At 30.0% G+C, this 72,089-nt stretch overlaps 6 protein-coding genes and 1 non-coding gene across 8 annotated transcripts in view; 5 read left to right on the forward strand and 2 right to left on the reverse strand.

Moving 5' to 3' along the window:
- The first annotated feature begins 10,425 nt into the window (after positions 1-10,425).
- On the forward strand, positions 10,426-13,843 carry LOC7473146 (uncharacterized). The gene is made up of 4 exons (XM_024604985.2): positions 10,426-10,659; positions 11,870-12,493; positions 12,702-12,877; positions 13,179-13,843. Exons 1-4 carry the CDS (start codon positions 10,568-10,570, stop codon positions 13,775-13,777), a joined length of 1,491 nt encoding a protein of 496 aa, XP_024460753.1. The 5' UTR covers positions 10,426-10,567; the 3' UTR covers positions 13,778-13,843.
- A 2,873-nt stretch (positions 13,844-16,716) lies between these two features.
- LOC7478009 (NEDD8-conjugating enzyme Ubc12) lies at positions 16,717-19,222 on the reverse strand. 2 transcript variants are annotated; one of them, XM_002310164.4, is made up of 6 exons: positions 19,054-19,222; positions 18,387-18,500; positions 17,632-17,740; positions 17,426-17,504; positions 17,222-17,338; positions 16,717-17,108 (listed from the first exon to the last, which is right to left on the reverse strand). In XM_002310164.4, the coding sequence occupies exons 2-6, from the start codon at positions 18,493-18,495 to the stop codon at positions 16,971-16,973; spliced, it is 552 nt and encodes a 183-aa protein (XP_002310200.1). In that variant the 5' UTR covers positions 18,496-18,500; positions 19,054-19,222; the 3' UTR covers positions 16,717-16,970. The 2 variants fall into 2 exon arrangements, with proteins under 2 accessions (XP_002310200.1, XP_052310633.1); XM_052454673.1 differs by having other exon boundaries at positions 18,588-19,214.
- Positions 19,223-26,648: 7,426 nt separating this feature from the next.
- On the forward strand, positions 26,649-31,099 carry LOC7478008 (dolichyl-diphosphooligosaccharide--protein glycosyltransferase 48 kDa subunit). The gene is made up of 13 exons (XM_002310750.4): positions 26,649-27,044; positions 27,214-27,350; positions 27,439-27,564; positions 27,687-27,740; positions 27,855-27,968; positions 28,275-28,330; positions 28,426-28,467; positions 29,205-29,280; positions 29,487-29,558; positions 29,666-29,791; positions 29,885-29,989; positions 30,573-30,656; positions 30,759-31,099. The coding sequence occupies exons 1-13, from the start codon at positions 26,765-26,767 to the stop codon at positions 30,804-30,806; spliced, it is 1,320 nt and encodes a 439-aa protein (XP_002310786.2). The 5' UTR covers positions 26,649-26,764; the 3' UTR covers positions 30,807-31,099.
- A 6,435-nt stretch (positions 31,100-37,534) lies between these two features.
- On the forward strand, positions 37,535-39,117 carry LOC7478007 (geranylgeranyl pyrophosphate synthase, chloroplastic). The gene has a single exon (XM_002310749.4). The coding sequence runs from the start codon at positions 37,856-37,858 to the stop codon at positions 38,951-38,953; it is 1,098 nt and encodes a 365-aa protein (XP_002310785.1). The 5' UTR covers positions 37,535-37,855; the 3' UTR covers positions 38,954-39,117.
- Positions 39,118-41,129: 2,012 nt separating this feature from the next.
- Positions 41,130-41,201, reverse strand: TRNAD-GUC (transfer RNA aspartic acid (anticodon GUC)). The gene has a single exon. It is a non-coding gene; the product is annotated as a tRNA-Asp (tRNA).
- A 10,576-nt stretch (positions 41,202-51,777) lies between these two features.
- LOC7478006 (UPF0496 protein At2g18630) lies at positions 51,778-53,878 on the forward strand. The gene is made up of 2 exons (XM_002310748.4): positions 51,778-52,147; positions 52,551-53,878. The coding sequence occupies exon 2, from the start codon at positions 52,564-52,566 to the stop codon at positions 53,701-53,703; it is 1,140 nt and encodes a 379-aa protein (XP_002310784.2). The 5' UTR covers positions 51,778-52,147; positions 52,551-52,563; the 3' UTR covers positions 53,704-53,878.
- Positions 53,879-71,060: 17,182 nt separating this feature from the next.
- LOC7473145 (calcium uniporter protein 2, mitochondrial) overlaps positions 71,061-72,089 on the forward strand; it is a 2,422-nt gene continuing 1,393 nt past the window's right edge. Inside the window, exon 1 of the mRNA XM_002310746.4 lies at positions 71,061-71,745. Coding sequence (XP_002310782.1) covers positions 71,185-71,745 — 561 coding nt within the window. The 5' untranslated portion in view covers positions 71,061-71,184. The remainder of the gene's footprint in view (positions 71,746-72,089) is intronic.

Genomic DNA, 72,089 nt, shown 5'->3' on the forward strand with positions numbered 1-72,089 from the left:
TAAAAAAACACCATTTTTTTTTAATCATGAAGAGAGACATAGGCTAATTAAAAAACTGGACCAAGGCCTGTTTATTTCATGAAAAGTAGTTTTTAGAAAACTACTTTCCAAACTTTTCTGTATTTGTTTGCTTTTAAAAAAGTTGGTTAACAGAAAACACTTTTTAGTACAAAAACAATTTAGCTTGGTTTCTAGGAAAGCATTTTCTTTTTATTTTCGGTGAAAAACAATTTTCAGAAGTTGTGAAAAAATTAAAAATGTCATGTTATTTGCTAATTATATCAAATTTGGTCCTCAAACTTTTGATTGTTATATATTTTGATTTAAATCTTTTTTTTTAATTTCACCCCTTAAAATTTGATTTGATTTGATTTTTTATATCAACTTTGGTTTTTTTATAATTGTTATTTGTTTTTCTCTTATCATTTTTTTAATTGAAATTTTTTATTTATCAAATTTGATTCTTATTCTTTTGATTCTTATTTATTTTATTTAAAATAATTTATTATATTGTAATTATTTTTTTTATTTCATCATCTTTTAACTTTTTTATCTCTTAGTTTTGATCTCAATTATTTTAATTGTTATTTATTTTATTTAAGATAATTTATAAAATTATTTTTTTTTCAATTTCATTCTCATTCAATTTTTTAATTTATAAAATTTGTTTCTCATTATTTTAATAAACTTGAAAAAAACATTAATATATTATTTTTCAGTTCATTTTCCATGACAAAGTCAAACGCTAGAAATATTTTCTAATTATTTTCTATAATACTATTAAAAATAAAAAATAATTTATTTTTTTAAAAATATTTTTTTTAAAAAAATATTTTTTAATAAAAAAAAATCATACTCAAATCTAAAAAAGCCAATTAGGAGTGGATAGTAAATGCTGTTGTGACTTATGACAGCTAGCTAGCAAATCACAAAGGTAAAAATCAACATAATTGAGCATCTGATGAAGAAAAAGGTGACACGTGGAGAAGTGTACTATGCTCTGCCATGTTCTGCAATAGTACCGTAGATCTCTATGGCCTGCCTAATTTCTCATTTTCATTTTAAGTTTTTTTTTCTCAAGACTGAGTTGGTGAGTCACTGTGACCTCACCATCTTGCTGCTTCATCTGTGCAAATTTCAGTAGTGAAAGTGAAAAGTAATTCGTCACCGTATAGTACATGATTGACCTTTATTTTCTGCTACCAGCTACAACTAGTAGATAAATTGAAAAAAAATAAAAATAAATAAAAAAATAAAAAAATAAAAATAAAAATGGGATATATTTTGCGGATTTTTTTAAAAGAATAAGATAGTTTAGTAAAAATATTTGAAAAAATAATATAAATTAAAAAAATATTTGAAAAATAATATAATTTAATAATAACTGCATTTTTAAATATCAATTTTATACACAATTATTATTTTTAATATCGGTTTTCTATAATCAAAACTAAAAAATATTTCTCATGCAAAATAATTAATCTTAACAAAAATCAATCCAAAACTTTATAAAAATCTAATAGTCAAAATATAAGATTTAATATCTAATGATTAATAATAAAAAAAACAATGTAAATTAATGTGGCATATAAAAGAAAAAAAATTGGTTATCGGAAAATAACATAACTCTGTTTTAACGCATTAAATATTGTTAAAAGTATTTTGATTATAAATTTGTAATTAACTCTAAATCTACCTCAAATAAAACTCTTTATTAATTATGATCAATATTTTAAAAAAATGCTAATGACCGAAAGAAAATAATTTAAAAAAAAATGAAGCCATCAAGAAGAAGGGGCGCCTCCGTTGTTGAAAAAATGGGCATCAATTTTCACAAGGACTCAGAAGCCTAAATCTACAGGTAGATTAGGCATTAGGAGTCTAGCATGCATAGAATGGTCCCTGTAATAATATCCGTGGGTGTCCAGATCGGAAATCACTTTTTTAATCTTAATTAATTAAGCTTAATAACCCATCTAATTAATTACATGGATGCCACTCCAAGCTCTTTATATTTATATTTTGAATATTTTTTTGCCTAATCTATATTCTAGGTTGTCCCTACTAATCATAACATTAAGTGCACAAGTGGATCTCACACGGACACGCACAAACATGATAGAAATAGAGGATTAATGAATAATCCATAATAATAAAATGTGGATTTAGCTCTTGATTGGTATTGCATTTCAAATGAATTTTAAATGGGTTAGGTAAATTTTGAATTTTTTTTATTTAATATTAATTTTTTAAAAATTATATCAAAAAATGATTTTTTAAATAAAAAAACATTTTTAAAACCTCATTACTACACTTGATAAACCGCACAAAAGTATGGTATTTTTTCTTAATGATGATTAATTAAAAAGATGCTTTCAGTCTTTTTGAGGTGGGTCTGACGTGATGTTGGGTTTGAACGGCACATATACGGACAAGCACAAGCTCGGAAAAAGCACTTTCTATTAAACAACGAAAAGGATATTGATTTTTGTGTTTTAAAAATATTTTTTAAAAATTTAAATTTTTAATTGACTTTTTATATATATTTTTAGGTGTATTAATATAAAAATAAATTTTTTAAAAAAATAAAAAAATATTTAAATATAATTTCAAATAAAAGATATTTTAGAAAACAATCAATAACAAAATAAAAACGAACCCTTAGGCCCCAGGCTCTCACTTTCACATACAAATCATGCAAACAATTTTAGATACTTTTGCAGTGGAGGAGAGGGTGGGGGCTCAGACTGCTTCACACGTGTGACACAGAAACCCATAAGAAAAATTAAACCCCAACGCATCACACTGGCTGTGTGGGGACCGCGTCATCTCCTCGACGTGTCGACTTCACCACAGAACACGTGATTGTGGGCCATTAAGACTCTCTTTCCTTGTTTCTGAAAACGAAAATGAAGAAATCGGCTCGGCTCTTTGCGCTTTCTTTCATCTGGTTTCGCCTTCAATCACTATACATATTTGCTTTCGTATGTTTAAAAGTATAATTAGGATTAATTTTTAAAATATTTTTTGGTTAAAATTATATTAAAATAATTTATTTTTTATTTTTTAAAATTATTTTTACATTAGCATATCAAAACAATTTAAAAATAAACAAATAATTTAAAGTAAAATAAACAAATAATCCGTTTTTCCAAAAACATTTTAAAAAAATAAAAACAAATAGACTCTTTATCTAGCTGCCAGAAAATCAATTATGAAAAAAAACTGTAAAATTTATTTGTTGTGGTAAAATATTTATGATAATTATTGTTGTCCAAAAATCATATATAAATAGACAAGTGAGCATAAAAATTTATCTTATAATGAAGAAAAATTAATAAAACCACCGTAAACTTGCAATTATAATAAATAAAAACTAGTATATTTACTAAGAAAATATATAAACTTGTATAAAATATTGAAATATAATTATAACATGCATAGAAAAATGATATTAGCTCCTAGCATATGCTCTCAACATATATTGAAAATATATCTAAACAAAACATACTTATTGAAGTACATAGTATACAACCAATCTGAAAATTTGTTGTTATTATAAAAAATTAATTATTTATTCTTAAAACTTTATCATTTCTTATTTAATGCAAAATAACTAATTTTAATAAGTCTTTCAGAATTATAACAACACTTTCTTGTTTAAGTGTGTTCCAAAATAATATCCAATGAACCAAAAAAATGATATTCAATTATTTATCCGTTTTACATATGATTTTGGGAGCAAAACTGATATATAATTAATTCTAGTAATTTTTAGAATAAATTCTCTCTATTATTTTAATTACTTACTATAAAACAAAAATTAAACATGAATGATTTGACTTTAAATCATATTTTTTTTAGCTGAAAAACTATTTAGATTTTTAAAAAACTGACTAGATTTTTATATTTATTGGTTGGACAAACAATTAGGCTAGAAGAAATAATTATTCATGTACTAAACCTATTTTCAAATTTAAGTTGGCAAAAAAATATTTTTTTTTATTCCAAAAAATTATTTTACAATAAACTCACACTCAGGTTAAGCGCAAACATGTGAGTTTAAGCTCAAAGCTCACTTCGTGTTTCTATATGAAAAAAAAGTTTTCAAAGGGTTTTGAGTTTCTTTAAAATATATCAATCAATGGTTCTTTGAGATTAGTTTCTTATTCATCTATAATTTATTAAATCATTTTAATGTTTTATGTTAAAGAACTTATGTTAAAGATTAAATTTCAATAAAGTTTTAATTTCAAAATTGAGTGGACTTCACTCTTAATTCAATTTCAAATGCATCCATTAATCATGTTTTAAATAATTTTTTCAATAATTATCATACCTAGCTCAAGGCTTGTTTTGTAAGTTTGTTAAATTAATTTAAATATATTTCAAAAAAATATCCGTTTAGATTTTTTTAAAAAGGAATCAAACAACATTTTTCGGATAAAATCTTTTAAAACTAAAATGATGTCATTTTGAACAAAACAATTCTTGGAGTTGACCTGATTAGATGTTATCCAAGTTTGATCGAACCAACCAGATTGTGGATTGACCCGTCAGTCCATCCAAGTTTGAGCAGATCAACTTCCAAAATAATTTGAAAGAAAACTCTTCCTACTCGTCGAGCCAGGCTCTAGATCAATGAAATTAATAATATATATATATATATCAATTATTAATTTTAAAACTAATAATTAGTGTGATGATTAATAAGGTTTTTTTTTTAAAAAAAAAATTAGATTCATATCTTAGGATCAATACCCATAAAAATTATACATTCGAAGGATATATTTTTTAAAATTATCAAGAAAAAAAAACTAAACTAAACTTAAGCTGCAATTGATGTGCAAGCTAGCAAAGGATATCGTGGTGAGAGTATCCTTGATTTAATAGGTTTCGAGACTTGTAAAAATTCAATGCTATCATGTTATTAAAATATTTTTTAAAACCTGAAAAGAAAATACAAATTAATTTATAATAACATTTATATCATTATTATTAATTATTTTATTGAGATATGATAATTCATTTATAAATTTGCTTTTATTTATGAAATCAAATCTTTTTTTGAAAAAAAAAGAGAGCAAAAGATTAAGAAGTTTAAAGTGCTAATAATAAGTAGTGCTTCACCAATTAATTAATTGCAATAAAATGACCAAATAAAGAAGCATAAATAGTCTAAATTAATTAGTCGAGGTGTTGATTTGAACATCAATATTAATTAATAAAAAAAAAGTATATACAGTCTAAATCAAGAGACCCAATAGTCGGGCCATGGCCACGTGCGGCTCCAGCTAAGGTGAAGGAGACAGGACAGCTAGCTGGCTTGCGTGCCCATGCCCCAATCCATCCCTCGTCGAAGGCATTAAAAAAAAAAAAAAAACTCCTGCACGTGTGGTATTAAGAAGATCATGCCATGCGCGTGTTCCTTTCATACGGAAACCATGGACTGTGTCTTGTTTGTTTTTCTGGAAGTTGCTATTGGCACACCCTGTGTGTTTTGTTTATATGCTGCTGCGGTTGTGTTTTTTTTTTTTTAAATAAATTTTTAATTGTTTTAATATGTTTATATTAAAAATAAAATTTAAAAAATAATAAAATATTATTTTAATATATTTATAAACAAAAAATATTTTAAAAATCAATAACTACAATAAACAAGAAGATATATCCTATTCTTTGATTTGGTAAATAAACTCCTTTAAAAAAAATGTTAAATTTTATTTTATCATAAAAAAAACTCTTTTGAGATACTAATATAAGTTATTGTTAACTGATTTTAAGATGGGTTAAAAAGGTGATGATATTGTTGGTAAATATACTAATTTGTTTAGTGATTATAAAAGGGCGTGCCAAAATTCTTCATAGTTATAAGATCTGAAATATATTAAAAAAATTATGAAATAATATTATTTTAATATAAAATTAAAATATTTTATTAATCTGACTTCAGCCAGCCCTTGGTTCACAGGGGTGTGCCAAGAGCAACCCCTCATGGTCTTCCATCGGTAGCAGAGAATCACGGGGAGGCTCTATCCTTCCAATGCTTTTTTGGTTGTTTTGTTATGAGCAGGTGAACGATTCCCTAGTAAGATAAGGAGGATCAGTTTAATCAAAATGATCAATATTATATGTTGGATGCATCTTGCTTGGATCGAAGTATCATTAACAAAAACCCTAAACTAGCTCATTTAGACCAAGACGCGTATTATTATGGTTGGAATAGTAAAATAATTATTTTGTCATCGCCAAGTCAAAACCAATAAACTAGCTGTTGAGAATAATACTGTTGTTTTACATAAATTTATTAGTTATTAGATTGATTAAAAATAAATATATCATTTTATTTTTTAAATAATAAAATTACAAATTACCTGAAAAAGATATTTGTCAGGCACATGAGTGGTCATACAGTGGTTAAATGGTGGCTTTCAGTTGACATATGAATCGTCTTGATAACCCTTTCATTTCTAGGCAGCGTGCGTGAGATAATCACTTCTGGTTTAACATCGATGATCTTTTATTTTGTTTACCTTTCTTTTCTCCCCCCCCTCAATTTCTACGTTGACTCTCTAGATTTTCAAAGCAGCCCTTGAATTTGTTTTGCCTTCAGATTTGGTTTTTTTTATTATTACTATTTGTTTTATTTAAAATAATTTATAAAATAAGAATTTTTTTCAATTTCATTCTCCAATTTCTTCATATGTCATATTTTGTTATCATTATTTTAATTTTTATTTGTTTTATTTGAGACAATTTTTAAAATTGAATATATTTTTTTACGGAGCTTCTTGATTGGGTCTGGATCTCAAATTTCACGGGTTGCGAGTTTGAGAGATTAACTCAAGTTTAGGATATTCGTTCAGGTTTACTTGTTTTTTCTTTTTTTAAACTCATGTTTTTTTATTTTTATCTTTCAATATTTATTTAATTAGAGATTGAATTTTGTTATTTTTTTATTTGCTTTCTATAAGATTTTTCATTGATTTTGAAAATGATCCCAGCTATATCAAATTTTTTTATTTGCTGTTCTTTATTAAATTTAGCTTTTCAAAATAAATTTGTGAGAGTAATTATTCACGAATTTTAATCTAATTTTAATCTCAAGAGAAGCTGTAAGAAAAAAAAATCCTTATACATTGCCTATTCAAGAACAAATTATAATGAAAAGTAACTTACTTTTTATACACAGTTAAAACTGTATCAATTAAAATTTAATGGAATCAATCGTATGATATATCAAATTTAGCCGTTGTCAGTGCTTTATAAGAATAAGATGTCCGGCCCCACATTTGCTTATTTTTTCAACAACCCATGATGCAAGATTGCAGACTTATCATCGATCATGTGGTTTCCATGGCAGAGAGGTGGCCACACTCCCACGTTTTCACTTAGCAAACTGTGGATTGCTTTTATTTATGATTCTTGGTGAATCCGACAAAGATTGGGGTCCATACCCCACGTGGGCTTGAATGGACTTTAAAGCCCACGTGGGGGAGACGAGCTCTGTCCAATCCAGGTAATTTCCACTTTCTTGTGAAGTGACATGTGGTGGTGACTGTACTACAGCATTCATTTTTCCTTAATTCGATATCAAAGTCTAAACTTAGAATTTATTAACATTTTTTTGTCCATATTTTTATTTTTTCTTGTCTTAGAATTTTTGTGTATACATTCCATAGGTACCGGGTCTAAAATCACATGGATTATTTCAAGTTAATTCAGATTAATTTGATTTTTTTTTAATTTTAATATATATAATTAAAAAATTAAAAATTATTTTATATAAATATAAACTATATATAACTATCTCAGTTCTATGTGTATGTGTATATATATATCTCATAAAATATTAAGAAATAACCCATGTGAATATATAGTTATTCCATGTAGAAATATTTTATAAAGATATAAGCTATATAAAAAATATATGAGACCAATTATTGATAAATTAACTTCACAATTTTTGAATTTATTAAAAAATATAAAAAAAAATCAGGTCACTCGCATTTTACCGGGCTAATTGGAAGCCCGAGTTTAGACCATTTAAAACCTAGTCAAGATCCTGAATTATTAAAATTCAGAGTTAACCTATCATATCAGTCAAGTTTTATTTCAATGAGACATACTATGAAATATTTAATTTTCAATTATATCATTTATTAAAATTATGTTTATTAAACTTTGTAAAAAAAAGTTGAAAAGGACACAAGAAATTATTATGTTTTTGGATGGTTGACATTATGTTTATCATGTTTTTTAAATTTTTATAAAACAATCATAGAGGATAAACAAATTGGGAGGGGTGGAGTATTAATTTTGGGTTGCCATGTCAGATGATCAATTGGCTTGAATTCATTGAACCAGACCTTGATGTCCAATGACAGCTCTTTCCCTCTTGTAGAGGGATTCATGAACTTAAACGTGTCTCGGTAATTTGAGATAGACTCTAATCTATATTTTTAATTAAGGAATAAGAAAGATACTCTAGAAGTCTGCTTCCTTGTACTGCACGTGTAATTTCTTGACACGTGATAGAACAATCATGTCAACGAAGCTAAACAAAAATGGCTACCCACAACTGCCGTGGGCTCGTGATCTGGATTGGAATATTTTGACTTAAATTAATAGGAATGATATATATATATATATATATATATATATATATATATATATATATATATATATAATTAATTAATTAATTAAAAAAAAAGGGGGCTGTATATGATCCAGCTTCGGCAATCGGCATGAATAGTAAAGAGATTCCAGAAAGTAGGTCCGTGACTTCATCGGAGGCCTTGGGGGTTATTATTCTTTCAGCCCATGGCCTGTCACTGGCAGAAAATAATAGATGCCATTCTGGTCTATATTAGTTTAGTTACTAGTTTTATACTTTTATCTCCAATGCTATGTCACGGGTTGAATTCTAAATTGATTTCGAATATAATAAAATAATATATTAATATTATTTTTAAAGATAAATTCCAACAATCTCTTTGAAAGATTATAAATTAAAAAAATAACTACTATTTAAGGTGAACTAAAAATAATTTTTATAAAGAGAGGGGTATTAATTAAATATTAAATAAAATATAATGCAAAGGAAAAAGATAAATAAAAAGAGAATGTATTAATTCAAATAAAAAACACAAAGGAGGTCAGGCGGGTAGGCTAGGCCCGTGTACCTGGTCAGCGACCTAATAGCCTATACACGCTTAGATTGATTTTTTTTTATGGAGCATTGTTTCTTCTAGTTTGTTTTACACGGACGACGGGCCATCTCATTCTTTACAATATTTTTCGGTCACTTCTAGTGATTTGTAAATTGGGTTTCAAGTTTTGGAATTCCAAAACCCTATTTTTAGTTTTTTAACTTGAAATTATGAATACATTATGCAAATATAAATATAATTTCTTTAAAGCATTATAAAGTTAAAAAATTAAAAAGAAATAACTACTTGAAAAAAAAAAGCTAAACAATTTTAAAAATAAAGAAACAATAGTATGCAGTAAAATCTAAATAAAAAAAATCATGCAAAATAGAAAAAACACAAATAAAAACACAAAAAAAAAAGGACTAGCCTGGCCAACCCAAGAGTTTAGACACCTGTGTGCCTAGAAGCCTAGATTGACACGACAAGGCTTGTTTGAATTTTTTTTGGCTGGCCATTCATTATTTTTTTAAGAAAAATAAAAAACAAATGATACATCATTTACGATCCCAGTTTCCGATCATTAAAGAGAAGGTTGAAAAATCAGGTTACACTTTTTAGGACAATATGTTTTTAGTTTTCAACTTATTTTTCAACTATAAAAAAAAAGGTTTGAAATCATACAAGTAAGAAGTCATTTTACACTAGCAATGAAAGTAAATATACACATTTCTTGTTTCTTAGATTAAGATTTTGCATGCATGCATGCATGTGAATGAGCAATGGTCTATAAAAACCGCTAGGTTTAAATAGCTCTCCCATCAATGCATATATGTAGTAATAATATGACATCGTTACTACAAAGTATTCTTAACTAAATAAAAAAACATGTTACATGCATGGATAGAAACATTGTACCAATTAATTTGATTTTTCTCTTTTTTACAATTTCTCGAAAGCTAATTTTGCATAATATTGTCACCAATCAGTTATTGGATTATTAATTAGTGATATTCACTTGCTTAATATAAGAAATACCCATTCGATAATGCATGATTTGATTTTGTTTGAAAAATAAAAATTAACATTACTCTTTTCCAACACACAGAGAAAACCTCCAATATTTAAAACAAACAGTACGATAAAACGTTGGCAAGTCTGTGTCATCAGTTTTTATGTAATATTTTTATTTGGTGACATGTTTGAGTCATCTGTTCGAAGAAGATTTGAATATTCCATTTTTACCTTATTGATTTTTTTTCCCGAGTATAAATATTGGCTTTAGCTGGCTCTTATAGACTGTAAAGTAAAGGGAAGTTTGTTAACTGGGGTCCCAGATCCGCCATAGTTGCTAACGATTTATTACTATTCCTCTTTTATAGGAAGTCAACGGCTCTATCGAGGTTTCTTGATTGATGGGCCTTAAACGGACCCCTTACAGATTTGGTTCTTCTTCCCTTCGAGCGCCATTCAAGTCTTTGATTCCCAGAACTATTGATGCCATGAAGTAAGTTTTTTTTTATACTACTGCTGATTGGTTTTCATCAAGAAATCTAATCTTGCTTTTTTTGGTTTCGTTTTTTTAGTTTTCTGGTTCAGTGATTGTTTTGTTAATAGTCAATGTTGATTATATTTATTGCTTTTTTCTTGATATTTAGAAAGAATTTAATGGGGTTTTGTTAGGACTCTTTAGAGATCATAGAGCAGAGTAGCTCTGGTGATTGGTCAAACGATGCATGGTAGCAATTTTGTTTGTTAATTTCATCAAAGGCTTAGTTTTGTTATTCTTCTCTGATGAAATAGGTTTTGTTCATGGATAGTGTGATGTAGATTCAATATTGAGACATATGGTTGCCGTTTTGTGAATGGTCTTCGGAAAGTGTGGAAGTTCAACAGTCCTGTTCTTAGATAGTGGGGTGCCTATTTTGTATGTAAATTGTTGATATTGATCCCTTGTTTAATTTGTTACTAACCAGCAGTTAGTAACAAATTTCCCTAGTATTTTCCGACAGGTAGGTTTTGAATTGCTTATTTAAAGACGCTTGTCGTTGTTGGTGTACCTGCTTCTCAAACATTTGTGGTTGTAGAGAAATTGTTGTTCACTATGAATGCATCCTGCTTGTCTCTTTCTGATTTTGATTTAGGCGTTGAGGTTAATCACAACTCCTTCGCAAACTGGGATTCATTCCATGTTATTACTAGGTTGCTTGTCCTTGGTTGACCCTTAGCATCGTGCTGTGTATCATTTTTTGGGTGTACTTGCAGAAGGTAGAGATTGTAGGAAAATTTCAAATCTTCTGTTGATGCATTGAAGATGTGTTTCTATTTATAATTGTTGAGCCCATCATTTAGTAAACTCAGTCCTGTGGTTTACAAATTTCAAAACCATTTAGATTGTAGATTTTAAATGAATTCAATACCATTAGATGAGTACTCGTCAAAGAAGTTAGAATTATAGATTGTAAATGAGTTCATTGCCAGTCCCACATGTTACTCAACTTAGATTCAGTATGATCTCTGGGGTGACTATACATCATTTGATGGATTGTCGATTGTACATGTTCTCATAGATATTAATGCTAATATCTTCCTGTGCCTGAAGCATAACCCCTTAGAATGTCATTTTTTATAGTCAATCGAATGTCCTTTTGGAAAAGTTTTACTCAAGTGTATTGATTCTATCTTTTGTATTCTGGCAATATGTTTGCTTTTCACAGAGGAAGAAAGATTTTGGGGGTTTCTCTTTCTATCTTTCTTATAAACATGGCTGCTATAATGGAGCGCGCTGATGAAAATCTCCTTCCTGCTGTTTATAAAGAAGTTAGTGAAGCTTTTAATGCTGGACCATCTGATCTGGGGTATCTTACTTTCATAAGGAACTTTGTGCAGGGACTGTCATCACCATTGGCAGGTATTTTAGTTATAAACCATGCCCGTCCCACGGTTCTTGCAATGGGAACTTTGTGTTGGGCCTTATCAACTGCTGCGGTGGGTGCAAGCCAGCATTTCTCGCAAGCTGCATTCTGGAGAGCAGTAAATGGCTTTGGACTGGCAATTGTAATACCAGCATTGCAATCTTTCATTGCTGATAGCTATCAGGATGGTGTGAGGGGTACTGGATTTGGATTGCTAAGCTTTATTGGTAACTTGGGTGGTATAGGTGGTGGTGTTCTGGCAACAGTTATGGCTGGTCAGCAGTATTGGGGTGTACAAGGATGGCGTTTTGCCTTCATCATGATGGCATCATTGAGTTTACTAATAGGGTTACTTGTTTTCTTATTTGTGGTTGATCCAAGGAAAACAATTGGTGTCAACCGTGACACCAGTGAGAATTTTGAAAGGTGCCTATCACTTTCTTGAGACTATTTAGTTTCTTCACCTGCTTTGCTTATCGTAATTTACATTTAATCAAAATTTCATTTCAACTTAAAAATAAAAGTACAGCCTGTTGTAATTGAACCTTCTTTCAATTTTCTGTGTAAATAGGTGATGGGGAAGTCAATGTCTCTGATTCTTTTGGTTTGGTAATTCAGCTTCTTTTTGCTGCAGAGATGAACTGGTAGAAAAGGGAAATTCTTATGAATTATCAATTTGGACAGAGTCCTGGACAGCAACAAAAGCCGTTATGAAAGTGAAAACATTTCAGATAATTGTCCTGCAGGGCATTGTTGGTTCCCTGCCATGGACTGCAATGGTGTTTTTTACCATGTGGTTTGAACTGATTGGTAAGTACATTCCAATTTTATTTCACTCCAAACTGTATTTTCATCAGAAATACATTGAAATTGCTGATGATATGCTACCATTGCATCATTCATCAAAATTGAGTGCCATGATGAAATTCACCTGTTTCGTTATGCAATGAGGGAGCCAATTGCTATCACTATATTGTCGCCCCTCCTTTCATGTAGTTTTGAAATGGTGTAGGGAATCTATTGCAATAGGATAATTACTCCAGAACATTCAATAATAACAGATTGGCTGTTTCCCATTGTCTCATTATAATGCCATGGTCTCAACTTTCAGGTTTTAATCATAACAAAACAGCAGCTCTCCTAAGTTTCTTTGCTGTTGGGTGTTCATTGGGGTCCCTCCTTGGTGGCATAATAGCTGATCGAATGTCACATATTTACCCTCACTCTGGCCGTATCATGTGTGCCCAGTTCAGTGCCTTCATGGGCATCCCATTCTCTTGGTTTCTTCTCAAAGTGATTCCACAATCAGTAAGCAGCTATTCCACCTTTGCTGTTACCCTTTTCATGATGGGCCTAACAATCAGCTGGAATGGTACTGCTGTCAATGCCCCAATATTCGCTGAGGTGGTGCCTGTAAAACACCGGACTATGATTTATGCATATGATCGTGCTTTTGAAGGATCGTTCTCTTCTTTTGCGGCTCCATTGGTCGGAATCCTTTCAGAGCAGATGTTTGGTTATGATTCAAAGTCTGTTGATCCAATTAAAGGTTCTGTACGAGAAGCTTCTGCACTGTCTAAAGGGCTTCTTTCGATGATGGCAATTCCATTTGGTTTGTGTTGCTTGTTTTACACTCCATTGTATAGATATTTTAGGCAAGACCGTGAAAATGCAAGAATGGCGGGTTCAAAAGCATTAGAGATCATGTAAGAAGCCTTTTCAGAATTTCCACCATGCAACATTTTTTCATGAAGCGTTTTTTTCGAGGATTCATAATTCTGTGCACTTCACTTGAAGCGTATCGACATGGCTTTTGACTGCAGCACGTAGGTGGCTGGGTGCTGGTAGTTGTATGACCAATTTTCTTGATGATTGACCTTTTTTGAGCTCCAACTAGATGGGTGTCCCGTGGCGCCAATTGTTTTTTCCATTGTAAATAAGGAAAGCCAAGGCAACGCAAGCATTCTTAACGAAAAAAAAAAACCGAACTGGGTCATTGACTTTATTCGAGTCAATAAACTAGCATAGTTTTGATCTTGGAATTAAAAAATGAAAAAATTAGCAAGTTAAAAAAAGAAAAACCGATAACTGGGTCATTGATTTTATTCGAGTCAATAAACTAGCATAGTTTTGATATAGAAATTAAAAATTGAAAAAAAATATCGAGTAAAGAAAATCTTGAATCTATCTAAGTTAATACTTAAAATTCACGACTTAAAGTTATGTCAACCTATTAATCATATGACTATGAGCATATGATTAAGATAATCAAATATAAGGGAATCGAAAAAAAAACATGAAGATTAATTTTTAATAAATCAAATATTGAAAGATGAGATTTTTTTTTTCATAAAGAACCTAAAAAAAGATTGAAGTCAATCCTTGTTAATATTTAAACCCCATTGAAGGTAAATCCAAAAAAATAATGAAATAAAATTCTCAATCATAAAACATTAAGGGATGAAATTTGAAAGAAAAAAAAAAGCAATACAAAAAAGAACCAAAACAAAAGAAAGAGCAATAAAAAGAAAGCAGATAAAAGTTGACCAAAAATAAATCGAAATAAAATGTTGAGTATGGATGACAATGAGTATCTATGTGTCTGATTTTTTAATATTTATACCCTACCCGTTACCCACATGATAAAAAATATAAATATCCATAAATTAACTAATATTTAAATTTGAAGCATGTGCGTGTATGTTAAATTATTAAAATATAAAATAGTGTGTGTGTGTGTTTTATATCAATATCAAAATGTATATATATCACATTGTATTAAAAAAAATCAAGATGCTCTCCAATATATTTGTATAATATAAATATATATTTTTGGCTTAGGATCAAGTGGATTTTGAGTATGTTTTAATAATATTTATACCTTATTTATTACTCACCCATTGGGTAAGGTAATCATCTGAAAAACACCAACTCGTTCGGGGCGGGTCGAGGTGACATTTATTAGGTTCAGATTAAATTGTAATTTTTAATGTTGAGGGATGAAATTGAAAACAAAATAGAATTAGAAAAATACTAAAAATAAAATAAATAACAATTAAAAAAATAAAGACTAAATTTAAGATAAAAATAAATGAAATTAAATTATTATGGATGAAATTGGAAAAAAAACTAACCTACAAAAGATTTAAAAAAAATAGATAAAAAGCAAATGAATGAAGTCCAAATTTAAAATGAAAACTAAATGATTTGGAAAAAATTGGAAACGAAAATTAACCTACAAAAATTAAAAAAAAAACAAAATAGATGAAAGTTAAAAGAATAAGGACCACATTGTATTTACAAAACAAATGAAAGGAAGCTTGTGTACTTTGTCAAAGAGAGGAGAGAGAGAAGGGGGAGGAGGAGAAAAAAAGTCTATAGGGCTCCATTCGTTTGTCGTCGTCATGCATACCACTTCCTAAAAGATCTCGATGCACTGCTTCAAACGCTGCCACGAAAGATGGTATTTGACTGGGAAGGAGCCCGCACGCGCTGGCCAAAAGGGCACGAGTTCCTCCCACCGCACTCGCCAATAATTTTTTTTTAAAATATATTTTACATGTCAAAAGATCTAATTGCCTTAACTCGAATTGACAATTACAGAAAAGCTAGATGGAAATGACAAAAACACCCCTGGACCTAAGTAAAAGAAAAACAAAAATGCAAGGGTATTTAAGTAACTACAATGTTAATAAAATTAAAAAAAAAAACAAAATAACCCCTTGCCCCCAGGTTGTATTTTTTGTTTTTAAAAGGTAGATTAATAATTTAACTGTTCAATAAAAATATGAAGATATCAATTTATCCGTAAACAAACTAGTAATGCCAATTGAACCCATAAAAAGATTATTTTGGCTCCCAAGCCCAGCCCTTTCCTTACAAGTGTAGAGGGCAAAATCATCAGTAATAATCTTCTACAGTGCACTGAGCCTTGCTCCATAGTGAAAGATGGATGGGGTTTTTTATTATTATTATTATTATTATTAATGAGAACTGCTTTTCATAACTAAGCTTGTGTTCTCAATGGTTTGTGTGATTTGATGCTATCTATTTAGGTACAATATACACCATTCACCAAAGTATTACTCCTCTGTTAGGAAACGGAAGAAATGATACATTAGAATGAGTTTGGTGCACTCGCATGCACCACCCCAGATCATCAAGGCTGTTCTACGTTGCTGATGAACACTTGAACAACTTGATCATCCATCTGTGTTTTTTGAATTGCTAACGTCCAAATTGAGGCGTCAGATTGTTGATTAGCCACGACACATGGGAAAAGAGACAGGTAAAGCTATCTAATTAGGTGTGCAGGAACCCGAAGTTGATGGTTACATAATGATTCCAAAGGAGCCAATGAGATTGACCTGAGCTTCCAGCAAAGTGCAAATATGTGGTCCTCCAAACCCACGCAAGTGCATTTAAGACTGCATCAACGACAGGTAAAGCAAGTCCAAACATCTCCTTAAATAATCCAAGGAAGCCACCTTCGATTGGATTTTACAAAGATTACCAGATATGAACGGACGAGAAGTATTTCCATAACCAGATATGACAGTGAAATAATACAATGAGAGGTCCGATAATTCACGCTTGAGCGCGCGCATGGAGACCGAGACAGAACGTTAATTCCCTAAGCCATGCGCAAATTCTTGTCTAACCTCACTCCACATTGAAATAAATAATATAACAAGTCGACATACAAATTGCATCCAAGAGTTACAATAGCATACAGATTATGTTTGTGTTTTCAGTTGCATGGTAATCCTAGGAACTAAGGCCCCCAGCTCCACCCAGAGAATCAAAAAGGATGACAACGTAATTTGAAAATAAATTTTACAACCACGGGCATTCAAGCATTGATAACACATTTGAATTGGCACTATGTACCACCACATAGAACCTAAATACACCGTGGAAAGAAGGATTGCCCCACATACCCGCCAGTCATAGCCCTTCTCACATTAGATTCAAACATCTTTGGGTTGTCCCTCAACACTGCTGCAGCATCATGATTAAGGGGATCCTCGTAATTTGGTTCCTGAAAGCACAATATTAAATGAAGTAAACTGAATAGATGTAAAGAGGTCAGAGATACCGAATGCCAACAAAATCACAGGGATGAACTTGATAGTTGAACACACAAAATAATACCGTGAAGAGATGATATAATCCATAAATGATGGTGTTTATATTGAGGACAGGTTTCCAATCTTCTCGCAAGATATTGAGACAGACATTTCCTTCCAAGTCGATGTTTGGATGGTAGACCTGCAAGTTGAACAAACAATGTATAAAGACCATCTTAATCCATTAAAACATTACTTAATTTAGAAAAGCAATGTCTTAATAAAATACCTTGGTTTTGCATTTAACTTTTGGTGCTTCGTGTGGGTAGATTGGGGAAACTTGGAAAGAGAACAAAAACGTTCCACCTCTTCAAACACGAATGAGAGTATTAAGTAAAATAATCATTTCTAGAAAAGAAATGATACAGTTTTTCAGATCATATAACAAAGAAACTAATGAAATACAGAGACTAAACTTTAGAGAAAGTTCATTACAAATAATATCCTTCATCTGGCCGGATAGAAACCTCAAAGCTCATAAGGTCATCCTTGCCATTGGGGAACGTCATGGTGCATGATTTAGGTAAGTTCAGCTCAGAAATATCTGCAACATGCGATGTAATGTAGGAAATGAGTGAGAATGTCAATAAGATAACACCACATAAGAAATGATCTCAACTTCCAAGATTATCTATTTTATATAGTGTTCCTTGAAGCGGACAACTAGAACCAACTTAAATAAGAAAAGTTTGTTTTATAAACTGGTTCAGGATCAAGTTTGTTACTAAAACAAATTCATGTATAGTTTGATCTGCAGAAATCTGTTGTTGATCTATCCCAGTTACTTGATATCACATCAAGTAAAAGGGTCCAGTGGGAGGTGCAAGAAGATTGAACGCAAGATCAAATAATATGCTATGTGTGCGGGTTTCTTTGAGCCAATGAGTTGCTTGAAACATTACAACAGAACTTGCAACTTTCAACTCAACACACACCTCTTTCTTAGCCCAAGAAGAGAAACAAAAATCTTTTCATCCAAGAGAAATCATCCAACTAATTAATCTTCCTCTCCTTGTACATCAAAGTTACAAAAAAATATTATGAGATTGCTAACTTGGGTTGAGAAACATTTTTAAGAACTAACATGTAAACACTACAATAAGGCACGTATTCATCGTCAAAAACTTAAACGAGAGTAATTAAAACAGAACAAAATAAAACCGTGCAATTACTAACTACAAGGGGCAAACCTTTATGAAGACGCAATTCTCCAGCACTTTGCTTCTTGATCGGCACGCCACCATTAGCATTTTCAGCAAGTTCTCTCTGCTTTTCCTTCACTTTAAATAGCCGAATCATAGCTCCTGTCATAGAAAAAGAACAGCACTAATCAGCCATCAAATCCCTTTAGATTTTCACAAAGATCACGTGTATCAACATAATCTACTCACCGTAACAACAGAAATCAAAATCGCACACAAAACTACTAACCAATCAATCAGGAAAGAAGAAAGAAGACAAATACCCAGTTAAATACACTAAGGATTTGCTCTAACCACAAAAGGACCCTCCAAAAACATCAAGAAGACGTGATTCTCTAGAGTCATTCACTAATTGAAAAATTGGATATCCATTGCTTTCAAGTTAAAAGAACAAATTTTTTAAAACTAGATCGCAATCTTTTATATTCGAGTGAAAAATCATCCAGGAATGAAACGAAAATAAAGGGTTCCACCGCAATAACTAAAAGCCCAAAAAAGATCCAAACTTTAAAACGTGAAACCACACACAAAAAAATCTGAATGATAACAAGAACAAAATACCAGCTCAAAACCCAGAAATCAAAATGCCTAAATCGATGAAAGCGAGAAACCAAAATCTAAAATGAGAGAGAGAGACATGGATCTTAAAAGGCACCTTATCTGTTCGAGGAAAATCCACAGAGAGAAAAAGAGGAGTAAGTTTTTTTGATTGATTTACGAGCAAGCCTTTTTATAAAACGAGGGGAAAGGGGAATTTCTCTGTTGCACAGTGCACACAGATTTGGCTATGCAAATTATTTACGAGTAATGAAGGCGGGACCCACCCCCTCTGGCTGGCCCTTTGGTTCGTTCTCCTAATATTCTGTTGCAAACGCACGAAGAAAAGCACAAACTTGCCCAAAGTCCTCTAACTCTATAAAGTATTTCGACTAAGTTCTTTTTTCGAATTTATGCAATTCAACCCTCAATTTGCTTCACCCATCAAAATCATTAATAAAATTAGAGATTTGTATGCATTTTTTCACATGCAAATATTTATTTGGTTTTAAATATCACATTTCTCATGGTATTTTGTATATAAAAATTAAATTTTTAACCTAGTATCTTTTGTGAGTCATTCAAACCATATTGATATATTTAAGAAAATAATTGTCACCATCTCTCTTAAGTTGGAAGCCAAGATAGTATAATATAAAGAGATTAAAGCATTATTTTGTTCCCAAATCAAATGATGATGGTAAGTGTATTTTACAAAAATAATTTTGTAAGCATAAGCTTATTTGGGAGTGTGGTTGTGGTTGTTTTTCATGTTGAAATGCATTAAAATGATGTTTTTTCACCTTTTAAAAATTATTTTTGAAATCAGCGCAACAAAACGATTCAAAACATATAAAAAATTAATTTTTCACAAAAAAATAAATTTTGAATTTTTTAAAAACACAAATTGACCCGCGTTTCCAAACGCTCTCTAAAAAAATATGTACGTAATTTTATAAGTTTTGGAGGTGTCATTTGTAAGCACGAATGCATAACAACTTACATAAGAAAATAAATCTTGTTAATTTTTTTTTTGAAAAGGGGATAATGTGAATTAAAATATGATAGTATTAGAATAATATTGTTTAATATTGAAGTTGAAAGACTTAATTGAAAATTATATGCATAGTTGGGAGCTGGCTTGTAATTTTTCCAAAACCAGAGCCTGCGGCCCACTGTAGTGTAGACACAAGTCATATGTGGATAAGTGAAGGAGATATGGAGTCGATTGCTTATTTGCTACGCTGCCATGGAATATTTTTGTATTTATAATCTTTTTGACTATCTTTTGTTTTTGTACAGAAAAAAAAATGTTGGCTTTTTTTTATTTAATGATTGTACAAAATTGTTTATAATTGTGTTCAAAATCCCACAAATTCAAATTAGTTTTGTTGAAGTATTACATAATTTTTGCCTTCTAACCTTTTTTTTATTTTTCTAAGAATTTATTAACAGTAGATATATTAAAGATTCAATGCTCAAAACCTAGGAATTTGAAAGCTCAAGTGTAAATTCCTTCATCCTCATAAATCAAAAGTATTGGACCTTTCCTAAGCCTCAGTGCTCCTAATTTTTTGGATCATCCCTTATTTGGATGGAAATAGATGGATAAATATTGGTTTTAAAAATCTATATTTATATTCTGATTGATATTATGATAGCTTTTATATATGTAGTTTTAAAAAATAAATTTTAAAAAAATTATTTTTAATTATTACTAATTTGATTTTATAGTGTTTGGTTAGAACTATTTTTAAAATAGTTGTTAATTAAAAAAGTAAATTTGATTAAAATTATTGTTAAAAGTGTTTTGGGTAATAAAACAACTAACAAAAAAAAAACATAATAATTTTATAATTTCAAAATAGCTTATAGTGTATCCTATTATTAATACGTCATAAATACACCGATACAACATTAAGGTCAAATTCGGAGAGGAGCACGAAGCACGCTTGATGGAGACGACTAGCTTTAGCAAAAACATCTGATGAGAATTGTAGATGGTGAGGGTATTTTGGTCTGTGTATTTTCAAAGGTTAGTTAGAAGCCAACTCTCTCCCTCTCTGTCATTGAAACGTGGGTTCTTTATGGGAAAGCATGTTAAAAGCAAGCCAATAGGCAGAGCATGTTTGAGAACATTATTGAAATATTAAAATAATAATATTATTTTTTATTTTTTAAATTCTATTTTAATATTAATATATATTTAAAAATACTAAAAAAATTATTAAAAAAAAACTAGAATTTAAAGAAAAGTAGATTAAAACTCAGTTTCAAACACCCCTATCTATCTCATAGTAATAACTAAGGTCAGACCTTAATTATTGGTAGGGTCCACTACTTGAACAGTAAATTATACATTCCTACCAGACAATGTATTATGATATGTTTGTCTTAATCACTAGGTTAAACTAACCCTTAATTTATATATTTTACGTTTATAATCTAGTTATAAGCTATTCTTAACTAATTTATTTATTTATTATGAAAAATAGAAGAATGAAAAGAAAAACATGTGTAATGGAAATTTTAGCTAGGATAGAAGGTATTTTTTTCTAATAAAAAACCACTAAATTGTAAATGGTCAATATTAGTGGATAAAGTATTTAATTATTTTTAAAACTACAAATATTAATTAATTAATTTTGACAAATTATAGGGGCTGGGTTATAGCTCACTTAAATACATTGGAATTATTTTGAAACTAAAAAGAAAATTCATTTGTGGTTCAAAAAAAATTTTAGCAGGTTGGAAGAATTTCTCCAAATTTTATTTCATTTTCAGTGTCTGGAATATTAGGAAAAAAAACCCTCCAAGTTTATGTTTTTTTATGTCAAGTCGACAAATCAACCTCAGTGACACAATTTCATCAAATTTAAATCCAATTTGTCCTTGTTGTTAGAGACGTTTTCACCTCAATCACACTCATCAAAAGCACAATGTGGTGAAAGTGTTGTTAAACAAGAACAAAATGCTACCAAAATTACTTAAATATTTTCGATAATTTTAATCATTGATTTTCTTTATTTAGAGGTCAATTTGTTAGAGACGTTCATCAATTTGTTTTCTACTTAAAACTTTTAATTCTTAAAAAAACATCCATAAATTCGTAATGTTGCTATATTTGTTTTACGTCAATGAACAAAATGTCATCTTTTGTTTGAGATTCTACACATATTTTTCATGCCATTTTACTACAATGATATTTTTTGAATAAATTTTTATTTAATAGCTCATGTAATCAATCATTTTTTAATCCAATTTTTTTTAATAGCTCATCTATTAAACTATTTAATACTTCTTTTTTTTTTCTAAATCCAATTTTTTTTATAGTATAACCACACAAAAACCAATGTCAAACAAGTTCTTATCTACATCTATCGCGTTTCATTAAATCAACTCAAGCAGAATAAATCGCAAATGAATATATAGATAGAATATATTATTTATAAATGATAAAATTACTAAAAACATCATTTATTTCAACATATCATATTTTTATTTATTAAAATTGATATCCTATTATTTATATAATTAATTTCATATTACATACTAAATAATTAATCCGATTACTAGGTCAAATAAATGTGTGAAATATTGTAAATTTGCCATTATGATTTTATCATTGCCAAAATGCCTTTAAAAATAAAATATTTATCATCTTCTTCGCTCTCTTTTTCATCATCATCATCATCCAACTACTATTTTTGTATTTTTACGATTAATTACACTAAGCCTTCTATAGTTTTTTCTTTATTTGCCTTTGTTTTTTTTTTAAATTACATTTTACATCACTAGTTAACAAAATCTTTCAAATTAGACAAAATTTCTCAATCAATTTCATATATAATATATCAAAAGCTCGCACAAATAACATATCTCATATTCCCTCTCATCTAGAATTAGTTTTCTCTCTCTTTAAACAATATTCTATTTATAAACAACCCTAAATTGAAATCAAGATCTATGTTTTTAATCAATTTCTCCCTTATAGCTATGTTTGTTATTTATTCAGACACTATTTGTACCATGATCTATTAGAGTCTCACTCTTTTCTTATTTAGAACTCAACGTGTTTTGTTACATGCATGTTATTTTTTTGAATTGACATATTGAAATGTGCTGCTAATGCATTTTGTTTTTGTTAAATATTGTTAATTGATTACATTATAGGTTGTTTTGACTCAATTTAACCAAAAATTGAAATATTTATAATTGTTTAAAAGTTAATCTTAAAGCTTGAAAAAACCTAAAAAGTTATTTTTTGCTTGAACATCAATAATATTCAGAACCCCATATACGTTTTAGCCATTGTTTAACCTAATTAGTCATGTTTTATTAGAAACCATAAAAAAACCCATAATTAAAGCTCACGAGTTATTATTCACAAAATCCTAATTTCTTAATTTATGTTTAAAACATGGTTGATTTAAAGACAAGAATTCCATTATTTAACCTAATTAGTCATGGTTAATTTCTACCGAAATTTCAGTAATATATATATATATATATATATATATATATATATATATATATATATATATATATATATAAATTAGTAACTATGAATATATGTCATATAATTTGAGTTTATATAATTGAGGATGTTACATTTTCTCTCTCAAGATCTAAGCCCAAACTAGATGTATTGATTAAAGGATGTATAATAACTAATATATGAATTTTGTTTTAACTATTTGAACCTAATAAGAACTTAAATATTGTGGATCATTGTTGTGGTTATGACATGTTTAAATTATAAGTTTTACTTTATTTAATGTGTATGCTTTTGATATATGTGATATTGATGTTTCATGAATTTTATTTAATAGTTTATACATGTATTTCATTTTCATCTGTTCATGTTGAAGAATATCATAGTTAGAAACATTAACATTACACATTAAATTAGATTTTAGCAACAACTTTATACTTGCAAAGCTTGCCTCTATATTATGAATCTTGATCCAAACTCTACATGATTCATTTTTTATTTTCTTCATTTCATATAGTATTCAAGCAATATCATTAACATCTCCTCATTCTTTTATTGTTAATTCAATATTATTAATATGTTTGCACGAATCAATGAATGTATTGTCGCGTGACTTGTCATCACATCTAGAGAGTAGCTTATTTTCGATATCCTAATTGTTGTTTTTTCACATGTTTTATATACTTTTTATTCTTGAACTTTAGTCCATCTAAGTTGTTGCAAGTTTGTATGCTATTAGCATTTGATGAATATAATGACATGTTGATAATGTGTGTTCTTGTTGTTGGCAATAAATGTGCTGTAAAATTTGGGTTGTTGACAATGAGTTTCGGGTTGTTATTGGTTGCACATAAGATGGAAATTGGTATGTGTTTTTGCTGAAAATGTTAGTTATGTTTACTTAAGTTTTGAACAGTGTTTTTATTGAGAATATTGGCTATGTTTGCTAAATTTTTAGAGATTGATTTTACTGGAAATTAGAAGGTGCTTGCTGGAAATTAAGATGTGTTTTTGCTGAAAATGTTGTCAGCGTTTGCTTGAATTTTAGGCAGTGTTTTGCTGGATTTATGGTAGTGTGTTTATTGAAATTTTATGAGTTAGTTTGCTTGAAAAATACCATTATTTATAAGTTTGTGTTTGCTATATAAATGGTGAAGAATTGTTGAGAAAACCATGTAAACAAAATGAAAATTTTGATGTTTATATAAATTTGATATTTTGTTAAAAACATACAAATGATGATATTTATATTATGAGGGTATTGAAAAATGACTAATTTTTTTTTCAAAAAAATGACAATGGTATTTTTATTATTTTAACACAACATAGACTCTTTAGTCATTGAATTGAATATAAGAACAATCTTATAAATAATTCAACATTTTTTGGTGTACAAGCAAGAGGATGTGAAGTGTTATGAATATATAAACTTTAGTATGTAAAGTTTAATTTCTAAAAGAATGGTGTTAAAAAGAAAAAAAATAAGCATACTATTGGAGGCTTAATATGATTTAACTCTTTTTTTTTTTTTATCTCAACATCAACAAGCATTTACATATACACCTTTCTAGCCAAGACAAATTCAAATTCATAACAAAGTAGTGAAATCTATATGAAAAATATCAATATATCCCATACCATATTGCTCAAATCCTAACCCTTGACCATATTGAAAAACAACTCACAAAACAAAAGAAAGAGCTAAATCTTATTAGAAAATCATTCAAAAACCATAAAACAATAAAATTAGTATTTTTATCTAGAAATAACCAAAAAGACATAAAAAAATGATCTAAACAAACTCATTAGTCTTGTTTTTTTTTAAAAGCTTTTCAAATCAAAGATTGTTTTCTATCATTAATTTTGATAAAAAAAATCTTACATTTCTCTTGAAGCATTAAATCTAAAACCAAATACAGATACTTAAACCTTCTCTATCACACCAAAACAGAGGAACCAAAAGCCTTGAAACCCTTGAATGTTGAAATCCAAGCTCATTCCTTAACAAATGATAAAAATCCATCATAAAATCTATATTCTTAGCGCTTAAATTCTCAATCATAGCATCCATTTTCAACCTCATATAACATTAAAACCAAGTCTTTGAAGTGTCTAAACATTAAAGCCCTAAAGCTTGAGAGAATCGCATGAATTGGGCTTGTGAAGATTTGAAAAAAAAAAGTGGTTGTGGTGACGAGATTAGGATGGGGGAGATAAAGAGTTTAGAGAAGATGAGGGAGGAGAGAAAGGTAAGAATTGAGAAAATGATTGAAAATTTGAGTGTTTTGATATATTTGATGAGCATGAAAAAGAAAAGTTGTTTTAGGTTTTTGAGGAGATTTCCTTTTGTTTGGTTATTGGGAAATTTTAATAAAAAAATCGACTTTGCTTTCATTAGCTTCTGAAAAGAAAGGTTTTTGTCATTCATTTTGCCGAAAATAAAAAAAGATAGAATGGTGTTTTTACCTTAGATTTTTGGGACTTGGGTTATTAATAAATGTTGGCATTTTCATCATTGTTTTAAGATGATGTTTACCAAGAATGTAAATTAAATGAAACTATGGAATGTAAAGTGCTTATATGCTCAAACTATAAAATGTTTTAAATATGTTTTCTTTTACAATTTGTTCAATTAGATTGAATTGGCTAGATGCCATGAATAAAGGGGTAAAAAGTTAAAAAGATGGATAAAACTATCATACACTACCTTAATTTTATTTTTCATGCATTTTTTTTAATAATAAAAATATTATCGAAACTAATTTGTATGTAAACTAAGATTATATCCCTACCAAAATGATCTTATTTGTGCAACCATCATATCAACAATGAATTTAATAAATCTTCTTAGTGTTGTTTCAAAATTTAAATTTAAAAAATTTAAAAATCTCCTTTATCATAAAATTAATTTAAAAAATTTTTATGGTAAAAATAATAATTAATGACATCTTATTAATTATTTTATGAATAAAATTTTAATAAATAAATAAATATAAATATAAATATAAATAAAATAAAATAAAATTCATGATACATAAAAAATTATAAAAATATATTCTCATTTTTTTAAAAAGTAAACCACATAGAATAATTAATAGGCTCTCGGGTTAAAAAAAAAAGAATAAAAATGGTTAAAAAGTTTGTTTAAAAAACAAGAAGAAATTTAATTTCCATTCGAAACGTTTCAGAAAAAAACCAAGTGGACTCTCCCATTGCAAACTCTCAAAATCCATTTATCAGTCCTTTTAGCGTCTCCTCCTCACCGGGTAAACCCTCAGCCACTCTCTCTCTCTCTCACCGAGACAGCCAAAAGACCCCATCCACAACCACAAAAATGGCGAGAAGCAATTTCTCGGTATTAACAATTCTATCAGTCACACTCCTCCTTCCCGTTCTCTCCCTCTCTTTCTCCCCTGACTCGCCCTCAGATCGTCGCCTCTTAGTCCTCCTCGACGACTTGTCACTCAAATCTTCCCTCTCAATCTTCTTCAATTCTCTCAAATCTCGCGGTTTTGATCTCGATTTCAAGCTTGCTGATGACCCAAAACTCGCCCTTCAACGTTATGGCCAGTACTTGTATGATGGCTTGATTCTCTTCTCTCCTTCAATCGAAAGTAAGTTATTAAATTGAAAGAAATTGTTGTTTATCTTTGTCAAGTTTTGGTTTTTATGGTCCTGTTTCTGATTTGAGAAAATGGGTTTTGTTCTTTTTACTTTTTTTTCTTTTTTGGGAATGATTTGTGATTTGGGCAATTGGGTTTTGTTTGTTCTTGTTATCGTTAGGATTTGGTGGTGCATTGGATTTAGCTGCTGTGCTTGACTTTGTTGACTCGGGTCATGATCTGCTTATTGCGGCCGATAGTTCTGCTTCTGATTTGATTAAGAGTGTAGCTACTGAATGCGGGGTTGATTTTGATGAGGTTAGTGTTGAATTTGTGATTCATTGGTTGTTTTTGTCACTTTATTTATTTAGTTTAATTTGTTTATTGAGTTTATGTAATGTTGTAGGATCCATCGGCTCTGGTTATTGATCATAAAAGTTATGCAGTCGCTGGGACTGAGGGTGATCATACATTGATTGCTGCAGATGATTTTATTGAATCTGATGTGCTGCTTGGAAAAAATAAGATTGAGGTTGGTTTGTCTGATTGTTTCGTTCCTTATATTAAGTTTTTTTACTACTATTATGGATCAGTTAATTCCTTGTGAAGTTTAAGGTTCGAGTTTTGAATGTTTATGGGTTTTGGATTAAACAGGCTCCTGTGCTCTTTAAAGGGATTGCACATTCTTTAAATGCAGCAAATACCCTGGTGAGGTCAAATGTGTTTTCTTTATTTCTTTGTTAATGTAGCTAGATGAAAAAGTTTTTTAAGGGTTTATGCTAATGGTTTCTGTGTTTCTGGGGCATGTGGCATGATGTATAGGTATTGAAGGTCCTTTCTGCATCTCCTTCTGCTTATTCAGCTAATCCAAGTTCCAAATTGTCAAGTCCTCCATCATTAACCGGATCTTCCATCTCATTAGTTTCAGTAATTCAGGTAACTTGGCTCCCTCCATCAAATTGTCGCTCGTTTTCTCTTACCACACACGCAACAGCTGAATAACAATTGTTTGTTGTGTTGTACTTTATGGTTTATTGTTTTTTTGTTTGCTGACCATTCTGTTGGTCTCTAATTATACTTCCTTATGTTGGTTCTGAATGCATACAATCGCACGTGTACATATGACTATTGCATGTCATAGTGGATGTCTGTGTTTTGAACACTGCTCTTAGCTGGGTTTTGAGAAAAATAAAAAAAATTGAGGTGAAATTTCTACTCACCAATTTTTTTTACATAATGCAGGCTAGAAACAATGCTCGGATTATGATTACAGGCTCATTAGATATGTTTAGTAACCGGTATGCAATCATGTGATGGTTTTTCAACTTTAGTGTTTCTCTAGCAATTATTTGGTTTATATCTGTTGACAAAATCTCTTCATTTCATGATTCAGATTTTTCAGATCAAGCGTACAGAAAGCTGGGAGCCCAAAAAAGTAAGTGAAGTTCTTATTGAACTCCTTTTCATTTTACATCTACTTTGGGCACCTGAGGTTTTCTAAACCTGCTGTTTCACGAATTGCAATATAGAATGGTCTCATCCATCATTTTAACTGTTTGCTGTGCAAATGCATATTTTTTCTGTGTACCTGGATAGAGTACAGTGGACTGAGAATGGGAAAACTAATGGTTAATGGCCGAGTTCATTTCGAAGAGTACAAGGAAATCACCTTCCTTTACATCATTAAGGCTTTACATAGGCTGAGATTGTGTTGAATTGTTGATAGCATTATATTCATACATGTCTCAAACTTTATTTGCAAGTTTCAATTTTTATTTCACACAAACACACAGTGCGTGTGTACTTCTATATATGTCAAGGCCTCAATTGATTGATGTTAGAGCTCCAGGCCCACATAGCTTCTATTTTCCTCGGTTGATTCCCATTCACAATATGCTTATGGATACAATAAGAAGAGGAATAACTTTCTTGGAGGACCCACAAAGCCATGATGTTTGTGTTTGTTTGCTCATCAAAGAGTACCTGGCTGATTTTGTGCTCACAGTGGGAGAAGGGGGATGTCATTGCTCCTGATTTTGGTGGTTGAAATTTTTAGTTGGATACTTTTGTTAATTTTCATCCATATGCTAGGCAATATGTTTTGCTTGTGAACAGAAATTCATATATTTTTAGAGGAGGAAAGTCACGTTATCTGTGACCTTGTGTTGGCAGATATGATAAATCTGGTAATGAGCAATTTGTGACTGAACTTAGCAAATGGGTCTTCCATGAAAGAGGTCATCTGAAGGTTAGGCTTTTATTTCAGCTGTCTTGAGTTATTTTATACATCTTGCTAATGTGTAATCAAATTGCAACATTTTGAGACATACTAAAGAATAGTCTTTAGATTGTTGATAAAATGGCAACTTTTAGGATCTTTCTTTCTTTCACTTGATTGTGTTTCGTTGCGTTTTCATCTATTGTGTAATATCAAGTCTCGTTCTTGACCACCAGGCTGTGAATCTTAGACACAATAAAGCTGGGGAAACAGACGAGCCTGCAATGTACAGGATCAAGGATGATCTGGTAACTTGTCAAGCTGTGTGCTCGTTTAGTTCTTTGAAATTCTTTTCTGAGAAGCTACATACGAGAGAGAGTATCGACAATCACCGTGAACTTCTATATGAGTGCAGGATTTTTCTGTTGAGATATATGAATGGTCTGGAAAGAGCTGGGAGCCATATGTGGCCGATGATGTTCAGGTCCAGTTCTATATGATGAGCCCCTATGTGTTGAAAACCCTATCAAATGACAAGAAGGTACATCGTTTCTATCATCCAATATTCATTTCCTTGCTAGTTACATCCCTGCTCGTGCTAATGTCTCTGATCATTTGTGCACCTGGTTTTCAGGGCTTGTATCATACATCATTCAAGGTGCCTGATGTTTATGGGGTTTTCCAGTTTAAGGTTGAGTATAACAGGCTTGGATATACTAGCCTGTTGCTCTCCAAACAGGTAAGCTTCTTGGACTTGTATGGTCTCTCCTCTACCTAATCAAATTAGCAACTTCCTGGTTTACTTTATTTTTGTAGTGGATTGATTGTTTTGGTTATGATTGATGTTGAGAATGTTGGTTGCAATTTGGTGATGGTAATATAACCAAAGATAAACATATTTGGGACTTCTTATGAAAAGGAATTTGGATAGCTAGGTCAGGTGGCAACAGTATTCTGGCATATCAGATAGGAGAAGTGGTGCAACTGTATCAATTCAGTGGCTTTATTTTTGGCTGGAGGGACATATTTATGTTCATCTGGGGAAAAGCACTTTGAGAAATATTATTATATGCTGACCTGTCCAAAGATCCATTCATGGGGCAACAATAATGAATCCCAAAGAAATTGATTGCAAATTGTATTGCTTCTAGTTACAAAATGCATGAATTTATGCATGCTGCCTTTATTTTTTATGAAGATTCCTGCATCTATTATTGTATGTTGTCATTATACCCTCAGTGCATAATTCGTCGTCTTAATGTTGAATGTCCTGTAATGTTGAAAGGCACCGAGTAAAAAGCCAATTTATACTGTGATTGCAGATTCCAGTTCGGCCCTTCAGACACAATGAATATGAGAGATTTATAACAGCTGCTTTTCCCTACTATGGAGCTTCTTTTACAATGGTATTCTCTATAAAAAAAAAACTGGAATTTTATTATTTTGTGAATCTCTATCATTTGTGTATGTGCAAGCGCGTGCTAAGCATATGGTCCTGTTGATTGCAGATGGCTGGCTTCTTTATCTTCAGCTTTGTTTACCTGTACCACAAGTGAAAGCCCTGTTATAATAGAGATGATTGCGTTGCTATTAAGATGCTCTTTTTAACACATGGAGAATATTTCGAGGGCCTTGTAGCAGCTTCCCTCGCAATTTTCATTATTTAGGAGGAATTATGGTGAAATGACATTGTACTAAAATTATCTACCATTAGCATTGCACCTGTAGAAAACTTTTGATGAGTATTAGAACCATAACATTATAAGTTTAATGCAGTTTTACTGTATGGTAAATCAATTGCTAGATTTTGGTCTAATAAATTTGCAAGCGAGAGTAAATCTTTTGAGAATTTCTCCTACAGTCTCCCACAAATTCACTATTTGGAAAATATGCTTTTTAGGTTTTTTTCTTCCCTTCCGTTTGGCACTTTCGCCTTTTAGCTATTACTAGATATTTGATTTTTGTTTAACCATGGGTTAGATATTTTTTTTCTCAGCAAAAAGTTTTTATATAGATTTTTTCAATAAATTTTTGTATTTAAAAAAAATTATAAGTGAAAATTAAAAAATTTATACATATATTTAATTAAATAAATCAAGAATTATATATATTAATAAATAAATAAAAAACTTATAAATGATCACTAAAAATAAAAACTATAAAAATTAAAAAATAAGTATAAATCAAGATGTAACATGATGTTTATGCTTATGCGGTTGTGTTTGTTTAATTTGTTAATTAAAATAATTTTTTTATTTAATTAAATGATAATAAAAATAGATATATTAAATTAATTAAATAATAATAATAATAATAATATGCAGTGCTATATATATTAGAAATATTATTTAATTTTTTTTTTATTTTTAAAAATAAAATTTATCTATATAAAAGATTATGTATTAATTAGAAAAACCTCCTAAAACATTAAATGTATAATTAAAAAATAATTGTTATTTTAAATAGATTTTCTAAATAACATAAAAGAAAAAAAAAGATATTAATATAAATAAAAATAAAAATACTGTTAAGATTAAGATTAATTTAAACACACTTTCATTGACTTTTTGTTAGCATTGGTTAATTGAGGAATAATAATAAAAAAAAAAAAAACTAAAAGGCAAGATGGTGGAAAGATTTTATTTACTGTAGCACCTAACTCATTTTATTATGGATTTCAATAATAAAATTATGATTTTATCCCTCAATCAAATAACATTTGGCCTGACTTATGAACATTTGGCCTGACTTATGAAGGTGATAGAGTCTTTTTCTTTTTTTATGAATAATAAAAAAATATTAAAATGTCATTAGAGATAGATAATGTAAGTTTGATATTTAGGGGAATTTTTGGTTTTTAACTTTTGAATGTATAATAAAATTACTTAAATGCCCTTGAAGAAGCCTTCTGTCAAGGGTTTTTTCTTTTCTTTTCATGTTATTTTTTTGTTAATTATTATTTTAATGAGGGCATTGTGGTCTTTTGTTAGAAATTAAATAACATTAAAATTTAAAAAGTTATTGGTGCGTGGGAGGCATCTACACATTTTGGGGTGTGCGTGTGGTGCCTCATAGTGGTCAAAACTACATTTTTATCGTGTTTTTGAAAGAGCGGTCGCGACATGTCAGCAGAGGTTGGACGGTTTGTTGCTGGTGGATCTTTTCCCCCTTTATTTTCTTCAACTCCCCCTTAAATTGTAGGTTGGTCCTCTTTGTTTTTTATTTTTCTTCTTTAGTCTTTTCTCATTTGATTTCCAATTTTTTTCATTGGTTTTTTTGTAAAAATATTATTTCTTTTCAATTTAGTCCTTCAATTTCATTTTGTTATATATTGATTTTTTTAATTTGGTCATTATTCTTCTGAACTTGATTTTCTCCTTGGCCTATTTATAAAAGTTTTATTGGTTTTTAATTTTACATTTCAATCCAAGTTTATGGTGTGTTATTTTTTTCGATTTAGTCCTATTTTTTTGATTTTTTTTCTTTTTGTTAGAGTTATTTTTCTTTTTAATTTAACTCTCCAATAAAAAAAATTAGTTGCCCTCTAATTTATTTTTTATTTTGATTTTCATCATCATTCTTTTAATTATCATCTTTTGTTTTAGATCCTTTCGTCAATTAATTGTTTTTTGGTTTTATTTTTCAATGTTTGATTTGCTGGAAATTGTGCTTTGTTGTTTTTCATATATGATGCTTCTAGTTTATTTTTTAAATTCATCGTTCGACATTAGTTTTTTTTTTAAAAAAAAATTGCCTTTGTGGTTTTCTTCAATTTGTTTTGTCTCAAGTTATCATAATCACATGACTTATTTTATGAGTTTTGCAGGTTTACTTAGGATTCGCTCACCTTTTATTACTCAGGTTATGTGTCTATTGCACTATCTCAAGTTGACTCATGCCGATTTTTTGTCAATTTTAATCCAAATTCATACTTCAAAAGACTTTTTTTTCTAAGGTATGGTGGTCTTTTTTTTAAAGAAAATTATTTGTTTGTTACCGTTATCTATTCTTTTATCGTTCAGTTAAAATAAAATTAATTTATTAAATTCAGTCAGTGTTATAACCCGAGTTATTAATTTCTCTTATTTATTTAAAACACGCTTATCACACCCATACATTATTTTTTATGAAAAAAATACAAACCCGTAGCATAGCGCGTGATATGTCTAATTGTTACTAAGAGTATAATAAGATGAAAGCGTGGTCAAGAGTCATGCAGCTAATTCGTTGAAAAGAAAGAAAGATTGTTTTAAAAGAAGGTAAAAGAAAGAGAAAAGTGAAATAGAAGAAAAAGAGTTGGCCATGAAATAGAAATAAAATTACACTGGAAATACACACATATTTATTTGATGTAAATTTTTTAAAGTTCATACTTTAATTTTTAATTTGACACACATATTCTATTATTTACATAAAGTTAAGGTTTTTGTTTTTAGATTTGAGGATAAAAAAAAGTTTTATTGAGTTGAAATTTTATTTTTAAATTTAAAATATAGGAAGCATGGTAACATAAGCGTCGTTTACCCTTGCAAGAAAATAAAAATAAAAAATTCATTGATTTGCCTAAAAGAAGTAATAACAACTACCACATTTTAATTATATAAGCATGCAATCAAATAAAATCAGTATTTACAAAAGTAATAATAATCATTTAAACTTATTAATAAACCCCCCTTGAAGGCCCAAAACCCATGGGCTCAAACATTGAGCCCGAGCCTAACCTCAATTGACTCAATCTTAGAGAAGAGTCCAACCTCTTGAGAGTGTTTGTTTAAAAGGTTGTGTCTGTGTTTTGTCTAAAACACAGATGCAACCTGTTTGGTAAAATAAAACCATAATTTATTGTTCATGGTGTTTGTTTAAGAGGTTGCGTCTGTGTTTTGTCTAAAACACAGATGCAACCTGTTTGGTAAAGTAAAAACCATAATTTACTGTTTATGGATCCTACAGTTTTTTCACGTTCCAAACGCAGGAAAAGAGAAGCAAAAAAATGTTGCTTCTTCCGCACTGTTGATGAAATTAATTAGCATGAACAGTGTTCACGCTACACTGTTCATGAATGAATTAATTAGCATGCTACACTGTTCAGTCCAAAGCTCAAAATGCATTGAACCGGGTCTGATCCAGTAAAATAAAAAATAAAAATTATTTTTTATTTTTTAATTGTGTTTTATTCGAAAAACTAGTGTTTAACATTATTTAATGACACTACATAAATTAGACAGAGATCATTTGATGATGTAGCATTTGCAAAATTCGATCGCAATTCCAATTTAGTTCCTGATTATATTTTACCTAATGTTGTTGCGCGCTTAAGAAACCAAAAAAACTGTAGTCCTTGTCGGATGTATTTCATACGTGATGGAATTGTAGATAGTTTAATGGAACAATGAAAAATATTTTATATAAAGTATTATTTATTTCATGATGCAATAACAATAGTTAAATTTACAATATTTAAATTAAAAACCATCAATATTAATATATATTTTTTAAAATTATTTTATAACCTCAATTTCAAAAGCATTATTAACCAAACACATTAAACTACTTTTTGTTCAACCTCAATTCCAACCATAGTTTTAACCAAACATACATAAATACCAAATCAACCTCAACCTAAAGTACTTTTTATAAAACAATTTTTTTCAAACCACAACCACATCAGCTACCACAATACCAAACATAACTTTTTATAAATGGCACCTCTATGTTACCAACCCATTAGCCAATGGTGTAATAAGCACCACAACTACTTTCGAGCATCAATCTCTTCATCAATGGTGCAACAACCAATAAGATGGTGTTTGAATGGGAGGTAGCTTGTGCTTTTTTGAGTAAAAAGCATGTTTTTATAGCTTTTAGATGTGTGATTTGTGCTTAAAAAGCATTGTATCTTTGACAAAAAGCCACCACACCTCCAAGCCGAACACACCCTTAATCATTTGTAACTCCACTCACTATAAGGCATCTGCAAGTTCACTCTTCATGAAGGTAAGTTGACGTGATAGAGGTCTATAAACACATGAAGATATGAATAAACAACAAGACCATACAAAAAAATTAAGTCCTCAAAATAGGAATCCAAACACCAAGCAGAGTAGACCATGCAAGGCCTAGAACCACATTGCTACTGTCGCTCTTGCTCACCTGCTACACCACTCAGCTCCTCCATTACTTGCATGCTCAACATTCTTCTCTCCTTCTATATTTACTGACCAAGTATCAGATAATCCCATGTTTCAATGGAAGACTTGTTTTATAAAAAAAAAAAACTCGTTAAAGTTACCTTGTAAACTCACTGGACTAGTGACAAGTCCACTCACTCCAGGAATCGAAAAAATTCATCATCCTATCAGCTTGTTGATCAAGTTAAGCCTAGTCACTCCACCATCCTAAGATCACAGCCTGTAAAAAATCTAATTTAACCTTTAATTTTCACGCCTTCATTAGAAAACATGAAGGAGATCATAATATAATCATGGAGGTAAATAATAAGCATTGATGTGATCAAAATCATCCTATTTAGTATATCAATTTCTGTTTTTTTTATATATAAAAAACAAGAACTATTTTTTTGTTTTTTGTTTTATAAAAAAAGGTGCTAATATTTTCACTCCACAATGTATAAATTTCATTCCATATTAGATTGACCAAAATATCTCTAATTATATTTTTCATAAATAATGATATTTAATATCAGTATTATATCTATATATTAAAAATATAGCTAAAAGTTAAAAAAAAAAAATCTTCTTTTTTCTAACGAGGATAGTCAGGCTTCACCCTTTTTTACCCTTACCTATCACTAAATTTAATTGATTTTAAAAAATTGTCACACTACATTATTTTTCATGTTAAAGATTTTTTTTTTCAAATATCATCCATCAATAAAATAATAATTATTTTTAAAAAATATAATATGGTAATTAAAATTTTAAGAACTTCATTTTTTATATACCGTTTGTTTTTTAATTAATTTGAAAATAATATTTTAATAAAATCCAATTATGTCAAAGTAAGATACTCTATAAACATACTAAAAGATAATAGATAATGTAGTATATTAATAAAAAAATGTAATAAAAGTAAAGTAGGATTAAAAATTTAAACTATTCATAAAAGAAGTTAATGGCACAATTTATTCTTATATAATAGGGTAATTTTCAATACATAATTATATTTTTAATGAAACTATATTTTTAATAAGCATTAAGTTTTTAATTTATCATTTTGACAATATTTTCTAGCCAAACAATCATAATGAATCAAGTGATTTGCACATGATTATATTTTATTTTCAAAATATTCTTGTGGAGGCCCGCAGCAATACCGACGTGCAAATTGTTCGTCTGATTTGGGTATAGGGACGAAAGACAAATGAAAAATTTTTATCTGTAAATCAAATAACTAATTTTGATGATTTAGTCTAAAATGTTTACCAAAATAATATATTAAAAAATTAAAAAATATTCAAGAATGAAATTAACTAATTAAAAAATATAAAGAATTTAGCTAATAAATTAAAAAAAAACAATAATTTACTAAACAATAACACCAAGAAATTCACCAATAATAAATAAAGTGAGTTACACAAACAATTTAAAGATTTCAGAGCTTACTTGTATTTAAGCGACTCATGTAATCTATTTTAATTATGATTGATGATTTTTTTATATAATTGTATTTTTTTTATCAAGATTTTTTTAATAATATTAATAATGTCGTTATCTTTAAAGTTTTTATGTTTCTGAAATTTCTTTTATTTTTTCCTCGTTTTTCTATCTTTCTTGTCTGTTTGTTGGAAATTATTTCACAGATGGCAACAACTTGCAAGTCGCAGATTTCAATTCTAATTTTTAACATGTGTTATTTATTTAAATATTTTTTTTGCTGTATTATTTTATTATTTTAACGTGATGAAAAAAACCTACTTTTATTTGGAAAAACAGAATCACCAGTCAAATTCCGACAATTCACACATGCTTAAGGAAAAGATGCTGATAAAGCGTCCTATAAGACCCATCCAAGTCAATCCAAAATCCTATCTTTGTCACTTCTTTAATTCTTTTGGAATTTGCTTCGGGTATAGAAATTTTTAAGGTTATTTTTTAAAGTATTTTTATATTAAAATATATTAAAGTAATAAATTTTTTATTTTTTAAAAATTATTTTAAAAATCAATACATAAAAAATATAAAAAAATTATTTTTAATAAAAAAATTTAAATCTTTTAAAAATATAAATTAAACCGCGCTTCCATACACTTATTAAATGTATCACAGTTACACACACTCTCTGTCCAAAATTTCCACTCTCTCTCTCTCTCTCTCTCTAGAATCCTATCTCTCTGCATACCTTTATCGTCTCAGTACTTGTTATTAGGAATATCATTGCTCCTTTTCTCATTCGTGGTCTTGTGGTCGTGGACACTTGAATGTTTTTCCATTTCTGGCTGAAGTTAACTCTCATGGCCAACCTTTGTAGTGCTATTGTTTAGAACTTAACCTGTGTTTCACTTGTAGTTCAGCTTTTTATTACAATTACATAGTAAGATCAACCCCTCTTTCTCTGTCTCTCTCTCCCTCTTAGACACACAGAGAAAATGACTTCTGTGAATCTGGGTTCATGGTTTCAGACATCAATCATCAACAAAGATACAGGACCCAGATCCATACCCATCTCAAATTTTTTATCTCCAGGTTCTAAAAGTCTTCAAATTCCTTCAGTACATCAAAAACAGAGAAAACCCATGTCTTCAATTTGTGCGGTTCTCGCAAAAGAAGAGACTCTTCAAGAAGATCAACGAAAACCCACTTTTGATTTCAAGTCTTACATGCTACAAAAAGCCAATTCTGTTAACAAAGCATTAGATGCAGCTGTTTCTCTTAAAGAGCCGGCTAAAATCCATGAGTCTATGCGATACTCTCTTTTGGCTGGTGGCAAGAGGGTTAGGCCAGTGCTTTGTCTCGCTGCGTGTGACCTTGTTGGTGGGTCTGAATCCATGGCTTTGCCTGCTGCTTGTGCCGTAGAAATGATCCATACTATGTCATTAATGCATGATGATCTTCCTTGCATGGATAACGATGATCTTCGCCGTGGAAAACCCACCAATCATATTGTTTTTGGTGAGGATGTTGCGGTTTTGGCAGGGGATGCTTTACTGTCATTTGCATTTGAACATATTGCAGTGTCTACAATCCATGTTTCGCCTCTTAGAATTGTTCGTGCAATTGGTGAATTGGCGAAAGCTATTGGTGCTGAAGGACTTGTCGCCGGGCAAGTTGTTGATATTTGTTCTGAAGGGTTGTCCGAAGTGGGGTTGGAGCAGCTTGAATTTATTCATGTACATAAGACTGCGAAGTTGTTGGAAGGTGCTGTTGTTCTAGGGGCCATATTAGGTGGAGGAACCGATGAGGAAGTTGAGAAATTGAGGACCTATGCAAGAAGTATTGGATTATTGTTTCAAGTAGTGGATGATATTCTTGATGTTACCAAATCTTCACAAGAATTGGGGAAAACTGCAGGGAAGGATTTGGTTGCGGATAAGGTTACTTATCCTAGGTTAATGGGAATTGAGAAGTCTCGGGAGTTTGCTGAGAGGTTGCTGAACGAAGCCAAGGACATGCTTGCTGGATTTAATCAAGAGAAGGCCGCTCCGTTGATAGCTTTGGCTAATTACATTGCTTACAGGCAAAACTAATTTATGTTGTATTACAATTGTTTCTCGGTTGCCTTGTTTTTGTATAAAGTTAGATCTCCTCTACAGTTTTCGAAGAGTGCTTGTTGCATCAATGTTGTGTTACTGAGGTTGTGCCAATGTCGCGATTCAGATCAATAGCAATATGGACAACTTAATTTTCTCCCTGTGCTTAAGTTTTCATTGGTTGTGAAACAAGCATGTTGAACTTCCCCTTGAAATTGGGGTTACTTGACAATTAGTTGCTTTGTCATTCTTTTCGCTGATTGTCAGGTTTTTCATTGATAAGAATTGTGGTCTATAAAGTGAATTCAATTTGCACTAAATGCAAGAAGAATGTTTTGTGACAGCGTGTAAAGCTCTTCAGTGTCGTTCAAGAATTGCAAATAAAGATTATCTTTCAGAACCTAGCAAACCCTCTTAGGACTTCCTGGTTTTTGTAGTTCTGTCTAGGTGAAGAATGCATTCATAGATTTGAGGCATCTGCATTGTTGAAAGCTTGAAGTTTGCTGTTCCCTCAAAGCATACAGTTGTAGGCTCTGTAATGTTATGTTTCCTTTCTGCTCAGCAAACTTTAAGTGGTTTTGTTTTCTGTATCTCTTCTTATTGTATTTTCTCCTGCTGGTGTGCTTCTTCATGTCCTGTAGCACCATCGCATGCAAATCTGTTTGCCTCTTGTTGTCTGCCAAAAGGACTGATTTCTAGCTTCTTGAACTTGAGCTGGGCACGCTGGGCTGCTATTACGAACAGGCCTCCTCTGGATACTCAGGCTGCGTTTGTTTGATGAAAAGTGGTAAAATTTAGCTTGGTTTTCAGAAAAATGTTTTCCTTTTATTTTGGGCGGAAAACACTTTCCGGAAGTTATGAAAAATTTAGAAATATCATATTATTTGTTAATTATATCAAATTTGATCATCAAACTTTTAATTGTTATATATATTTTGTTTTGAATATTTGTTTTTCAATTTCATCCCTTAAAATTTAATTTTTATATTAATTTTGGTCCTTATTTTTATAATTATTATTTGCTTTTACCTTATCATTTTTTAATTGAAATTTTTTATCTATCAAATTTGGTTCCCATTCTTTTGATTGTCACTTATTTTATTTGAAATAATTTATGAAATGTTAATTATTATTATTTTAATTTCATCATCTTTCAATTTTTTTATTTTTTAGATTTGATTTCTATTATTTTGATTATTATTTATTTTATTTTAGATAATTTATGAAATTATATTTTTTTTCAATTTCATTCTCATTCAACTTTTTATTTTGTGAGATTTGTTCCTTATTATTTTAATAAACTTGAAAAAAATAAAACATTAATAAGTTATTTTCCAGCTCATTTTCCATGACATAACCAAACACTGGAAAATATTTTCCAACTTATTTTTCATTACACTACCAAACATCAGAAAATAATTCACTTTTCCAGAATTCACTTTTAAAAAAGAAACTACTTTCCAGCAAACAAACGGGCTTACAACCATATATGAGGTTCTAGTCCGGGTTTGTTTGGTTGTTCTTTCTAATATTTTTGTTGCTGGAATAAACCAAGATGAGTAATTGATACTGAAAATGAAATTGCTGATTTTGTATTGCTTGAAGTTTTGTGATAATCAACTCCGATTCAAATTTTTGTGTAGCCTCTCAGAGGCGCCTAATAATAAGAGAAATTTCTTGCATTACATTGGGAATCCCTTGATGAAATCCACTCTCATTTCGCCGTCCTCTCTTTGGTTGCAAAATGCAAAATTTGATTTCTAGCATAGGTCCCTTGTGACCATTCCCAGAAAAATCCCAGATACAATGAATCAATGCACGTTTTTTTAGAGCTTATAAGACCAGCCTTAAGTATCATCCTGACATCGCACTTTGGTACCTGGTGGTGAACTAAGCATTCCAATGGTTGTGGACCATTCATTATTTACTAGCGGAAGACAAGATTTCCATGGTTGTTACATGTGAAACTGTCCTAGTCCTAGGAATTCATGAACTTGGAACGCCATGGAAAATCAACTTCAATTGGGCTGCAGTTGATATTTGCTCACTTTCCAGTAGCAGCATGGGATACACGTTGATAGAGTCCCATATTTTTGTCCCTTCCCATGCCAAGAATAGAAGGATGTCATTTCTATCTCTCTCTCTGCAAAAAACAAAAAAGAAAACAGAAGAACGCCGTTGCCGGGGATCGAACCCGGGTCACCCGCGTGACAGGCGGGAATACTTACCACTATACTACAACGACTTTGTTGTTTAATGAATTTCATAAAATGTATATATAAAAGTAACAATAGACAAAACGGGCAGTCTAACGCTCCTTTCCTTTTCAAGTTGTGGAAACTGGAAAGGAATACATAGTACTCCATGAACAATGGAGGTGTGATCAGTGATGGGAAATGGAATTCCTTTGTGGAATATTAAGGCATGAAGGTGTCAAAATTTCAAATCAGTGTTTAATGGCAGGGGACCCACCAACTCTTTAACTTAGCTATAATGGACTTGATGATGGAGAAATGTCATTGGCCATGATTCACGAGTGGAGAAAATGAGAGTGGGGTTCAGTGCCTTTTGATTTTTCAAGTCACAACTCCCAATCGGAGAATAGAGTATAAAAGCTGAGGTCAGTGGTGCTTTAATGAAGATGATTTGATGGTTAAGTTCCCCCGTGTCAATTACAAATTTTATCATTATTTTTCTGATTATTTATTTTGTTTTTGTTTTTATTTTTTAATATTTTATTTTATTTTATGTTGATGTCTATTTTGTCCTTTTTTTAGTTTCTGTTTTTATTTTTTATTTTTTATCTTTTTTTATTTATCTTGTTTTCAATTTCATCCATCAACATTTTATTTTATTTTATTTATATATCCAATTCTGTTCTTATTCTTTTGATTATTATTTCCATTAATTTTTTAGCATTTTATTGATTTATTTTATTTTTCAATTTAGTACCTCAATGTTTTCTTTTATTTAGTTTTTATACCATATTTGGTCATTCTTATTTTGATTGTTATTTGTTTTGTTTTTTTTAATTTTGGATGATTAGAAATTTTGCTTCATGATTTTTTTATATTTGCTTTCTATAAAGTAATTTTTATCTCATGACCTAGATCACACGTTTCAAGGATTAGCCTGATTTAACTTTATTTTTTTAGGTTCATCTTTTACAATTGTTTTTCTTTCAATTTCTTCTTTCAAATTTGAATTGTTTGGTCTTAAACTTTATAATTTTTCTGTTTTTTTTTATGTGGGGTTATCTCAATCTCATATCCCGTATTGCATGTTAGTTGAGTTAACCTGGGTTTACTCGAGTTTTTTTTAATTATATTTTTTTTAGTTTTGCCTTTCAGTTTGCTTGAGAGTTTCACTGCTACACAAAGTTAAAGTAGATTATTCTCGAGTGTTACCTTAGGTTTCTTTGGAAATTAAAGAAGATTTAATCTTAGAAGTGAAGCCGATGAGAATACTAAATCAAAGTGAAAATGAACTTAAGAATAAAAATATCTCTATGGTAAAGATATCAAGGGAGAGTTCCCAAGTCAAAAAAGAGACCTTGAAAAGAGAAGGAGAAAGTATCTTGAGTTATTTCTAGAATGTACATGACAAAAAAATAATCATGGATTGGGTTTTCTTTAAGGAGGGGAAATGTAAATCTCCGGTTAGAATTTTTGAGTTTGTGGAAAATAAAATAAATAAATAAATAAATAAAATATATTCTGAGATAAAAAGGAATATAAATATTTGACTTGAACGAAAAAGGGGTTAGATTAGGAATAATAAGAATAAGAAGAAAATGAATCAAAAGTAATATTTTGATTAGCTAAAGAGGAACCTAAAAGTGAAATTAAAAAAAAGCATTTGGATAAATAAAAGAGATAAAAGAAGAAATGGGGATCAAGTGAAAATAAAAAGAACTTGGAGCAAAATTGCAACTAGGCCAAAATTACATATATAAATACATGAATGGCTTCTGGCCAAGTGATAGAAAAAGGGGATGAGAGTTTTGTGTGTTTCAACTTGATTTTAACCTAGATTAAAACAAATTAAACACAGAAAAGAGAGAGTCAATGGATTAAAAAGGGGATTATAAAGGGTTTGGACAAGAAATCTTAGCTTTGGAGAGTGAATAGCGGCGGCGGGTATAAAGGGGAGAAAGAAATGGAGGAGAAAACTTATTTTCCTCGCTTTCTCTATCTTCGATTTTCTTCTTATGATTAAGTAGTAATCAATCTTGTTTTATGTTTAATTTGAATTCATTTTTATGGATTGATGAGTTGTGTGGATGAACTTTTAGGTAAAAATTTAGTGTATTAATTTGAGGTATTGTGTTTTAATCACGATTCTTGATATAAGAAAAAATTGAATAATAGGTTTAAGGCAAGAATTAAGAAAAAATTCTACCTTTGTTGTATGAATTATGTAGAACTAAACTAACTTAGATGGAAAATGGTTAAAAAGATGTAAAAAGTGTGGAAATTAAAAAAAAAATATTCCATTTTCCTTAATCCTTACAGCTGACCAAAGTAATAGTGAGTAGGGAGGATGGGTTTTATTAAGCTTATGGGTTAAATTGGATGAATTTGATGATGATAAAAAAAAAATAACATAGAAGGAAGGAAAGAATATAAATGTGGGGGTGAATTTGAGAAGATTTGAAATAAATGAAGAATTGAAAGAGAAATTATTAATATCTTAAATAGAATATTTGGCTTAGAAGAATAAAGTGAAAGTGTTGATAATGGTGTTTACTTTATGAAAATTAATTGAGACGTTGAATAAATTGGAATAAATGAATAAAGTTTAATTGATGAAAAAGAATATTAGTTTTTAAATATTTGAAAGTCTTTTAATCTATGAATTACGAGATGTGTGGAAATTGAGAAAATAAATTTCTTTTATGGAGAGAATTTTGAATATAAAAAAAATTTAAATGATGATGATGTAGGATAGGTTGCAGAAAGGGAAGGGGCACAGATAATAAGGATTATTATTCGACAGCTGACAACCGACAGCGAGTAGGTGATATTCATCTCAATATGATTAGTAAATTCTTAATTAATGACAATTGCAATTTCTTTAAATGTCCATTTATGTTGTGAAATTTATGAATCTTATATGAGAAAAATAAAAATGAATGAAGTACATGTGAAGGATTAACATCCAAAAGGGGATTTCTAGAGTATTTGGTATTCATATGAGAATATCATATTTAATTAGCTTTTAAATAGGAATACCGAATTAATTGACATAGATATAAGATTGTCGAATTAATTTTTATTTAGTGAGAATATTAGATTATGGACTTTCAAATAAAAATGCTAGATTAATTAGTATTTAGTGAGAATACCATAATTATAGACTTCTATACAGAAATGCTGGATTGACGGGCATTCAATTTAGGTTGTTGGGTTTAATCGGTAATCAAATGAAATTAACAGAATTATTAGCATTCTTTAAAATTGCTAGATTAAATTGATTATTGGTGGGTTAGTCGAATACTTTAGGTATTCGTGAGAAATAGTTGGATTATGAAATATTAAAGAGATGGTCAGGAGAATTGAAAGAAATTTTAAATTTAAATGTTTATATACCAAGGAAGAATAAAATGATACAAAAATAAATTATGATGGGTGGATGTTTTGTTTTAATTAATTGCTATTTTATATGATTTGTTAATAAAGGTTAATACAATAATATGTTAATTAATTATTTTAGGTTCATCTCAAGTCTGACAAGAGTGATAATGCCTATATTACTCTGTTTTATCATTGAGTGACTCATGTATATAATTTTGTTATTAGGATTTTATATTGTGATTTTGTGAATGATGTTTTTGTATAATTAAGTAAATTCTAATGTTTGGAGTAAGAATGAACTCAAATGGTATTAATATTGTGTATTTTAGTTTTAAGCATTAATGTTGTATTTAATGTAGGTTATTTTATACTTAAATTAATTATAAGGATGTTTTGATTGTCTTAAAAATATGACTTGGTGTGAATTGTTTAGTTCCATAGGATATGCAAATGTTGAATTAGTTTTTTTAAATTTTATTCTTTATTTATGAATTAATTTGAGTTATATATATTTTATCTTTAAATTGTGATATTATTGAAATCTAAGATAATTGGACTGCGATTATAGATTGATTTGTGTTATGATTGTAAATATTGATAATTTAGTACTATTTATGGAAAAACTCCACTAAAATCTTTGTAGAGTGGATTTAAAAAACAAATACCTGGAAATTAGGGGTGCTACATATTTATTATGGTTTTAAAACTCGAATCAAGGACCGATCCGAGGCAAGGCCTGGATTATAGATCGGAATGGTAAACTCCTGTTGATCCAAGTCAATGTATGAATAAAAATAATAATTATTATAATTTTAAAACTCAACTTGGGAGTTGACCCATGACAAGACCTGGGTTACGTGTCGGGAGGGTCAATATGGGTAGACCTAAAATATATCATATATATATATAAGCAACCTCATTTTGACCCAAAAAAATTCAAAAAAAAGTCAACGGGCTTTGGACCCGTGTTTTATTCCGGATCGACTAAGATTTTTTACTAGATCAAGTCAAGTCAATCATTTCTTTATTCTTTTTAAACTTGGACCTGTCCAAACCCATGGTTGATCAGGTGCCGAGTCAACCCATTAGGTCAATTCAGATTTTATAATTAGGATTATTATAATATTATTAATTTCAACCCTCAATATAAATTAAAGTAAAAACAAATCTAATTGTTTTTTAAAATATATAAGTTGAATTTTTTTTCATGTTTTATCCACCATAACCAAATAAGATACAAAGATAATCACTTGTACATCACTATTAAATATAATTTTATTTTTATTTTTTTATATTTTGTCTCCTCTTTTCTCATTATCTTTCTTTTTCTATTTTGAAAAAATTGTTTTGTCTTTTTTATTTTTATTATTATTTTTTTCTATCCTGAAAAAATAACTAAACGCTAAATAAATGGATGTACTCCTCGTTAACTCTATGTATACTTAGAGTGTGTTTGGCAGTGTGGTATCGGTTGCTTTTCAAATAGCTTTTCGTGCCGAAATACATGCCAATGATTTTTTTTATATTTTAAAAATTATTTTTGACATCAGCACATCAAAACAATTCAAAAAATACAAATCGCACTCAATTTTAACAAAAAAAAATAATTCAAAATTTGATAAAACACAATTACAAACGCAATGCTAAACCATCTCTATAATGTTAACTCGATTGCGTTGCATTGACATATCATCTAAAATCTTCTCTCATAATTACTTAATTCATTGATTAGTTATTGCAGTTGGTCAAAAAATATATGGAAAAGAAAAACCAGCCGTACTTTGTTTATCTATTTGTCATCTTAATCTTAGATTTATCTGGATTTATTAGACCATGTCGTTTTCAATGTAGCTACCCTAACCGCAAACGACATTGAGAATATAAGGAGGAATGGTAATGGGTTTTCATTAGTTGAATTTATTATTTTTATATTTTATTTATTATTTGTCAATTAAATTTTTTTTATATTTATAAATTATTTATCAAATTTTAGATATCCATATAAATATCTATTATCCATTATTATTTATTATTCAATAAAAAAAATAAAATAGTGTGCCCTTGCGTGCATTAAATGATAAATATTATACATATACATGTATTTTACGTTAAACACATACACGCGCCCGCGCGGGCATATATATATATATATATATATAACATAAAATATCTAAATATCCTACAAATAAATCAATATAATATAAATAAATATTTTGGATTGGATTCATAGTCGGATTTAATAATATTCATAATTTATTTATTATCCTAAAAAAAAATTAGTATCCAAAAAATATTAATCTATTTAGATTGGTACGGTCGATATCCATTTAAATTTAAATTAAATTATAATCCAATCAATCACAGCTTCATCGAATCATAGTTTTCAAGGCATTCAGCATTGACATAACCCTGGGAATCAAACAGAGCATCAAAGCCACCTCCTTCAAAACCAACACCAACACCAACACCAACACCAACACTGCTAGCCTAAACTCTGAAAAGTCCCCTTTGGTAGGCTCTTGCATTTAGACTGTAAGAACCCATTTGGACTTTGGTGGGCCTTCAACCTTCCGCCTCTCTCTATTTTTTTTTTCCCTCACTTTTCTTGGTAGACCCTCCATTTCAAATACTGAGGCTTATACTATCAAATTGTTCAATCAAGTCCTTGAACTATAAATTTTTGGGCTCCTTGGCCCATCCATCAGACTCCATTTCATTCGATTGTCAAACAAACCCCCCCCCCCTTTTATTTTCTAAATTAAAAACTCACTGAATTATATATATATATAAAAAAAGCTAAAGTGCTTCCAAATTTTGTGGAGAGCCCTAACAAAATCGTATGAACTTTCTAGATAGTTTTAGTTTTGTTCTCAAAATATTAGCACATCCGTTTTTCAAGACTAATCTGGTTATAACTTAGTTAGGTGGCACATTACACATTTGATCATGCAACATATTTTGTGATCACGTAAATTTTCTATTTTTTTGAAATTTTGTGAATATTTAATTTTAAAAAGACTTCCTGAGCTTTTAAAAAAATTCAAATGCCTTAAAAATATATCAAAGTTTAATTAGCATATGTGAAAATTTCAAATTAAATAGTGAAAAATGAATTGGTTAGATGGGGTTATTTTTATCGATCGTCAAAATTTAACTCATTGACTTAATCGTGAAGTAACATGGAAAGTGACGAAAGTGCAATATTTAAGCAAATAATGGAGATTTTCTTGCTTAGATTCGCCAAATTTTGAGGTTAGGTTTGTGGGGGCATCTTTAAGAGTTACTTTTCTAGAAACCGACTAGATGATTTGTAACGTGATATTCTATGAGTTATACTAATTTTTTTAATGTAAAAAATACGTTTAGATATTATTAATATTTTTTTAAACTTTTTAAAGTATATGAAAATTGATCCGATTTGATAGTTTTGATAGGTTCATAGATAACTTGAATAACAAGTAAAAACATAATTTGACTCAGGATAACTATTTAAAATAAATTTTTTTTAATAAACATTGAGATAAAAACATATTGGATTGATTTGAGTTAACCTCCTAATCTGTATACCAAGTGATGAGATTATCATAATAACTCATTAGAAAGCAAATCAAAACAAATTATGAAGTTTAATTTTCAACAAACTCAATGTTAAAAGGTAAAATTGAAGAAAAAAATCAATTAAAATAAATAACCCCAAAGAATAACCCAAGTCAACTCGGATTAACTTATCAAATCTGTGACCCAAGTGATGAGACCGAGATATCCCAATAGAAAGCACATTAAAAAAAATTATGAAACTCAATTCTGAATCAATTTACTGATGAAAGATAAAACTGAGAAAAAATCGATTAAAAAAACACAAAAAACAACTCGAATTAACTAGGATTAACCTGTCAAACTCGTGACTCGAGTCATGAGATGAGAATAACCTCATAAAACTCAGACCAAAATAAGTCACGAAACATAATTCTCAATCAACCTAATATTAAATGATGAAATTAAGAAAAAAAATTAATTAAAAAAAGGGGTAAAAAAACTCAAGTCAACTAAATTAATCACTCAAACTTGCGGTTCAAGTCATGAATCCAGGGTAACCTCATAAAAAATAAATTGAAAAATATAAGCTTAATCCCTAATAAATCTAATATTGAAAATAAAACTGAAATTGAAAAAAAATTATATATATAAAAAAAAAACTAGATTGGTGTAAGGACCAATTAGAATGATTGGACTAATCATCCTGTTTCTAGGACGGCAAGGAAAGTCGAAGGACTTGATTGACTAATTTGATAGTACAAGCCTCAACTTGTCCTAATCCTATTAGTTGAGTGACAAAATGTTCAAAAAAATCGTGAATTGAAAAGCAAAACATCTATTAATTTACTAAAATTATCATTAATTAAAAGAAACTTAAGCTTTAAGCTTTGTGGGAAAAATATTTTAACTTCAATTATTATACTCTTTATCACGCTTCACGGTAGATTTAAACAGTGAATTTGTTTGTTTTCATTTGATCCCTAAGCCTTTTTTCCTCTTTAATTGAATCATTTTTTAGCCCAATAAATGACCAATTGCTTCCAAATTGTTAGCAAATAACAAAATTAAAAGACAAATGACCAAAGTGAAAAGGATAGGAGGAATAGATAATTGTTTCAAAATTGGTGAAAAAAAACACTTTGATCCTCATACTTTCAAATTATCATTTTCAATCCTTTTAGTTTTTTTATAATTAACTTTGATTTGAAAAATTATTTTTCTTATTTCTTAGTCCCTAATTTGAGAGATGAGAGAGAAAGTTGTCATAATCTAGTCGTAAAAAGAGAATATGGGTTGAGATCGATTTTAGCACCGAAAAGTATCAATCATGGTATTAATAGGTTTCATTCGATGAGAAAAGTTTTGTTAAGGTGTTCCTTGGTCTTCCCCTTGCTTAAGAAGGTAGATATTAGATCAAGAAATTATTCGAACTCATATTGATTTTGGATTTTTTAATCAATTTTTGAGTTATTTGTAACAATAAACAGGTTTATTAAGGTCTCTATGATGTATTGGGTAAAAGATGGGTTAAAAAATGAATTTTAGAGCATAAAATACATCTGCTCGATTTTTTTACGACTCCAGTTATTAGATTCTAGAGACGGAGATGATGAGTCGTCTACTTTATTTTTTTTATATAATAAAGTATGAATGACATGTCGTTTACCATCTATTATTTAAAAAAAAAAGGTTTGGCATGCATGTCATGCTTTTTTTGATGGGCTTAGGGTGTGGGTAAGCCCATGTGCCTAGCTTGAATGTTAATTGTTTTTAAATGCTATTTTTATCTTATGCATTTTCAACCATTTAAAGTTAAAAAGGCAATTATCCTTAATTATTTAATGGTCTCTTTTGTTATTTGACTTTTACAAATAGATGTTTTCTTTTGTTTTTTCAATCTCACACACTTGGTTTATTTGTTCTTTTATTTTTTTTATTTGATATAAAAAGAATTGCACACACTTGATTGTTGTGTGATTAGATGAAAGTAATTTAAGAGACAAAAAGTTATTAAATCTAGCGGGATGAATGATTTAGATCTCGAATTTAGTAGATTAACTAGGGTTCACTTGAGTCTTCATTTTTATTTTTATTTTTATTGAATATCTTTATTTTTAATTTTATCCTTCAATATTGACATCATTATTTATTTTAATTTATTTTTTACGGGGTTATAATGATTTTATAACCTGAATCATGAGTTTGACTGGTTAATTAGGATTAATCCAAGTCGATCTAATATATCATTGTCTCAATATTTTTAAAATATTATCCAACATGTTACTGTTATGATACCATTAAAATCTTGTTAAATATGCATTTAATTTTGTATTTCTAATTAATTTATTTTCTTAAAAAACATAATTTTTTTATTAAAAAAACTTAATTCACGATGCAGCACATGTCAAATGATGTAGTAAATCACTATGTAAAGTTACCAATAACTCAACTATGTCCATTGTTACACTCAACGCACATACATGTCTATAAAAAGACAACGTTTCAGGCTTGTTTATTATTGTAGTTCAATTGTTTTTTTTTTAAATTAAAATTTCTTCATTTTAAATTGATTTTTTTTAGTGTTTTTATATTGTTTTGATATGTTGATGTCAAAAATAAATTTTTAAAAATAAAAAAATATTTTGATGCATTTTCAAGTAAAAAGTACTTTGAAAAATAATCTTTACCATATTCCTAAATAGACCTTTCAAGCCAATTAGCCAAGTCACTCGTGCAGCAACAACATAAGTGTCTATCCCGTTTTGATATAATGATGTTAAAAATAAATTTTAAAATATAAAAATAAATTCTTTTTAATATATTTTTAAACAAAAATAATTTTAAAAAACAACATTTATCAAACTCTTAAACAAGCCATTGAGTTAATTAGCTAAGCCACTCCCATAGCAGCAGCAGCAAAAGCGTCTGGCTGGCTCGCCTACCTTTATTTGCTTCCATTCAGACACTCTTTACTCTTTTGCAAGAAGAATCAACAAGAGAGTTTAGACCACAATTATTAAAACCAGCCTTTAACCTGGCCAAGAGATTAAATCTTGAGTTAACTCGAGTTAACCTAAAAAATTAAAAAAATATTTGAAATTTTAATATTTCATATAAATTTTTTTTAAGAAATAATTCATGTGAATATAGGCTATATATATTATAAATAATAAAATTTAAAAGATTTTTTTATTTCATATTAGAAAGATACTATTTTTTCCTTTTAAATTAAAATATTTGAATAAAAAATATTTTTTATTCCACATTGAAAGAAAATAATTTTTTTTCTTGTAAATATATAATATATATACTAATGAGTTTTTAATTATATATTGAAAGAATAAGATTTTCTTTTAATATTTATATAATAAACTTTAATCATAAATAATAGAAGGCTTGTGTGTATAAGAATGGATAAATCAAGAGGAAAACCTATTATTGGCCCTAAGCACTATACTTTTTTTACCGATAAATATTTTTTTCACATATAAAATTTCAAAAACATGCTAAAAACAATGTTAGAGTTGGACTACATATTCATAAATTATTTTTTTGTTTATTAAACAAATATAAACATAAAAAAGGTCTTATTTGGGTTCCTCCGGCTCTTGAATCCCGGGTTAACCTGCCAGCCGGCCTGTAATAGATAAGAACGGTTCAGACGCGGAGTTCGAATCTTCTTTACTCTTGCAACCAAACATAAAAATCTACTGATTCTTTACGGTCGTTCTCTTTGGCAACGTTGTTGTTTCTTTCCCTTTTCCACGCATTTTCTCTCATTTCCTCCGCGTTCTTGTCCTAAGAAGCCACTTCTGAACTAGACCCCTTCAAACCCTTCTTCTCTTTCTAGCGCTTTATTTTCATTGTTTATAAAACCTGTCCTTTTCTCGTAATTCATTTTCTTGTCACTTATTATTGCTTTGATTCTTACATTCACTCAAGCAAAATCTCTTTTGGGTGCATAAGATCTCAGCTTTTATTTTTTTTTCTTTTTTTTGTTGCTTGATTGTAAGAGGAAGTTACTTATTTCAACTGAATTTCTGGTAGTTGAAGCTCGTCTGATACAGAGGAATATACTGTAAGCTATTTCATACCCAAAAAAAGTTTACATTTTTGGCTTGCCTTTGGGGTTTCGGTTTGATTGTAGATCTAATTCCTGCCATCAAGTGAAGAATTTAGTTCTGGGTTTTGAAGTTTATAGCAGAAATCTGTTAATCTGAGTCTTTTCTTGTTCAATAAGCTAGTTTTAACTTCAACTTTGGACAGTTTTGAAACTTTCCTGAATTGGATTGTGTTGTTTAAGTCAACTTGATAACCGGGTTTGCTTAGATTTGATAGTTTTGCAATCTGACTGCATTTGAAGGAAAAAAAGATCACATCTTTACTGGGGTTTTGCTTACATTTGATTCTTTCTAAGTTTGCATTTGAAGTGAAAGAGATCAAATCTATTGATCCCATTGGGTTTGTTAAATTATTTTCAGTTATAATTTGGATATGATGGGAGGGCAATCTAGCAAAACGAGAGGAAGTGATACTCCGTCACTACCTCTCCAAGCTAACACCAATTCCCAACTCACAGAAGATTTGACCTCATATGAGGATGCTTGTAATCGAGATCCAGAATTGCAATCCTTTGATGCTGCTCTCCATGAAAGGACTAATCATGTGATAAACAGCCTTGCTACTGGTGTGGGGATTCTATCCTTAGGCTCATTTAAAGAGGTCACAAATTGTCTTCTTGAAATGAACCAAGATGTTGTGAAAGTCATACTGGAAAGCAAGGAGGATATATGGAATAATCGAGAATTGTTTGGTTTGGTTGAGGAATACTTTGAGAATAGTGTCAAAACCATGGAGTTTTGTGCGGCTCTTGAAAGTTCTCTTAAACGTGCTCAAAATAGCCAGTTGATTATACAGTTTGCAATTAAGCAGTTTGAGGAAGAAGTAGAAATGCAAGATGGGGCAGTTGAGAAGAAGTTTGTGAAGACATTGGAAGGATTGCAGAAGTTTAAGGCAGCGGGTGATCCATTTACACCCCAGTTCTTTGCTCTGTTTCAATCAGTTTCTGAGCAACAGGTGTCCATGTTGAAGAAATTGCAATCTCGAAAGAAGAAGCTTGATAAGAAAATGAAATCCATGAAGACATGGAGGAGGGTGTCAAATGTGTTATTTGTATCTGCTTTTGTCTCTGTGCTGATTATCTCAGTGGTAGCAGCTGCCATTGCTGCACCGCCTGTTTTAACAGCCGTAGCAGGTGCGATTGCCGTTCCAGTTGGTTCTGTAGGAAAATGGTGCAACATGCTTTGGAACCGTTATGAGAAAGCATTGAAGGAACAGAAGGAGTTAGTGAGATCAATGCAGGTTGGAACTTTTGTTACAATCAATGACATGGATAGTATACGTGTGCTTGTCATCAAATTGCAAATGGGAATCCAGTCACTCTTGGACAACGCCGACTTTGCTATCAGAGAAGAAGATGCTGTGAAACTTGTGATAGATGAGATCAAAAAGAAGATGGCGGTGTTCATGGAAATCATTGAAGATTTAGCTGCACATGCTGATAAGTGTAATCGCGACATTAGCCTTGCAAGGACGATGATTCTGAACAGGATACTTAAATATGCTGACCAGTGAAGAACTATGGTACGTGTAGTAATGACCTGCAACTTGGCAGTTTACGTTTTATGTTGTTGCCATATTAGTGGGCATGTTGAACATGATTTGTATTAGAAGCATACTTATGTAGACTACAATGACTTCGAGTCAATTTCAATCATCAGTTCTTAAGAAAAATGTTAACAATTGTGTATTTCAGGCATGTTATGTTCTTGATGTCAATAACTGCAATTGTTTTGGATAATAATTCTGATAAGAGAAGCACATGTGATTGGAACCGGCATGACAAACCCTCTCTGTGTATGTTGTTTCATTTACAATGACTGAAATCAATGAAGTGAGTAGAGATTTGCCTCTTTGGAACTGTTCTTGCTCTCCAAGCATGGCCACAGCATTGGTCAGCAGAGAACAGAAAGCAAATAGGTGACAAATCTTTGATTTTTATTGTGAAGAGATAGTAAAGAAAAAGGTGGTGAATTTGGCATGAGAAATAAGAACAAAACGTCTGAAATAAACAAAAGGGCAAAATTACTTCATAATGTTTACTTACCAAGATTTGTTGATACAAGTGATAATGGAATTCATGAGTTTGTCTACACATTAGAGAAAAAGATGAGGGTATTTTGGTTTTTTTTTTTTTTAAACAACGATTCTTTCTCGTTTTCTCTCTTTTTTATTTGCAAAAGTTATCAGTGAGGAGAGAATAAACTAAGGTTTGACCTCAAGATTTTGATCTACACATTAGAGAAGAAGAGAAGTGGCAGACAAGTCTGATGGAAGAAAATGGGGGTTCTTAGAAGAAGATGGTGGTATTTTGGTATGTCCTTTTCACAATGGTTCTTTCACTCTCTTTTTTCACACAAGTTGTCGGTGGGGAGAGAATAAATTGAGGTCTAACCTCAGGAAAAGTAGGAGCAAGATGCTTCACTTGAAACTGTGGTTAAACCTTAGCTTAATGAGACTCACACTCTAAAACCGTGTTTTAATTGGCAACCAAAGGTTAATTTTGGTGGTTAGGATAAAACACAATTTCTGCCACACTACCATGCATTCTCTAAAAACTTAGGCTGATTGATTTGGACTCAACCCAGAAAACTGTAATCTTGAGCAGAAAATTATTTAGAAATAAATATATGTGATAAGTGGTGATTTGTGGGTCTTAGGAACATCAAATGATTGATTGATCATGTAAAAAACAACAATCACATCAGATTGTATGGAATATTTGAATAGTTTGCTAGTTTCTTTAGGATTTGTATACTTCTTTTATCTTTAGGTTCCATCAGCCATTAGGCTTGTGTGTAAGATTGTTGCGAAAGTCATTAGTACCAGATATTCTGATCGTGTTATGCAATTTATTTTCGAATAATTATTTATAGCATTCATGAAGTATATCACATTGTATATTTAGTAACCCATTTTTTACCTTTATTTTTGTACATATTTATAAAATTAGAAGAAAATCCAAAAATATATATATATTTTTTCAGTAATTTTAGTTAATTTTAATCATTGTGTTATTTTGTTATTTTTATGTGTAAAAAAATCTTGAAAATCATAAAAAAATACAAAAAATTAAAAATAAATGAATAAATAAATAAAATAGTTACGGTTGAAATTGAATTGATAATTGAGCATTATAGGCAAAAATGAGGTTTGAGAAATAATTAAGGTTTGAATTGGAGAATAAATTGAAGGAAAAGGGCTTAAAATGGTTTAATTTGGCTAAAATTGAAGGAAATTAAAGTTGAAGGATGAATTTGAAATAAATAGCCAAGTTAAAGAATCAATTAAGAGCTTAAGTGAAAAACAATTTAAATTAAGCATCAAGTTGGCTTAGATGTGAAAGATTGAAGAGCACAAGGGTTGATGCGGGAGCAATAGAAAAATTAGAGGGCATCATGCTGTAATTTAATAAGGGTGAAATTGAAAGGAATTAAAGGAAAAAGATTAAAAATTGACCAAAATAAGAAAATCAGAAGCCCATGGACTAAACAACAAAAAGAGCGGGAAAGCAAGGAAACTTCATTTTGACGGAGAAGCAAAAACGACGCCGTTTCACTTTAAGTGTTGCTTAAATTATGGAAGAATAGGCTAATGAATATGGAAAGGCAACGACGCCGTTTTATTCATGATGCTTACAAATTTTTGGGCAGAAAAAGGAAGGCAGAAACGATAATATCTCATGCAACTTTAGGGCTTAATTTTGGTATTAATTGAATCTCTTGGTGGCGCAGAAATGAAAGAAACATGTCTTCTAACATGTTGGCTGCAATCTTGGCACAGGAAAATAAGGCTTAACTCCTAATTAAGATCTACTATAGATTCCTAGTTAAACATACTTCATCAGCCAGCTAACCCCTCCTTTCCATTATGGTGCAGGATTCAATTTTCATATTTTAATCCTCTCTCCATATACCAAGCAACGTGATATTGGTGTCCAACACTTAATTTCTAGGATTTGACAGCTCTTTGAAGTGGTTTCATAAATAGTTATATAGACTAGACTTGGAGTTTGTGCTTTGAAATGGGCTGTTTGGAGACTCTTTTACAACAACTTGAAATACTCAACATGGGACTCTGCTCAAGAAGAGCTAACAGAACTAAATATCAATTGGGATTCTTTTACAGTCAATCAACTACTTAAAACCCATCCACCAATGGAAAAGGCTTGCCTTAGTTTTAAACGACAATGAATCAAAATAAATATCACTGTTTCAATGTCTGGTGCTTCAGTTACTGGACCCTCTTAAAATCTTGTCAAAGCTTCTGTTACTGTCCTGGTAAACTTGGTGATGGTATGTGCATCACCTTTGTTTTTTGATGGATCGTTTGGAAATGCCAAACTAATGGTTTTGAAAGCTTTTTTTAGGTTTTTTTTGTCAAAAGGTAGTGCTTACTTTGGAGGAAAAGCATCTGCCTTATGACATGAAGTTTGTTGATTTGGGTAATAAACCTGAATGGTGAGCATTTTAAGCCATTCCCCTGTGTTCTTAAATTATGCAGTAGTAAAATTAGTCCTTGCCATGATGCCTTGAAGGAATTGCAATAGCACTGCCTTTTCATAGAATGTATCGATCGCGGCACTACATAACATCATATTATAGTTCCGTGAATTTAGTCTCATGTTTCAAGGAATCCTTGATGTAGTGTCAGGGAAGGCTGGTGTAAAATCCCAAAATGTCATGTGAAAAACACAGTTCATTTTGTAAAACAGGAATAGTATTTCTAAAATGGCTTCAGGGAATTGTAGAATTTTTTGGATGAGACAAAAAAAACCTCCTTGAAATTTCCTATTTGTAATAGAATATTAACAGATAATATTAAAAAAAAAATTTAATTTAATAGCTTAATCTATTAATCGAGTAAATCTGATAGCATTTCACTAAGGAAGGTTCAAAGTTAAAACTATCTATTTTGATGTAGTAATCTATCAAATCATTACATCTCAATAAATCTTTGAGTCGTTTTTAAACTGGTGAGACGATTTCCTTTCATGTGAGGGATGGTTGGAAATTTGTTTTAAATAAACAAATTATGAGTGAATAAAAAATAAATTTAAAAAAACCTTTGATTTTCCCACTCAAAGAACCTTTAGTTTTCTCACTTAAAGAATCATTGGTTTTTTTAGATTTAATTCTTAATTTATAGTAGTTATTCAATGGTTGATAATGATATGAATTAATTCTTCAACCTTTTAACTTTTCAAATTCACTATAAAAAAGAGGGGGTGAAGGAAGAGTTTAAACAAAGTATTTTTCAGATTCTTACGCACTCTTCCTCGCATTATGTTTTAGTGTTTTATTCTCATTAAATGCTTTAGTTTTCCTCCCAAAATCTAGAGCATAGGTTTATATTGTTAAAAAATATTTAATTTTTATATTATTTGTTCAAGATCTTGGTTTAAAAGTACATATAAATCAAGATGGTGTTGTTTGAATCTTAGTAAGTATTTTTCAAACATCTTAATTAGTTGCACAAGTGAGGAGCTTGCATGAGTGAGGAACAATAAAACTTTAAAGACAAATAATTTATCATTGACAATAACAAAAGATTCATTACTTTAAAGTGTTTTAACAAGTAAGCACCCTTCTTGTTTTAATTTAAACATAGTAATTTAAGTTTTTTTTGTAAAGAGTTTATAGATTTAAACATGTATAAATTCTAGTTTTTCGTATGACATTTTTTATTTAGGATGTCTTTATAACGATAAGCTACTAATATTTTTTAACTAAAGTATATTTGTAAACTAGTTTAATATATTTTCAAACTTTGATAATCATGATGAAATAGACAATTAAAGAGCTGTATGCTATAGGATTGTCTAGTAATGGGAATTAGATGAGTGGCAAGACAAAGCACTTGCAGGGCACCCAAGAAAGCGCTTTTGGTCTTCGATTCTGGGTGCATTAGGCATCTGTTGTCTGGAGAACGTGTTCATGAATATTTATAACGATGATTATACTTTTTAAAGGCACTGACAGAAGAGTTTGTTCAGAAAACAAGATTAGCATGCAGTGAATGCTTGAATCGGTCCATGGCAAATTGATTTTGCTGTATATAAAATTGAAATTCCCATTTGGATAAATGAGGGTGTCCAAAAGAGATTAGGACTTCTTTTTATTCAAATTTCTGCTCGTGGAACATTGCTGACTGACTCAATGCAGCCTCTGATACAACTCCCTTGGCCATTCTCCTCTCTCATTGTTTTGTTTTCAATTTTTTTTTTTTTTTGGATTCGAGGAAACCCTATCCTCCAGAAAGCGTATTTTATAGGCACAGATGAGCGAGTAAAACCCCAAATATTCCAGGCTCTTACAAGAGGTGCACGCCCTGACTCGAACTCGAGACCTGCTGTGCAGATCTCAAGCGCTTTGCCATCACGCTACGCTCTCCTTGAAGACTTTGTTTTCAAATATTGCTCAAGAGACAACCATATATATATATATATATATATATATATATATATATATATATATATATATAATTGAGGATTGTAATTTTAGAGCTTGAAAAATCTAGTTTCCTTCTCTACGTTTTACAACTGCAATTTTTAGAGCTAGAAATCCTCATATCTTTCTTATAGACATGCATGGTGTCACATAGATAGATATTTTGTTAGCATAAGACACCCTCCTTAGCATATGACACCCTCCCTCTTACAATTAACTAAACAGATTGCTGCTAACTCAAAAATTCTGTTAAGTCTGTCCTGATCCATCTTGTGATGGAACCCATTAATTAGAAGATAGGTTTAGGCTTTAGACAATAAGTAGCTGATGATGTGGTGGTGGGTCTTCAATTTATATCGTGTTTATTTTTGTATTTCAAAAGTAATTTTAAAAAAGTTTAATTTTTTTACTTTGCTTCAAATTAATATGTTTTTTATATTTTTATATAATTTTAATGTGCTAATATCAAAATTAATTTTTTAAAAATAAAAAAATATTATTTTAATAATAAATACTTTAAAAAACAATCACAAACAAACTTCTCAATCAGGTTCAAGCATTTCATGTAGCCTTGTCGTACTCTCCAACCACACAAGGACTTGTTTACAAATTTCCATGACGAGAATTGCTGGAATCTTATCTATGATCGATGCCATCACTCATCCTAATTAGTGTACTAATTAAACAAGCATTCTTATTAATTATTATATGCATAGTTGTTTATTAATCAAAATGTCATGCCACCAACCTTCATTGAGCCAACTCGAGGGCATATTTTGCTGAGTCAGTACCGTACAATTTTGACAAGGTCCTCAACCACAGGTCATAAAATCCCTACAGCTTCTTTAACCATCCAAATCTTTCATTCGCAGAACAGCAGCAGCAGTCAATGTGAACACCCACTCTATTGCTTTCAAGTCAATGCTATGCTAACAGTAGCAGATAGACATCCAAGTATACAACAAGAGACAAAACTATGTGCTTAGAATCAAATTCAAATCCCGTCTTGTTTTACCTTACGGCTCAAGAATAAAAAAGTGGGAGGTAGAAATAGCTCTATCAGTTTTAATACTTTTACCACCAAAAATTTATATCATTATTTACGTTAATGATTTATTTGTGATTATTTTATAGACAGGATCATCGACAGAAACCATCATTTAAAAAAATACTCATCAGTAATTTATGGTATGTTAATGAATCCGTCATTAATAAATTTACCGATTGCTTTATAGGCGGAAAATACACGTTAAAAAAAAATCTACTTCATTCCATCAATAAAATTACATATCACAGATAGAATATATCGATCGGTAATTCCTTCGGTGAGTTAATAATTGTAGTGATGTTTACAATATTTTTTTTCCACCTCTTTAGAATATACCGACAGACTTATTTTATCGGTACGTTAACTGTAGAAATGACATTTGTTGTAATTCTTTTCCAACTCTATGGAATATACCGACAAACTTGGTCCGTCGGTAATACCGTCTTTAATTATTTAAAAATATATATTGAAAAAAAGTAGAAAAATAATTAAAATAATATAAAAATCAAATATATAAAAACAAATTATCTTAATATAAAATCAAATATTTATTACAATATTAAATATTTTTACGTTCAAATACAATAAAACTAAAATAGAGGCGGCGCTGGAGAAGGAGGAGCAGGAGGCTGGTCATCACCGGAACCGCAAGGTCAATTAGGATAATCACCATTGAGTCATTCATATTTTTCATTAAGATATGTCATACATTCCTGCACTCCTTGATTTAACATCGCCGCGAACTCCAGTGTTTAAGTGCTCAGAAACGATTGCGAGCATCTAACGATCGAAACACTACGAGCCGTCTGCAAGTTCTCGACCATAGTGTTAGAGAGTTCATGCACCTAATTTCTTTAGACAAACTCTTCAAACGAATATATATATATATATATATATAAAATAAAAAATTTATATGGTTAGTATTCTAGAATAAAAAACCAAAACTATGTTTAGTTGAAAAGATAAAAATAGATATATAAAATAAATTTCTTTCGGTGATACTTTTAGAATTAATTTCTGATGATGTCCCAAAAATCCAAGTAGCTTGGGAATAGGGGTCCCGGGTTGGATAATCGATTAATCAATTGGTCCTACCAATCTCATTTATTTTTCCTAGCCATAATGGTTGATAACTTATATTTGGTGCTTTGGAGTTAATGTGTTTATATAGCTTGGATAATTATTTTATTTTTAGGTTCATAAATTTGGAAGTGGTGAGAACAATAACATTGACGGGGAAAGCATCGTTGAAGGTGCTTTTTTTTCATTACAGCAAACTTAAAGATCATCCAGAATGGTGGCTGGCTTAAGGTTGATGTTTGGTAGGGGAAATTCAAAGTTACTATGCAATCAATTCTTTTGGTGGGTAAAAGATGTTTTTAAAATTTAAAAACTAATTATTTTACGAAAATGATTTCAAGAAAGTTTTTTTAGTAGGATTACGCAAACTAAAGGATGGCAAGGTAAGGCTAAGAAAATCGTAGCACAACTAGGTAAGTTTTAATGTCTGACATATATGTTGTTTTTAGGGGTGATTATTTTCGGTTCGGTTCAGTTTTTTAGGACAAAAACCGGTTCAAATCGGTTTGGCTCGGTTGTTTTCGATTTTGGCTCGGTTTTTTTCGGTTTGGGTTCGGTTCGGTTTTTTTGTTTCAGGCTTATAAAACCGAAACCAAACCAGCTGGTTTTTTCAAAATTTTAATCGGTTTAATCGGTTTTTTTTCACGGTTCGGTTTTTTCGGTTATTTTTTTCCGGTTTAATCGGTTTTTTTGGTTTTTTTTGCTCACCCCTAGTTGTTTTTGTAAAATTTTAATCTTTTATTTCATTATATTTTTTTATTTTAACGATTTACTAAACTAGGTTGTGTGATTTCTGATATGAAGCACACACTTATGCTCATATACGAGCCAAGTCAGATGACTTTGAGGTGTGAAAGAATTATAGACCTCCCCACATCACTAAGAGCAACTAGAAGAGATATTTAGAGTTCTATATGTTAGAAGGTTTTAGGAAGGGTTCACAGAGGGGGTCGTTGAACAAAAACAAAAAGAATCACGATTCTATTAGCAAGCATACCAACGAGTCGCTTTCTTTTACAAACCATGCAAAACGCCTCATAAAAGAGCCTATTTTAATTTCAAGAATTCTTCTGAAAATGTTACCTATAATTTGTGTTTAACTAATAACTGATGTATTTGTTTTGCAAGCTACACAGCTTGGGAACAAGCCTACTCCGATGGAGTTGTATATAGAAACATATATACGTATGGAGGATAAACAGAAAGGGGTGCAATAGTTTGTCAATAATTAAGCTGAGTAGTTTATTGTAAGTAAACTTTAAAACCTTTATGTGTATGGTTTGGACTAATATTTTTTCGTCCATATTTATAACTTGTTTTTTTTATGGTGTAAGAGCAATATAATGTTGCTACGCTTGTAAAACATGGAGATGACCCTTCTACTTATCTAGAATACAATCTAAATTTGTGGTTGGAGGCTGGAGCAACCAATGGACCCGACAAGAATCGGGTTTGCGGTATTTATATGACTATGGCCTAAAATATGAGATCGGATTGTAATGTCTTAACTGTAGGCACCTCATATTCTAACCCATTTTAATCATCACCAGTCGTTAAGGAGATAATTGAGTAACGAGTTGGTTCTTTATGGGTCGAAATGAAGGCAAAGTATGAAACACAAGGAAATAAGCTCGAGAAGATCATGAAAAAAATATGAAGCATGCCTTTCCAATCATTATCTTTCCCCCCTACGGACTTTCCCGAGATTGTCTTCCCCCTTCACCTGCAGCTATACATTTGTACTTGTTTTTTATGTTATATAAGATTTGTTTTTCAATTTAAATTAGTTTTTTTTTAATGTTATTGTGAAATTGTTTTATAGCATTTAAAAAATATATTTTTTTTAATATCGATGAAATTTCTGTCGGTAAATGATCAACCTTTTCAACAAAGAATTACAAAGAGCTATACATTGTTTTGATCCACCTCGACAGGATATGTCGTCGGTGTTTTGTTTGAGAAATTATCAATGACACAAAAATATTGCCGACAAAAGTATCCGTCTGAATTCCTTTGGTAATATTCATCAATGAATTTAGTAACACATATTGTTTGGCCCCTTTTTTAAGAACCGACTACAATAATTCATCGTGGCTATATTTATTAATATAAAAATCACCAATGAAATTACAAATAAATACGACATCAACAACGAGATATTTCGTGACAACACATTTCCATCGATCAATTTGTCAATGATTTTTATATCAATTGAATTAGTGTGTTTATTCCGTCGACGGAACATATCGTTGGTGTTTTGAGCTTTTCTGGGTATGATAAGTGAAAAACATTAGAGAACTTTGCTTGGTCTAAGCAAGAGTCCACCGCACAATATGCGTAAGGCAATAATGCCTAAGAATATATGCTATTCAACCTGATTGATGATAAGAGATCAGAACGCGGAGAAGCTTGTGCGATCAGATTGCAATGCATGCATTTTCGTATGGATAAGGCAAATTCTCAATTATTATTGCCTAGTTGCAAAATACCTCCAAGTCAATTGGTTAGAAGCAGAAGTCCTTATATTCTTCTTTCTTTCAGCAGCATTCCGTCTTAGTATGCATGTGGCATATGTAGCTTCTTAGTTGTTCAAGTGCCATAGGACACAAGCTTAATTCGTGATAGGAGCATCTGTAGCTTCATCTATTCCCCGTGCACGTTGTTGAATACAAACAATTTCATATTTAGGCTACTTGTTTTGGATTCGCTCATGACTCGTCGATCCGAAGTTAAAAGGGTTCTCATGGATCGATCTGAGGTTTCCCTACTGTATGATAGGATTGCTCCATAGAAGGGAAAAAGAAAAGAAAAGAAAAACTGATGAAAAAGTTTAATTTATAAAGATTTTTTTGAAGTTCTTTCTAACGCAGGTACCAAAGGAATATTACGTGCATTGAACATGATAATAAACGAGTAAAGCATTACATACTCAATGTTGGATTAATTCTCTAAATTCTGAGGTTGATATTTCCTCTACGTTTGATGTCTAAGTTTTTTTAAATAATATTTGTTGCCATTTCACTGTCCTCTTGCCTCTCTACCGACGTAAAAAGAATGGTAGCAAACGTGAAACTTTGAGAATATTCCAATCCTCAGATTTGAAGGGCAAGAAAATTATTTTCGTCTCGTAGAAAGAAACTCTGTTTATCTCTCTCTAGGTATAGAGCCTCACATTCCAACTACAGGAATAGACAAATGGGCACCCAAAGCACATGCCCTGTACACCACTGACTGGGGCATTATTGATTGATAATACTTGAGGAATCCTTTGTGTGGATTCCATTACCATGCCTAGAAATGATGATGTGCCAACCAGTGTGACATTTGCATTTTTTAGAGGTGAATTTGACCCATTGAAAAAGATTTGGTACCAGCTGGGAAGAAAATGGGAGTCCTATAACTACTGTGAGCATGTGATACTGTGCTAGCTAGGAAGGGTTCACAGGTAAAAACGTCTGGTGAGAATGGGAGCACCCAATCCGCTAAAATTATTGCAGAAATTGTGTTTACGCTTTTGGTTTTTTGGCAATTCTCGTTAAGCTAGCCATGAACCTGCTGGATATTGCGATCTCCACCTCTAGTTTACTACAGTTTGTCCCTGGAATAGCTGTAGTGCCTAGCTTGTTGAATATTGTGCCTAGCTGAAGTTTCTTAAATTATTGGTAAATAAACGTATGATCTCCCCTTTAAATGAGGCCAAAATCCGTTCTCATAGTGGAAAATCCCTCAAAATTTGTTTCAATCGACGCCTATCAAATCATGTTAGATTCGATAACCCCATAAACCATAGGTTTGAAGGTTTGTTTACTTTCTTGATTTTTATATCTAACCATTGAGGTGAAACACCAAAGAAAATTTATTTCTAAAAACAAATCAAATTGATGCCAAACTGCACTGCTAAAATTATTTAAAGACGATTGATTATTTTAATTGACTTGTAAGTTTGATTCAAGAAGATATACCTTCAACCAAGAAAAAAAAAAAAAAAGAGACTTAACATTTATTTAATTGTGTATTTATTTTATGCAATATTTTTAGGAGGTTTTTTTTTTAGTTTGAAATATTACACAATGATTACACATGCTTATCGAATGGTTAGTGTGCTTGGACCAATGAAGTTGCTTCAGCAATTTAATCAGCTAATTAAAACGTAAATCACGCTCAATTCTATTGGTTTTATAATATTAACCAAATTGACATCACATAATTAAATAACCTCTTAAAGATCATGTCAACTAAACATCATATGAATAATTTATTTATTTATTTATTACAAACGTGTTTGGTAAGGGTTTATAGAAGTTGATGGCTTGATATGTTAATTAATTGGTATACCAAGTCGGGTTGGCAGAGACTCAAGTCGGGTTTTAATTTTATTCCCGCTAGAAGATATTCAACTATCTTTCTATATATAATTATAGAAAGATAATTATTATATACGCAATTTCTAGATTTTACTTTCTATAAAGAATATTGTATAAAATGTATTCGAATTAAAAAACTATTTGTTATTTGGACGAACATTTTTCTTTTGAGCTATTTTCCATGGTTTTCCTCTTGCTTTTATGAACTTCAACCCCGATAGAAAAGAGAAACCACAAAACTAATATATTTAAAAAGAAATTAATGTTGATAAAATCAGAAAAAAAATAAAGAATGTCAACTCACATTTAACTTTTTAAATTTATAATCCAGGTTATTAGACCGAAAACAACATATATATAAAAATCATAAAGTCCAATTCTCAGCAAATCAAATGTAAAATGATGAAATTAAAAAAAATCAATACATAAAATGATCTAAAATTAAAAAAATATAAAAATTAAAGAACGAGGATGAAAATCAAAAAATAAATAAATTAGATGGTGACAAAAATATTTTGATTGGAGGGTTAAATTGAAAAGAAAAATAAATCTAACAAAATGATAAAAACATCAAAAGAACGAGGATCAAATAAAAAAATAATACATCATTAACTTGGATTAAATGATGAAATTAAAAACATTAATTTTTTTAAAAAAAACAATGAAAAAATCAAAAAATCAAAAGAAAACGAATTAAATTGAAAAAACTTATACATGATAAATTAGAATTGAGAGATTAAATTAAAAATAAATAAAAATTTAACAAAAAGATCAAAAAAAAATTGAAATATAATAACGAAGAAAATCATCCTGTATTTTTTAGGATAGAAAAAGAGAAAAACAATTGACCGGTGATGAACTGCCACCACTGCTAGTTTGAGTCTTCATACATGGTATTTTTGCCTTCAAACTTAAGTTGTTTTTTTTTTTTTTTTAAGTGGAGTAATTTTGTCATCACAAGCAATAAAAAAATGAAAGCGGTGTCGTTGGACAGGTTAATTATGTACTGTACCCCTTTATTATGTTAATATTTAAGTCCGTTGTCTTGAAAGATCAATTAATTTGATAACGTATCATGTCAGATTTTAGAAGGGCGAAATGTGTTCAATAGAATCGGGAATAACAATTTAGTATATTAAAACCCGATTTTCTTAGTTTCTTTGATTTCTTATCATTTTATAATTAATTAATTAATTTTAACTAACTGTTTATTTGTTTACCATAGAAAAAGTTAAATGGATCTCATAATAATTCAAAAAATTCATAAACAGTTTTCATAGAATTTTAATTTAAATGTAACTTTATATCTAAGAACTAAAAGTATTAGATAAAAAATTTAGATTTAAAGATAACCTTATATCAAAAAATTCTAACTATGCAAAATTAAAACGCCACAAAACCATTTAATCTTTAATATGTCAATATATAATTTTTATCTCTGCTAAGAAAATGTTATTTTACCACAAACAAACAAAAGAAAAAAACACTTCTATTCTTCAACTTGCTGCTTAAATTCGTAGCTCAAAAAAACATAATATAGTATTTTTTAACTAACCCTAATGGTATTTTTTTTTTGAATTGCAAGCTAATAGGTCTAAACTAGTAATTAACTAATATAAGTTCAATAATGAAATAAACTTCTAAACAATATCTAATGGGTTAGAACAAACCCAAATTAAAAATAATTTTTCAAAAATAAAATAGGATAATAAAAACAAAATCTTCCTGCTAAAAATCCTTCATGTAGACCGAACTTCAATTTTTGCACAGTTTTGGCAAATTTCAATTCTGATTTTAAACACGTCGTTTTTTATCGTCTGGATAAATTTCTAGAACTATCGAATATGGTTGGTTGAGAAATCTAGTTCTCAGCCCAACTTGAATCGCAACAAAATTCCACTTGTAGTTTCAGATATGTCTCAAACAGTACACGAAGGTCTAGTCTAACAAATTTAACAAGATTTATCTACTAACTTTTATCATATAAGGTAATATGTTCTCAAACTCTATTTGATAGAAAATTTATCATAATATAGTTTTATGTATCTGATATTTTCTTGGAGAATTTCAGATCAATATAATATACAGTTCGAGAAATATACATGATCCTTAAAAACAAAGTCACCTGAAATTTTAAAACTAAATTCAGAGTTATATCAACAAGTGCTTTTTAAAAAAACAAAAAGTGTTTCTTTGATTTGTTTTTTACTTCATCAATAAAGGTAACGATGAAACACACTTGGTTTAATTTTTATATTTTTTTTTCATAGACATGGTTTTCTAATTTATTTTTTATGAAAGTTTTATATGTTTGATCGTTTATAATTTTTACATAATTTTTATTTATTTCCTAAATTTTTATTTGAATTTTTAAAATAAAATAAAATAAATACTCAACTAGAAAATTAGAAAAATATACTAAAAATAAAAAAACCAAACATAAATTAATAAAAAGTAAACAAGTTTTTTTTAAAAAAAAATATTTTTTCGTTTTCAAATAAAATAAGAAATTTGAAAAAACAATTCTAGTAATAAATAAATAAAGAAGTTGGCAAAATATTTTAATTTTATTATTATTATACTTTTATACTTTATATGCGATTTTTGCAGCATGTAAGCCTACATCATTAGTTTTTACCTTACGGTGTGTTTGAATAAAAAAGAATAAAGAGGAATAAATTATGTTTATTTGGAGATGGGAAGGAGATGAATATTAAATATCATTATTATCTTTTTCTTTTAAAGAGAGATGTAGAAGCACAAATAAGGTTAAAAGGATTTTATTTGTTGAAAAGATAAAATTGATTTTTTTTTAAATATGGTTAAAATAGGAAGTTTCTATTAAAAATATATAAAACTATTTACTCCGCTCCATTAATTTCGCGAATAGAAATTAACCTTCTTTCCCTTTGCTTCCCAAACAAAGTGTCGAAACTCATTAACCTCTATTTCCCTCTCTACCTCCTCTTCACTTGCTTCTTTCCCAAACACACTTAGCTATTAAGGTCATTTGAAAATTACAATATTTCCTTTAAAAAACATGAAATGATCACAGTTAGGTAAAGTTTGGTTAATATGTATACGTTTGAGTGAAGAAATAAAGATAAAGATATAAAAATAAATTTATTGTTTAAAATTTTTTGAAGTGAATTTCTAGACATGTTTCCAAAGACAATATTTAGTATTTTTTATCTTTAAAATATCCATGTAAATTTTTTATTAATTCTAAATTATTCAACTAAATCAAGGATAAACGAGTTCTTGACCAAGTCTTATTCTGGGTCAACTAGATCGCAGGTGAACCTAATTTTTTAACCTAGACAATCCTTCTTCTTCTTTTTTTTTAAACCCTAACTGGTCTAGGCCTTGAGTTGATCAAATTATATGTCAACTTGTCGGGCCGAGTCGGGTTTAATAACTAGAATTATTATATTATTATTAATCTCAATACTCAATATAAATTAAAGTGAAAAAAATAATATCTAATTACTTTTAAAAATATATAAGTTTGATAATAATACATATTAAGGGTAAAATAAAAATTTTAAAATTTTATTTTATCATGTCCACTATTAACTAAATAAGATACAGAAATAATCACTCTATCTTGTATATTTCTTGTTTATTCTTGTTTCCATTATCTTATTTCTTTTATTCTGAAACTATAATTAAACATTACTTTAAATTCTTCTTTAAACCTTGATATCATGATATTATTACAAACCGACTTCTTTAGAAATAAATCTGGTATAGAAAGTTCATAAGATTTCCCGGGAGCGGTTTTTTTGTGTTTGGATTTATGTGTTATTAGGTTTAACAATTATTTTGGACAAATTATTTCCCGGGAGCACATTACTTTTCTTTGGCATGTCCACCAAAGAAAATATTTCATTACTTGAGCGTAATACCATAATATTGAGGGCATTAACCCAAACCTTCAAATTAACTCTTCATAGAAGTAAATGAGTTAATTAAATTAAATTAAATGCTTTACAACATGCAACTCTTGGCAGTAAAGGATGATTTATTATGAAGATTTTATAATCAGATTCATAGACGACGAAATGGAATAAGAATAATCAATTGATTATGGTGGGATTGGGATAAATTGACCATCATCATATCATCTACCAAAAGATCAAAAGTTGATAATTTTATAATCCACCACAAGGTGGAAAACCGATAATGATAAAGTTTTTAAGTCTTGGGAGGTATTTGAGAGTGTGGTTGTGGTTATTTTTTAAAGTGTTTTTCGCTTGAAAATATATATAAATAATATTTTTTTTTATTTTTTTAAAATTATTTTTGATATGAGTATATCAAAATAATCTAAAAACATAAAAAAAATAATTTAAAGCAAAAAAAATTAAAATTTTTCAAAAATATATCCTTAATATTTCTTATTATAATTAGTGTCATTGCTATAACAATAAAATAAAATGAATATATCAAGAAAAAAGAAAATATTTCCCAGCGAAAATAAAATCGGGTTATAAAATTGATTTTTTATTGTTTTTTTAAGTGAACACAAAATGTAATTAATTGTATTTTACGAGCATCATAAAATTTTTCATGCCCAATAAAATCCCATCAAATAGCATAAACTTTAATATCTGTAGCATTAATTTTATCCCTCTAAGAGTAATGAGAAATTTACTTGGAACAAATCCTATTTTTATGGATATGTTCATAAAAAAATATGTGGCGACACGTTTGCGTGAACGCAAAATAGACCCCATCGACCAACCACATCCCAAGCAACCAGGCTCATCTGAGCTGTCCACTTCCAATTTTCCCGTCCCACAAACAACCCTTATAACATGTAAGCAAGTCTATTTTAAGTTTTATATTTACCAGATAACCATTTGCTGCTCTCTTACACGTGTTGAACATGATCATGCCACGTCAGTAATATGAAGTTTAATTTCAAGTCAACATCAGTGCCGCCTACCTCTTACCTGTTTTCTTATGATCAGACGGTGCTTGCCGGTGTTAGTTAAGCAATATTAGCCAACACGTGTACGGTGTTTAAGCATGGCCCGGTGATATTTCTCCTCGTGATTTGGGCCCCATGTCTTTAACTTCTCAATTTCTCGATGCGAATATATTTCAAAAGAATGGGAGCACGGAAACAAACTAGTCCGCCATGTCCAAAACTTTTTCAATACAGTCCCTAGACAATATAATTCAATAATAAGGAATACAATTTAAACGACCAATGAAAAAATAAGTAGGTTATATTAGTGCTATGATGCAATCTTTTATTATTTTAAAAATTAACTTGAAATCTTAATTAATTGGAAATTATTCTAGTAAAAGAAGTTCGGGAATCATGTGATACGTTGGATCCAACTATAATATAATTAACATTTTCTTTTTTGAAGATCATTTTGTTAAATTGATTTCATGTTTTTAATTATAATCACATGATATATAAGAAACTTAATGTAAGAGTTAATTGAGTGATTAAGATGTATTGTATGAGCAAACACACAATTTAAATTTAAACTCTAAGGATCACACAATAATAATTTTTTTTTGAAAAGTTTTTGCATTAATTTTTCTTTTGTCTTAGCAAAAAGATTTATCCCTAAAGACTAACATAAAATCTAAAAATACCATGTTATCATAAAAAATAATAAAAATTATATACTTATTAATTATCATAAAAAAATAAATACAAACTAAACCATCAAAATCTATGGTAATAACTTATATATAGGGAACTAAATTAAATCTTCTAGCATAGTTAGAGGAGTAGTTTATACTTATTAAAAAAAAAAGTTTCCGCTGATAATAAACGAAAACGAATATGCCAAAAATTAGAGGTGGTTATTAAATTTAAAAAAGAAAAAAAAAACAACCACGACATTTTCAATTTCTTCCAACTCCCTCATATTTGGGCAAGCAACTATATAAATGCCCTACCACCTCCCACTTCTCCATCAATGCCCTTCAAAACTAAAAGCTTCCATTTTTACGGCGTCCCGTAATACAAAACCTCTGTCTCTGTTTCGCTTTCATTTCTTTTAAGGTTTTCAGATTTATAACAACAATGTCGCTAAAGAAATCCTTAGCAGAGCGTGTCCTGAAATTCTCCAAAATCCCTAATCAGTACTTGACCAATAGCCGCATTTCATCTTCGCTCCAAACCCGAATCCACCAAAATCCGGCTCAATCCAACACTATACCTGACCATCCTGGAGAACCCGGCATCTTCCGACGATTATTCCACAAACCGGCCATTTTCTCGCCTGAACTCCGGCAACTGCCGATTGGGGAGGGCTTGATTGATAGAATCCGGGGGTTTGACATTGTGAAGGATAGGATCCGGTGGGATGTGTTGAGTCCGCCTCCGGTGGTGACGGAGGAGGTGGCGGCTGAGGAGGGGTTGACGGCGGAGGATGCGAGGAAGTTGTTGAAAGTGGCTCAGTTGGAGGGGCTGAAATCGAGACTGAGAGAAATGGAGAAAACATGGATTTGTTATTCGGAGTTTGTTCGGGTATGCAGTGAGGGGTGTTCTGATCTTGAGTATGGTATTCGAGTAGCGAGGAATCTTGATGAATCCGGGACTGTTGTTGTTCTTGGAAATCTTGTTTTACTGAAACCAGAGCAGGTAAAAAACCAAACTTTTTTATTGTATGATTAGCAGTTCAATCGATTTATTGTGTCGCTTTTTTTGGGTTAATTAATTTGTTTTACAGATTAAAATAATGGCAATGATGGTTCTGTGAAGGTTAAATTGAGTACAATTTAACCGATAATTAACAGATAAATACAAGTTTTGGTTTTGGTTTTGGTTTTTTCTTCGATTTCTGGAAAGCTGAAAACTGATATTTCTTTATGTATATTTTTTTTCTTTCGGCAGGAGAATGAAACTTTTGTTGTTACACAAGCCAGATCTAAGGGCCATTCAGTTTCTACAGTGACAAGATTTGTTTCACTCTTTTGGTGCTTTTT

This window comes from Populus trichocarpa, chromosome 7, assembly GCF_000002775.5.
Source record: "Populus trichocarpa isolate Nisqually-1 chromosome 7, P.trichocarpa_v4.1, whole genome shotgun sequence".
In the NCBI taxonomy this organism is placed as follows: Eukaryota; Viridiplantae; Streptophyta; class Magnoliopsida; order Malpighiales; family Salicaceae; genus Populus; species Populus trichocarpa.

Bases quoted from the DNA above. Each gene is read 5' to 3' on its own strand.
- LOC7478007 (XM_002310749.4), top strand. From the start codon at position 37,856: ATGACTTCTGTGAATCTGGGTTCATGGTTTCAGACATCAATCATCAAC.
- LOC7478008 (XM_002310750.4), top strand. From the start codon at position 26,765: ATGGCGAGAAGCAATTTCTCGGTATTAACAATTCTATCAGTCACACTC. The intron at 27,969-28,274 runs GTAACTTGGCTC...TACATAATGCAG, and splicing joins CATTAGTTTCAGTAATTCAG to GCTAGAAACAATGCTCGGAT. The intron at 28,331-28,425 runs GTATGCAATCAT...TTCATGATTCAG, and splicing joins TTAGATATGTTTAGTAACCG to ATTTTTCAGATCAAGCGTAC.
- LOC7478006 (XM_002310748.4), top strand. From the start codon at position 52,564: ATGATGGGAGGGCAATCTAGCAAAACGAGAGGAAGTGATACTCCGTCA.
- LOC7478009 (XM_002310164.4), bottom strand. From the start codon at position 18,495: ATGATTCGGCTATTTAAAGTGAAGGAAAAGCAGAGAGAACTTGCTGAA. The intron at 17,339-17,425 runs GTATTTTATTAA...TTCAACTTGCAG, and splicing joins AAGTTAAATGCAAAACCAAG to GTCTACCATCCAAACATCGA. The intron at 17,109-17,221 runs GTATTATTTTGT...TTGTGCTTTCAG, and splicing joins GATTATATCATCTCTTCACG to GAACCAAATTACGAGGATCC.
- LOC7473146 (XM_024604985.2), top strand. From the start codon at position 10,568: ATGGGCCTTAAACGGACCCCTTACAGATTTGGTTCTTCTTCCCTTCGA. The intron at 10,660-11,869 runs GTAAGTTTTTTT...TGCTTTTCACAG, and splicing joins AGAACTATTGATGCCATGAA to AGGAAGAAAGATTTTGGGGG. The intron at 12,878-13,178 runs GTAAGTACATTC...CTCAACTTTCAG, and splicing joins CATGTGGTTTGAACTGATTG to GTTTTAATCATAACAAAACA.